Raw genomic sequence first — 72,089 nt, forward strand, 5'->3', positions numbered from 1 at the left:
ATCAACAACACACATTATAAGTGATATCATTTCCCAACTTATCGGGCTTATTGATTCATCGAACTAAATCTCACCCATTGATAAATTAAAGAAATAAATATCAAATATATGTGCTTGTTATTATATTAGGATTAAGAGCACACACTTCCATAACAACTGAGGTCTTTATTCCTTTATAAAGTCAGTATAAAAGAAACGACCTCTAATGGTCCTACTCAATACACTCTTAGTGTACTAGTGTAATTATATAGTTAAGATAAACTAACACCTAATTACACTACGACCTTCCAATGGTTTGTTCCTTTCCATCATGGTCGTGAGCTACTGTTTATAATTTATAAGGTACTGATAACTTGATCCTCTGTGTGTGACACCACACACCATATTATCTACAATATAAATTAATTGAACAACTACATTTATCATAAATGTAGTCATTTGACCTATGTGATTCTTATTTCTAGATAAATGTTTATACCAAAAGCTAGGCTTTTAGTAAACATCCTAACAATAGTCACTTGGAGGTTTTCGGCCACTAAGAAAAAATTTTCACAACGAGTTGGTCTCGGCCAAATCGGTGATCTAAGTGATGTTAGGTGTTGTAAGGTCTATGTAACACTCACAAAAATTAATTTTTGTGAGTAGGGGTGCTGCCCCTAACCCCGCAAGGGGAATTGTTACTTGACCTCTGCTGAAAAATCAACAAGCGAGATCGCCGCTAAGTTGCAGCTCATAAAGGATTGTTAGAATGGTAGTAAATTTATGAAAATTTATGAAAAATACATATTTTGAATATGTGTGTGATGTGTCCATGGTTATGGCCCAAAAGACCCAATATGATTAGAAATTATGTGTTGTAATTCATAATACGGCCTGCGAGCCGTCATTTGGTTGTGAGTGTTGTATTTTGTTACACGACCTGTGTGTCGTGCCCTCTTTCTTTTAATATTCCTGTTGTAAAAGAATTTTAGACTCGAATGTAACTCGAGTTTCACTTTTGTAATGTACAATTAAAGATGGAATTACAAGAAGGAAGCCGACGACACAAGGTGAACAAAGAAAGACCTTAGAGAAGGTGTTATCCCTAGGTTGACCATTCGATCTTCTCATTGGCTTGAGAGGATCGTAGAAGGCCCATAACCATGTCACATTATCTTTGTATATCGATATATTCTTTGTGTGTATGTGATGCATGCTAATGTAAGATAAGTAGTGCCTTAATGCGTATATGATACGAATTCATGATTAGATTAGATTTTAATCAAGCCAACTCGATATGCCTACCAAGTTTTGATACCCATCACTATCTCGATCATTTGTTGTTGTTGAATCTGCCAAAGCATATCAACGCATATTATCTTGGTAGGGTGCGGAGGGACAATCTTGGTCCCGTCTATCAAAGTTTGGGGGAGTACAAACTCAATTAGATTGAGTATAACTAGTTAACTCAATTGGATTGAGTATAACTATAGGCATTTTTCCAACAGTTGGAAGATAGGATACAAATCACATTTATACTAAATCTTGGGCGATTTAGCCAAAGCTAACTTAAGTTTTAATATAAATGAGGATCTTGATCTTATAAACAAGAGTTGCATAGAGATGTAATTGATAATTAGTTATCTACTGATCATACTAAGTCTTGGGCGATATAGCCAAAGCTAACTCAAGGCATAGTATGATGTGGATCTTGTCCCGCGTGAATTATAACTAATTGGTGGAATTTAGTAGTGTGGTTTGACCACATCCATGACTTGATTCTACAAGAGTCTTATAATTCAGTGGGAGCATCATTTAGTTAAAGGTCTAATTAAATGACAAATAGAATATGATATTTACTCTCTGCTTTATTTCTGTTGTAGATTGCCATGTCGACAAACACGAACACTTTCTCCCTGCATTCTGTCCTTGACAAGGACAAGCTCAATGGAGCTAATTTCCTGAACTGGTACAGGAATCTGAGAATTGTTCTCACACAAGAAAGAAAATTGTACGTCCTGGAGCAGTCCATTCCGGAGGCACCTCCTGCCACTGCCACGCGAGCCAACCGAGATGCTTATAAGAAGCATCAAGATGATGCATTAGATGTGTCATGCCTTATGCTTGCGACCATGAACTCTGAGCTTCAGAAGCAACACGAGTTGATGTCTACTTATGATATGGTTGAACATCTTCGTCAACTATATCAAGGACAAGCGAGGCACAAGAGATTTGAGATCTCCAAGTCACTGTTTCAATGCAAGATACAAGATGGGACTCCTGTAGGTCCATATGTACTCAAGATGATTGGGTACATAGAGAACCTACAGAGGTTGGGATTCCCACTTGGCCAAGAACTGGCCACTAACTTGATCTTGCAATCCTTGCCAGAGAGCTACAGTCAATTCGTCATGAATTACAACATGAATGAAATTGACAAGTCACTGCCTGAGCTGCTAAGCATGTTGAGAACTGTTGAGCTCAACCTTAAGAAGGTAAAACCCAACTCCATTTTGATGGTGCAAAAGCATAAAGGCAAGGGCAAGCCTAAAGGTAAGGGAAAGTCCCAAGCCAAGGGCAAAGGCAAAATAATGAAACCTAAAGGAGGGGTTGCCAAGGATGCTACCTGCTTCCACTGCGGTCAGACCGGGCACTGGAAGAGGAACTACAAAGGATACCTGGAATATCTTAAGAAGAAGAGAAGTGAAACTTCTACTTCAGGTATATATCTTATAGAAGGCAATCTATCTATTTTTGCATCATGAGTATTGGATACCGGATGTGCTTCTCACATTTGTACTAATGTGTAGGCGTTGAGAAATAGCAGGGCATTGACGAAGGGCGAGATGGACCTACGAGTAGGCAATGGAGCACGGGTTGCTGCTGTTGCTGTAGGAACTTACTATCTATCTCTGCCCTCTGGGCTTGTACTAGAATTAGATGAATGTTGTTATGTGTCTGCTCTCACAAAGAACATCATTTTAGTATCTTGTTTAGACAAGAAAGGCTTTTCGTTTATAATAAAGAACAAATATTGTTCCGTTTATTTAAATGATATGTTCTATTGTAGTACACCTCTGATGAACGGACTCTACATTCTAGACTTAGAGAACCTCATCTATAACATAAGTACCAAAAGGTTCAAGTCAAATGATATGAACCGAACCTATCTCTGGCATTGTCGCTTAGGTCATATAAATGAGAATCGCTTATCCCAGCTCCATAAAGATGGTTTGTTGGACTCATTTGATTTCGAATCATATGAGACATGCGAGTCATGCCTACTCGGCAAGATGACCAAGACTCCCTTTAGTGGACACAACGAAAGAGCGACTGACTTGTTAGGACTTATACATAGTGATGTATGTAGCCCTTTCAATGTCGCTGCCAGAGGTGGTTATAGGTACTTCATTACATTTACTAATGATTTCAGTAGATATGGTTATGTGTATTTGATGACACATAAGTCACAATCCTTTGAAAAGTTCAAAGAATACAAGAATGAAGTATAGAACCAGTTAGGCAAGAGTATTAAGATACTTCGATCAGATCGAGGTGGTGAATACCTTAGACATGAGTTTCGTGACTATCTAGCTGAGTGTGAGATTCTAATCCAACTCACTCCTGGAACACTACAGTGGAATGGTGTATCCGAAAGGAGGAATCGTACCCTATTAGATATGGTACGATCTATGATGAGTCACACAGATCTTCCTATATCCTTTTGGGGATATGCTCTAGACACAACAGCCTTCACACTTAACCGTGTTCCATCCAAAGCTGTGATAAAGATACCATATAGGATATGGACTGGGAGATAAGCCCAGGTGTCTTTTATGAGGATTTGGGGTTGTGAGGCTTACGTTCGACATCAAGTTTCAGACAAACTGGGACCCAAATCCGATAAGTGTTATTTTATTGGATATCCCAAGGAAACGAAGGGATATTACTTCTACATTCCCAGTCAGCACAAAGTGTTTGTGGTTAAGACTGGGGTATTTCTAGAAAAGGATTTTGTTTCTAGAAAAACTAGTGGGAGTACGATCAATCTTGAAGAAGTTCAAGATATGGACCATAGCACTGAAGCCTTGATGGAAGTTGAACTGGAACCACAAAATGTTGTAGATGATGGGATTGTTCCACAAGAAGTTGAGGAACAACAACCAGTTCAAGTAGACCTACCTCTTCGCAGGTTTGATAGGGTATGTTGTCAGCCTGAGAGATACTCATATCTCTTGTCTGACAATGACGACGTTATGCTCGTTGAGAATGATCCTACCTCCTATCAAGAAGCTGTGATGAGACCAGATTCTGAGAAATGGCTAGAGGCCATGAGATCCGAGATGGACTCCATGTACACCAACCAAGTATGGACTTTGGTTGATCCACCTGAAGGCGTCAAACACATTGGGTGTAAGTGGGTCTTTAAGAGAAAGACTAGCATGGATGGACTTATTTATAAGGGTCGTTTGGTAGCTAAAGGTTTCAAGCAAATTCATGGTATTGACTATGATGAAACATTTTCTCCAGTAGCGATGTTTAAGTCCATTCGGATCATGCTTGCTATTGTAGCATACCACGATTATGAGATCTGGCAGATGGATGTCAAAATCGCGTTTCTGAATGGAAACTTGCTCGAGAATGTGTACATGACACAACCTGAGGGTTTTGTAGATCCACTGCATATTAGCAGAGTATGCAAGCTGCATAAGTCCATTTATGGACTAAAGCAAGCTTCTCGGAGCTGGAATCTTCGATTCGATGATGTGATCAATCAGTTTGGTTTCATCAAGAATGAAGATGAACCCTGTGTCTACAAGAAGGTTGTTGAGGACACAGTTGTCTTCCTTGTATTGTATGTGGATGACATACTACTCATTGGAAATGACATCCCTTTGCTACAGTCTGTAAAGACTTGGCTGGGGAATTCTTTCTCAATGAAGGATTTAGGTGAAGCAGCATGTATTCTAGGCATAAAGATCTATAGAGATAGATCTAAGAGATTGCTTGGCCTAAGTCAAAGTACATATATTGACAAGGTATTGCTACGGTTTCCCATACAGAATTCCAAGAAAGGATTTCTGCCGATGTCACATGGTGTGAGTCTTTCGAAGATTCAAAGTCCCTCTTCTAGAGAGGAGAGAGACTGCATGGATAAGATCCCTTATGCTTCAGTCATAGGGTTTATCATGTACGTCATGCTATGTACTCGTCTTGATGTTTCGTATGCTTTGAGCATGACGAGCAGATACCAGTCAAATCCAGGTGAGCGTCACTGGATAGCGGTCAAGAATATTCTTAAGTACTTGAGAAGGACTAAAGAATATTTTTTTGATATATGGAGGCGATTGCGAGCTAGCTGTACAAGGTTACAGTGATGCCAGCTTTCAAACTGACCAGGATGATTATAGATCGCAGTCTGGGTTCATGTTTTTCTTGAATGGTGGTGCTGTGAGCTGGAAGAGTTCGAAGCAGGATACAGTAGCTGATTCTACGACAGAGGCCGAGTATATTGCTGCATCAGAAGCAGCAAAGGAGGCAGTTTGGATCCGCAAGTTCATCACTGAACTTGGGGTGGTTCCTAGCATCGCTGACCTTATTGAGCTATATTGTGACAACAATGGAGCAATTGCGCAGGCTAAGGAACCTCGCTCGCACCAGCGGACCAAACACATACTACGGCGCTTCCATCTCATTCGAGAGATTATCGAGAGAGGAGATGTGAAGATTTACAGAGTACCTACAGAGGCTAACATCGCAGATCCCTTGACCAAGGCTTTGGCACAGAGAAAGCATGATGGTCACACTAGGTTATTGGGGTTTAGAGCTTACACTAATTGGCACTAGTGCTAGTGGGAGATTGTTAGTTAGAGCCCTAGAGCCAATCATATGTTGATTGTTGTATGGACTCGATGTATCATATTCCTATATACTTATAAAGGCATTTCTTTATGGTTATTATACTTACTTGTATTGGTACCAAATAACTAAGTATAATAGAGTCCTTGAGTAGAAGGTTCTTATCTATATCAATCGATTGGTTGAATCAATAATGAAATAATATAGAGAAAATTACTCTTAATCATTCCTAGTCAAGTATTAACATTCAGGGACAATGTTAATGCGATAAGACTAGCATGTAAGTCAACTCGATGACTTGATCTCACAAGTCATGGATATAGAGATATCAAGTTGACACATGGGTATGCATTGGAGAATATATACTGAATGACCCGCCATGAGAAAGTATCATAGATCGTTATATGAGTGTCATATACTTTCTCATGTGACTATTAGTATAACTATCAGTCCTTGGACCTGAAGTCACCATGGTTCTCTACATAAGGAGTTACATACTTTGGCCTCGTCTAACGTCACCCGTAACTGGGTGGACTATAAAGGCGACTACTGGGTATGTAACAAATTATGCGGAGGGATGTAAGTGATATAGATGGGATCTATCCCTCCTATATAACGGGAGTGACATCATGATTCTTGATAGAGTGAGACCACTAAGTGCATGGTCATGCCCAAATGAGTCAATATATTGAGCTCATTTGATTAGAGTGAGTCTACTTGGAGTTCAAGATATAATTGATTAGAGGATGACACGGTCTATGCCTCAATTGATCAATCTAGATGTCAAGGATAGAAGGACATTGTCACATATTGTGAGAGTCACAATTAGTAGTCACAAAGGTGATGTTGGATCTCAACATTCTTGTAACTTGGGTAGTAATGATGTGTTGCTAGATATCGCTCATTACTTATGTTTCTAAATGGGTTTAGGAGCATTGCCAACGTTATACGAACCTATAGGGTCACACACAAAGGGCAATTAGATGGAGATTAGGTTCATATGATGAACCAAGAGGATTAGGTTCATGTGATGAACCGAATTGGATTAAGAGTAATCCAAATTAAACTAATTGAGTTGGACTCAATTCGACTCATGTGTCAAATGAGTCTAATTTAGACTTGGATTCATTGAGTCAATTTAATTCAATGAATAGAGATTCATTAAATTAAATTGGCTTGAATCAAATGTTAGATTTGATCAATCATGGGAGATAAGAGGTCAAGTTTGACTTGACTTGAGAGGGGAGATGAAGGGTCAAGTTTGACTTGACCAAATGTCACACCATTTGTGATTTGGCATGGGGCCGGCCAATGATGATGTTCCACATCATCAAGGCTACATCAAGTATGCGCCACCTCATGAGGAAGACCAAGAGTCATGACTCTTTGTATTCCATGAGTGGTCGGCCACTTAAAAGGAGAATAAGTGCAAGTGTGTGCTTACTTTAACTCTCTCTTCTTCTTCCTCTCTACTCCTCTCTCCCTCTCCTCCATTGTCGTGACCATCAAGAGTGCTAGCACACTCTAGGTGGTTTTTCTCCATCTCTTGTCCGTGTGGATACGTGTAGAGGAGTGTACGCTTGACACTCTATGAGATCCTGCTACCGTTTGGACGAGCGGGATAAGCGAAGGGCATCGCTACAAAGGTATAACTTCTATCATGTAGATCTAGTGTAGATCTAGGAGAAAACTATGTATATGTAAATTTTTATCTTCGCACGGATCCGTGACAAGAACTTCGAGATTTTTCGCAACGCAAAAAAGCGATTTTTGCGGCTTGAAAGTTCTAACAATTCCTAGGAATAACCATCACTTTTTAAAACTAAGAGAATACAACTCTGAAACTTTAGCAGGATTAGAATGGAATATTAATTTATAAAACTATTACTCCACTTTAAAACTCACTACCTCACTTATGTATAAGGATAGAAATAATCAACTCTCTGTCAAGTTTTTAGGATATCAACCAACTCCAATGGTACCTGAAATAGAAACAAAAGAAAATTCAATACCTCATTTAAACTTAATGAATCAAACAGTTACTCTCAAGCCACAATTATAAACTAAAACACACTTACTTGTTTCTTTAGGTAGAAAACATTTACAATTAATAAAAACTTATCTCGAACCCAAACCTATACTTGTTTCAAATAGAATGAATCCTGCAGAATCCTCAGCTACGTCCAAACCCTATGAAGTTAGGCTACCAGAAAGTACAATTAAAATGATGGATTATGGTCAAGGACATCCACCTAGAACTAGAATAGTACCATATACTAATAATAACCCCTTAGTTAGAAAAAGAAGACCACCTGAAATAACGTTTTTTGGCAAAGATGCAGTATTACTTAATATAACTAAATGTGATCCTCGGTTATATGATACTTACTTAGAACAGTGGATAGTCTCTGTTAAAAGAGATTATCAAGCAAAGCATCAAATGTATATAGAGACAAGAGAAGCTATGATCCGAATAGGAGAAAACTACTTAAGAGATGTAGCAAGAGCGCCTTGGGAAGATTTTAAAAATCATTTCCTAGAAGAGGTAACTCATATTGCCTCACAAGGCAATAATATACTTAATTTCTATTATGTCATACATAGACTTTTAACTGCCCGGGATGCTAATATCGGACTAGATATTAGGCAAAAAGAATCTATGAGAGACTTAGAACAACTCCAGTTATTTAATTGGAACTACATTAAACCCTTTTGTAACGACTTTTTAGCTCTTACAGCAGTCTCTGGCAATTATTGTAACCCGACTTTAGGGGAAAGACTGTTTAGTAAACTCCCAGGAGAATTAGGTAAGGAAATTCATAAATCCTCGACTGATTTACAAGTTCCAGCTGTATATGACAACATAGGTGTTCATATACAACACATTATCTACACTTAAGACAAAGCGCACGTATATTTAAATTCAAAAATAACTTAAGAACCAATAATATGGGTTATGTAGTCAAATATATACACCTCAACAATATGGTGGTCAACAAACACAAACAAGATACAAAAATCACCAAAAACAAAGGAATCAAATACCAGCTCCCAAACCAAAATTTACTCCTAAAAAGACTTATTATATTAGAAAATGTAAAGAAAGAAAACCGTTCTTAAACAAAGAAAAACATCTACGAAGGTTCAAACCAAAGAAAACATACACCAATACGATTACTTGTTTTGCCTAGCATAAACCTTGTCACTTATCATCCGCCTGTCCGGATAGAAAAAAAACTTATACAACCGCGAAGCAGAAGTTATAAGCAATACCAATTTTGACTTAATCAAAGTTCAATCCAATGTTTCCAGTACATCTTCCATATACTTTATACGCTCTATCCTAGATCTCAAAAATATGTCACCTGCTTTCCAAAAAGATTATTCATTAATCAATTCGTTTTTAGATCCTACTTATGTTTCTAGTTCTGAATCAGAAGAAGATCCCTTCTCAGATCGGCTATTTGAGGAAACTTTAAATGACTTTCAACATTTTACTCTTATGTATCATTTTATTCCTCAAAATTTAACTGATCTAAGGTCTGATCAAAGAACCTGTCCTCATGACTGGATACTTAAACAAGGCTCTGATAATATTTCTTGTTTTACTTATGGATACTACCCTTCGGTCTCCTAAAGAGCAACTTGTAAACTCTGTAAGAAACAATGTTGCAATTTATGCCTCAATGCTCTTTTTCAAATTAGTATCCCCCAAACTCCTACAGTAAGATGGAGTACTAGAAATACTTTATTAGAATCAAGAGTTTCTATTCTAGAAACTAGATTAAACTTATTAGAAACCGAACTTACTCTTCTTAAAGAAGAAACATATCCTCCCTCTACTGAACCAAGCCCTTCATCTTATACGCAATACCCTTATCAGGACAAGGGGAAAAATCCTCTTATTTTAGAGGAACCAACCAATTCTGAGTTTGTCTTTATTCAAACACCAAGCATCTGTAATACAGGTCTTCCTATTGATATTCGAGTACAATGTACCCTCAATATTCAAGGTCATGAACTTACTCTACATGCATATTTAGACAGTGGCGCTACTACCTCCACTATTGATGAAAGTTTACTAACTTTCTTTGTTCCTCCTACACTTATTAAAACTACCAAAACTCCTCTTTTGAATACTCAATTTGATGGTATGCAGTTAAGTTGCCATAAATTTATCAAAAATGTCCATTTACGATTTTTTATGAATTGTGGTGTTTTTAGTTCAGCTTTACTTCTTCCTCAATTATGGACTCGCCCGATGCCACATAAAATTATTCCCTTGATTTTGGGTCTTAATTTTCTTCTTGCCCCTGATCGAACCTTACTTCTTACTAAGGATTATGTTGTTTTTCTTTCCACGTATGTTATTTCTCCCATTCTTTCTGCTTATCCATCTGAAGTCAGCCCTCTGAAGCGTGGTGAACCCCAGCTGAATCTTGTAACCCTACTTCTGTTCTCAAATCCTCTTCTTAGCTTGTAAGCTTGTACTCCCTACATAACCCTATAAGGAAGTTTGTATTGTAAGTTTGTATTGTAAAGTTAGTGTACTCTTGTTTGGTTTGATAGTTTTTATGGCTGAATAAATAGCCTTAGGGCTTTGTTTAGTTCTTCTTAGATCAATAGTCCTCAATCCTTATCGGAATCTATCTAATAGAACTGTAACTAACTAAGAGATTAAGATGAAACTATAGACCTCTGGTTCTGTAAAATCTATGCTGGCTAAAGTAAGGTAAAACGATTTGACTGCTATAGTATTGTAATATGTTAAGGGGATATATTAAGGTATTAAAAATTTATATAAGGAAATGTTAAATTTTTTAATTAATTTTTTAAATTTAAAATATTAAAAAAATTAAAAAAATAAAAAAAAATTGACCGATCTCCTGCGCGCGCGCACAGTCGCGCACTGTGCGAGCGCGCAGGAGATCAAAACTCGTTAAGGGGATATATTAAGGTATTAAAAATTTATATAAGGAAATGTTAAATTTTTTAATTAATTTTTTAAATTTAAAATATTAAAAAAATTAAAAAAATAAAAAAAAATTGACCGATCTCCTGCGCGCGCGCACAGTCGCGCACTGTGCGAGCGCGCAGGAGATCAAAACTCTATATATATATATATAAATAAATAAAAAAGAACGTGCAAAAGCTATTCGCATGCGAAAGATTTGTTCGATAAGCATATTGTAATCCGATATAATATAATGAGTTCCCCAAGATTCTGAATGTCATCCTGGAACTTGAACAAGCTGTTTCGGGGTTAACTACGACAAAGAATGCGCCTTGAGCAAGCTGATGGACCTGCTTCTTGCGAGGAGGAGGACGGGGAAGCATGCTCCTTTTCTACAAGGCAGAAAAGGCGCATTCAAGAAACATTTAAATACATTATTTATCAAGAATTTTGTTTATTTTGCTAAACGATAAATTCGATGTTCCATACCCACACATACAAGCAGAGGAACAAAAAAAAAGTCTCATGCTCGAGTATCGAAGAGAACTTTATATCTTCAAGCAGGTTCATAGAGACTCAACGCATGCCCATCAAGGCCTCGCAAGGCAGCTACCTGAACAGGTAAAAAACATCAAATATCGAATGTGAATCGTCGGATACGACACTCGGTTCATGGATCACATACCTTCCCGTGGATTTCATGCTTTATAGGACCATCAAGCTCCGCGCCCAGTGCCATTAGTTTGGTGACCGTGTTGTTTAGGTCTGCTACTGTGAAGGATAGCATGGAAGAGTATCCCTTACTCATGGCTGCATTGCTGCTAACAAAAACTGGATTAAAGATATGAATATCTCATGAAAAAAGAAATCGCAAGTAAGATGAACTATACTTAAGATTGGCATACAATACTGATATTCGATGAAAATCTATTTGTAAATTTCCCCTTTTATCCAATACTTTGACATGGTTCTTAGGAGATGAGATGCAACAATTTCCAACCATAAGCTAATTTACGAGTAAATCACTCTCCTACACACTACAAGAAGCTAAAAAATATATATATAACACATAAGCTCAAAAAAGATCACACAAGAGAAGAATTTTTTTTTTTACAGATTGTGAACTTATTAGAGTTGTAAGAACAATAGCAGACTGTTCGCACCTCTTTTACAATGGGTCATGCTCCAAAAGTGAAACCGAGTTAGAGTAGAAAAACACTTGAACGTATATATATGTTTATCGTTATCTTAATTGCATGTCACATTGCTTAATGACTTGGACCTCTATGAGGCAAATGATCTCTAGAGAATCTGGATCACATAGAATATGTTCTAAGATATCTTTTAGTGTTTCTTGATGCATGTTCTAGTTGACGTTTTCTAGATTGTCACTGAAAATTAGAAAGACGCTACTACTTCAATGAGATGAATAATCCAAAATGGAATAATTACTGTAAAATTTAGCTTATTTCTCCTGCCATATATAATATCTTGAGATCCTATCACTTTTTGAGAACTTCACTTCAAACAATGTCAAAATCGCTTTATAGTTGGTTGGGGACAATCAACAAACACATTGTGGGCGGATTAAGTGGACATCAAAGATCATCCGCCTGGATTAATTGAGAGAGACATAAAAATGAAGAGGCATGAAAAGAGGAAGGGAAGGGCGAACCTAGGTGAGTGCATGAGCGCTAGCCTGAAGGGGCCCGAGTGGAGCTCGGCCCATCGGAGGGTGCAGACATCGACGCTGAAATCGAGGCCCTCCGAGTAGAACCTCGCCGCCCTGGGCACGTCCCGGTGGAGTTGCAGAATCCATCTAACCACCGCGCCGCCCGCGTTGGCCATCGGAGGCAGCAGAAGCAAGGCCCGTCAGGTGTTTCTATCAATGCCAAGCAAGTCAGAGACCTTGCGCGCCTGCAATAAACTTGAATAGAAGGGTGCGAGTCAGACTCTTTTATGCTGTCTGAGTAAATAGATTCCGTGAACCTTTATTAAATTTTTAGTTTCAGAAATAGGTTTATTTTAGAAATTTAAGAGATTTGATTTAGTGGTCGCTGTTGAATAGAGGCGAGCGGTTAAATCGAATTAACAATTTAAAAGAAAAGTTGGGTTGGATTCGGTTAATTTTATTTCAGAATTCAATTTTTTATTAAAAAATATTAATAATTTCAAGTAATTCGGTTTGTAGTTTAAAATTTTAAATTTAATTAACTGGAATAAATCAATATTACTGTTAGAGTTTAAAATCCAAAATGCCCAATTCGTGAATAATGAGTCGCTCAGCGAAAATCATCATAGTTCAATTTATTCCATTTTTTTTAGAAAAAAATATCAGTTCAGTTAACTCAAAAATATTAATATTTCAATTTGTTCGATTTCAATTGAAATGGTTCGGTTGATTAGGATTTAACCTATTGCTCAGACCACTTAACAATGTATAACAAGTTAATAAATTCATTTGAGTAAATTGACAAGTAAAATATTGAGGCTTGTCAATGGATCGTGCTTAAACCAAGCACAATAAATTATTGCGTCAAATAACAATTGAACTGAAATGATATTTTGGAAAAATAGATTAAGAAGATATTTGAATCGAATAAGTTTTCTATAGAAAAGTTTGAACTGGAAATTCTTAATGAAGAAAGAAACTACAGGTAGAATGTTTACGGAATGCAACATATTATATATAATGGAAAATTTGGATGATACAATGTACCCAGCAGCAACTTCTCTATTATATTGATCTATGGATAGTCGTCGGCATTCTTTCTCTTTAGGGTCATAAAACACCGTAGTGCTTTGGCTTGGAGGGATGTACAACTTACCCAAAATAAAAAAATCCAGTAAATTGGCCAAGAACGGGAAATTGGGCTGTCAGCTAGCTGAAATTTTCTACTCGATTAATTTGTAAATAGCGGATCTGATGGATGCTCATCTAGTAAAAGTTTATCCTATTCATGGATTGGCTGCTACACCATGTTCATCAGCCGTCCTGATACAGAGCCTTTCCTTCTTCTTCGTCGTCTCTGCCGCATTCGCCAACTCAGATATAATAGAAAACCTGGTAGTTCATCAATGGCTTTCAATCAGGAAACACAAGACATCAAAACCACTTCACACTATAGATAATAACATCATACGCTTGCTTACAAGTTAATGCAACTAAAAGAGGAATCATCCATTGACCGGCCATCAACATCGGAACATCAACCTGAAATAAGACGTCAGCTTTCACTTAGCAGCAAAATATAATTCACCACAAATATGTGTTCAATACATCGCATAATGAAGTTTCTCAGGAATTCTAATAGGGTTTTTAGTTGGATGTTTTAGTAATTGGGCGTGTTCCGTATGCCTCACCAGGTAAAATAGATATACTGCTAATGGTGTTCCGGCTAGTAGTAAGGAATAAATTTGAACAGGATGAATCTACAACGAGAACAAAATAAACTATGCTAACATAACAATTATTTGGAAATTTTATTCCAAGCATAAAATTCATGAATCATATCTTGATGTTTATATAACTCGAGAACAAATGATGGTCATACCTCATCACGGTTGAGCAGACCTAAGAAATCAATGCTAGTTCTGGATTTGTTCCTGTCAATTACTTCAGAATGATTTCTCGAGCTGTCTTGAATTGTAAACTCATCCGACTTCAGATTTAAACCCATTGTAGTATTTGCATCACTAGCCATATCAATGGGTTGGTACACAGGCAATTTCCTATTTCTACCAATGTGTTGATGAATACCATATTCTCTTGTCCCCCAAAACTCAAACCTAGCATCCCGATGGCAGATCAAATCTTTACCCACTACCGAAGAATAAGAAGAAAAGTTAACATCTGTTCTGCGTACTGGCAACTGGCTCTTGTCTACATGAAGTGGCTTGTTAGTTTTAGACGAGTCTGAGAAGAGCACTGGATCCTTAATGTTCCTGCTAGTGAAATCCAAAAATTTTCTTAATAGCCAATAGCAGTTCGTTACCATGTGACTTCCATCGAGGCAATTTGAATCTCCATAAACAGCAATTCTCCCTTTCCCAACTTCTATGAGGCCAAGAATTGGGAACACCTGCATTATAAAAATAATAATGGCACATAAATCATAGAACAAGATAAAGATCAAAAATTGAAAAACATTTTGCTAGCTTTCATTAGCTAGCTTAATTTAACAACAAATTACTTAGAGAAAAATTTATACAAGAGGTACTGATATGTGCAATACATCAAAGAAAGTTTCAACCCTATGCATAGGTTGTCATTAACAATTAAAAAAACAAGAGGGGCTAAGTTTCTAACCTTAGTCATCCCAGAGGAGAGTATGTTCTGTGTTGCACTAGCCTCCGAATTGTCTTGAAATTCAAAACTATGCAAATAACCACCTTTCGGGAACATCACAATATCAGTGCCTGAGGCATAATGGCTCTGTTCTCCATTAATGGAAAAGTCACCATTCAAGATTTTGTCCCCAAAAGCAATATCAAATGGAGCTAAAAGTTCATTGAGTGCCGGAATATTTGCACCACCAGTAACAGGTGTCCACCAACTCCTTGTATTGTCATCAAAAAATCTCATTTTAACCATTGAGTCTACATTATACCATTCAGCAAAGACAGCAATACCTAGCCCTTCATTTAAAACATCATCCCTTAGTTTCTCTATCTCATCCTTGTAATATTCATCTTCCAGGTCCACCATAAGAAGTGTTCCATAATGACTAGCATCAAAACATGTAAAAGGTGATCCAAGTGTTTCCACATAGTATCCTGCATCCCTTAGCATGTTATACATAATATGAAAATTTGTGTGCAAGTGATCACCATGCCAATCAAGTATATCATTCCGGACATCCAAAGAGTCTCTCGGTATGTATCCAGGTGGATACTTTATATTGTGATATTGGTCCCACAAAATTCTTCGTGATCTAGGGGGTGTTTCAACCACTTTCAGTTTCAGATGAAGTACACATGTACTACTTTGGTGCACTTCCTCTCCATTAGATGATGGACTGTACACTGTAAGCGTCACATTACCTTCGATAAGTCCAGAGTACTGATAACCTTCATCCTTAATCTGCATGTGCAGTGCAAGATATCCTGTCCAAGGCCAGATAATGTCTGAATATGTGAAATGGATGCTTAGCAGGTTTCCCACGTCATCAGAAGGGTTCCATATGGGTGGTGACTCAATGTAACCAATGACGCCCATACCATTGAGTATGGTTGCATTAAAGATGACAGGCATAGCACCAGCATAAAGAGGTTGCCGACAAAAAGGCCATGAGTAAGGACAATCAGTATAGTCAAGGACACTGGGGAAAATGCTGGCTCTTGGTTGGTAGTTTTCCAAGATTTGATATGATTCCCATCTGATAAAAGCAAATGACCAGCATTAGCCTGCAACAAATTTAAATAGAATGATAAATGCTACTGAAAAAAAAAAAACTCACAGGTTGATTCTGCCAGCACCTTGTTCATACATGTTGGGACCAGAGAGTTTGGTTGCACCCTCAACTAGAGCTTGCTTCATGGTTGCAGGATTTAAAATTGTCTTCCGCATGCTCTCTGGTATGATGCTCACAAGCAAGCAGACAATACCAGCAACAACTGGACTTGCTACACTAGTACCTGAGAGGCTCTTGCAACCTGTGCTGATCTTAGATCCCATTATATCACGACCATAGGCAACCACGTCAGGTTTCACACGACCATAACTGCCAGGCAATCAACAGCTTGGTAAAAGACTAAAATCAAGTGGCCAGTTGAAATAAGTAAATTAAAGTAACATAGTTTTGGGAAGAAAAAGGCATTCAATGTGCTTTCAGAGTAGTAAGTTTACTCAACGACAGTTAAGAAAAGACAACAATTTGAGAGAGATGAGAAGGCAGAAACATGACTGCTCTCAATTTGACGTTGGTTCAAAATTTATGTTTTATTTCCATTTTCAGTGGTTGATACAAATAAAGGTACTATATTTAAAATTTGCTGAAAAATAATGAAGACACATACAAGGATAAAGGATAACAAAAATCGATTTGTTTACCATACAAGTCAGTGAAAAATGCAGAAGAATGTCATGATACACATTTCTAAGATAAAAAAAATCCAAAGAAAAGAATCAAACCCTACCCATGAGGAATCTCCCACGTACTCATTCCACGTGAAGAGAAAGATGCAATATGATCATTATAATCAATGCCACCTACTCCAATCACGTCACTTTGATCTGCAGGATTATTAAGTGTTCCATACAGAGGTCCATCATTCCCAATAGCTGACACCATAATTATATTATTTGCCGTGAGCTCCCATACCTGGATAACAATTTCAATTAAACAAAAATCAGTTAGACTTGCAAAAAATGAAAACTGATAAAAAAAAAACCTAACATTTTATGATAGACACTATACTATAGAATGATATTTAGGAGGTGCTTGGTTGGGGGAGTGGGGAAGGGATTGAAAGTGGGTGCTTGGTGGTGGGTCCCACGGATTCAATCCCTCAAATATGGAAATGAGCTATTACTTAGTAAAATGGGGGGAATGGAACCCCCCCCCCTATCTCTCTCTCTCTCTCTCTCTCTCTCTCTCTCCATTCCCATTCCCCACTTCCATCATTCCCATTCCAATTTCCTTCCGCAAACCAAGCACCCCCAGTATTCAAAACCTATTAGAAATAGTTTACACTTCGCAAAGTGTCCACAAAGCATGATCTTTCGATGCTACAAGTATCGGACAATGGCATACATATATTGCAAGAAATTCATGCTATCCATGTTATAACAGCAACATCATCAAACTGTTTTAGTTCCAAACTTCCAATTACTTATTATCAACTTTTTAATCTATATTCCTCCGTTGAATTATAAGCAATGTTATATCTCTAGTAATATCTAGATTCTCAATCACTTGTAATTGAAATAGGACATTATTTTGATCTAGCCTAACCTCACACCGATCAATTTAATTTATTTAAATATAGAATCTACAGGTCACCTTTAGACATGTCCATACAATGATAAATTTTTCCTCTCCTTTATTATCTATTAGAGCTACACTTAACTCCTAGATGAACATTTTTTTTTCCTTTTATGTTAACCTCACACATCTTAGCATTTCAACATTATTAATTTTTGTGCATATTGTTTTTTTTCAACAACCTATAAAGTATACTAATCGTATACAGTCTTATTAGTCTTTTCTTTCTAAGGGAGACATGCAATCACACAGAAGTTCAAAAGCTTTCCATTTCAAATACCCATTTTTCCCCTAATGTCTCTAATATCTCATTGAATATGATATCCTAGATATTTGTTAAGCGAGTTAGAGTTAGTTTTAATGTAGTTGGTTAAGTCCCACGTTAAGTGTTTAGGTTTAGGGTGGGTTTATATTTGGTCATATGTATACATATTAAATGTCTTCGAATGATAAGCAATTGAATGTTTTCCTTCCCTAAAAATTTTTCAGTCATAGGTATGTGGTAAACAATTCATCTAACTGAAAAAAAAAATTGATTTATCCACATTATAGGCATAAGAACTCATAATATTTAGTCTTCTTTCCTTAACCTCAAGACTATAATTTCATCTCCATTTCTTTTAACTTCAAATTAGAAAAAAATGTTCAAGCAACTTTTTTTCTTAAAAAGGAGTGGCACCGCCTTTATTCAAGCTTTCTCCATCAGTGGTTGATCAAAATTGTTAAGTCCATCGACTTCGCACTTGATGCTTAATCAACTACTGCACCTTGATGCATTTCAAGAGGAACACCATGTAATGGGACCTTTTTTTCCCATTCCCTTGAGTTGTTGCAATAAAAAATTGTAAAGAACAATTTCGGTCTAACTACTTATCATCAGCTGCTACATCTCCAGACTCCAGAAAATTATTTCATTTGGCATCCATGTTCCAAAACTTAAGAAAGTAATTCCTGTGAATCATAAATCTAGGATCCTTCAAGAATCATATTTTGCAATTCCCAAAAAGTAGAAAGTATATAAATTGATTGCATTGGCTTGAAACATAATTATTTATAGCACCTTTAGTTTCTAAAATTTCAGAATTTAATTGTTTAATCATGGAAAGTTTCTTGATCTCATCTCCTGTAATGGAATTGATAGTCACCTATGGTATAGATTATAAATGCTGCCAAAATCCATCAAATTCAATGCACTATCATGACCTAACATGATTTCTCTATATTTCAAATTAAGTCAACATGGTATGGGGAAACATTCCCCGCCAAACCAGGACTAAGAAAAAATTATAACAAGTCACTAAAAAAACTCAGAAGTCTGGGAGACAGCAATGTCAAATGATATGTTTTCTCAAGTCCGCAATAATATTTATTTGTTATCATTCAAAATATGATGCATAAACTCTAGAATCTGAGTTATCAAAAAATTAGTAAATCAATTGCATGAATATTAAATCTCTGGGGACAATGACGAAGAAACTATGAAACTCACAATTATATGGAAAGGAAGAAATTATCAATTGCTTTACAAATGTAGAATGAAATACTAAAAGATAAATAGTCATCAAACAACAGATAGAATGTACCTTTTCCACGAATGGGAGATCCAGAAAGTCAGGGCCACCAATACTCAGATTTAGCACATCCATGTTAGTTGCTATAGCATAGTTAAATGCATCAAGAAACCAAGATGTATAAGAAACCTGCATTGAGGCTGAACAAACAATTATCATGATCTCGCTCAAAAAACAGACTAAATCAACAAAAAAAAATGCTAGAATACATTTTCTTATGAGTGAGTAAAGAAAATTGGTAAAATAACTGAGACTAATAGAAGCAATATATTCACCATTCTATCCATGCCAAAAGAAAGCCTAAGGTTTTTATCAGCGTCATCATTAATATAGTCAACAAAAAACATTAGCATACATATGCATCAAACGAAAATAGAATCACAAAATCATAAATAATCCAAATTATCATCGAGCATGAATATTATGTTAGATTTCAACCATGAATATCATTCAAATTCTTTGTATTTCAGAGGTGAATTGCTGGACACACAACACCCTGAAGGAAAATAAAAAACACTGATGCATAATGAAATGTTTAACATGCACTAACATAGGCCGATAAACCTTGTGTAACTGCATATTGTATAAAGCAAAAAAATTGAAACCTAAAGATCTGAATATACTTTGCACAGGAAAACGGGAACAAAGGCCCACTGCACAAAATCTAGACACGTAATTCATCCAGATAGTATGCATCACCTGTGCATCTGTAAATACACGAAATGCATAAATTTCTGTGTCTGGTGCAAAGCCCAAGCACTCTGCATCTTCACTAGCAATAACTCCAGCTACAAAGGTTCCATGTCCAAGATTGTCATTTAGGGTATCCTCATTTGTCCAATTTGTTCGCTCCTAGAAAATTACAAAGAACTTATCAAACACTAGAAATTTTAGAAGAAAAATGAAAAGGTCTCGAAAAGAGAATATCTCATTTAGCAAAAGACACTCCATATCAGTCACAATGCTACTCAGAAATAACTTCATTGCTTTCCTCAACTTTTATGACTTACAAGGCAAGTTGCTTGAAAACTTAGGTACAAACTTAAAAAGAAATGTGAAAGATAAATAAATTAATAGCTAGTCAAGCGATCTTGTGAAGCCATGGTTTACAACTTTTTTTGTCATAATTATGTATGGTTATCAATACAGATCCAACGGAGTTTTCCCTGACACATTAGTATCTTTACAGTATATAGATGCCTGCAATTGAGTTTTCCCTGACACATTAGTACCTTTACAATATATAGATTGCCTAGTAAGCCTAGAATTAATAAACACATAAACATATATGGTATATCAAACTGTTCATATAGTTAAGAACTGGTCAGACATCAATTTATAGATATTTCAAACCGTGGCAAATAATTTACTATTCAAGAAAAGCAATCATTTAAACCATGGAAAAAAGAGATCACTTATATCTTAAGTTCCAGAGACCTAGGTAAATATATCAACCCAAATGGAACAGCAAAAACTGAGACATCCAGAGAATACAATTCCACAGTAAGTTCATGTCCTTTCAAATTAACTAGGGGAAGTTCAGAAGATAAACGGAACTGAAGCAATGGATGATAGTAAAGAAGGAATAGTTATAGCCTATAGGGGTATAAATTTGGAAGTTATTAGATGTAGAAGTGGACACAAGGGGATACGAGGAAATTAGATCAAATGTTACACAAATATTTGTAGAATCTTAACAGAAATGCTAGAAACAAATCAAAATTTAATTAAAATTAGACACATGGAACACAACATTGAACCAGTTCAGAAAATAGATTTTCATATGAAAAGTATTAAGTGCTCCTAGTGGTATTATTAGGATGAAAGTCTTCTGTTCACATTGGTTTTTGTCCATTCATTACTTAATGAAACAAAATATTATGGAGTAAGTCATGTTTAATGAAACTACTTGACATTACTACAGGAAAAAAAAAGTATACCTTAATGTTCCGGAAATGTGGGTGATCTGCTCGAATACCAGTATCAAAAATCGCCATTTTTACCTTCTTCCCAGTGAAACCTTTACTCCAAAGTCTATCAGCTCCAAAGAGAGAAGTAACTTGAGATCTCTGCTACAATATGACTAGTACACATAAGTCTAGCATAACTTATAAGATTAGGAGCAATACAGTTTATTAAGCACTATCAGAAATATATCAAGCCATGTTTTGAAGTGCAAAGTTGAAAAATGTAAATTAGGAAAATCACAGGACTTTGAGAGGTTGAAATGTGTCAATCTGACTCAATCATACAATTAGAACTACATGAATCAGAAGTCCTGCCTATTATGTGACAGCAGAGTAACTAAGGTTCCATTTTGGAAAGCTTTAGTACTTCAATCTATCCTAAAAAGAGTATGTCATGTTAGTGTTTCTTCTATCAAACCAATAAAAAAGAGAAATTGAAAACCTTAACCAATTAATCAAATCATGAATTTAAATGGTGATATATGCCAGTCCATAGTGATTAACGACAAAATGAACAATTGATCATGTGTTTTTTTCACTTTTCAAGAAAAAAATGGTCAAAATAATTTAGTTTCTTCACACTAATTTAAGATAAAAATGAAATAATGGCAATTTTTACCAGTACCATTCAATACTAGTTCTCAGTGTAATAAGGATAAAGCTCATATATATGCATTTAGTTGAAAGTACACATGTGCACTGCCTAACAAGAAAAGAAAGATTACCATGTGATACGGCCTGACATTCAGGTGTACATGGAAGTGTCATCATGACCATTCATTGAAATTAAAAAAAAAAACAATTTGGTAATCAATTTAAGTTACTACATGGTAAAATTTAGTTTGTACCAGTGTATTCAATAGCGGCGAATAGCGCGCTACATAGCGCGCTATCGCGCGCTACGACCAGCGAACGCTGCAGAGCGTTCGCTGAATCGCGATTGTCCCGAATAGCCCACGCTATTCGGGACAAAAGCGTCGATAGCGCACATAGCGTGCGCTATCATGCCCTAGCGCCCCATAGCGGGCGCTAAAATTACAAATTGCTTACCAATAGCTAGGGCAAAGGTGAGTCGAATCGTGACTGTGGCAGAGGCGAAGGTAGAGCAGACTGCAGAGGCGACAGGCGGCGATCGGCGAGCGGCGAGCGGCGAGCGGTGACCTGTGAGTGGTGGCGAGGGACAGCGATTGGAGGTAAGCTTTTCTCCTTCCTTTCGTTTTCTTCGTTTAGGTTTTCCTTCTCGTTTTTTTTTCTCGAAGGAGCAAAAACGATTTCGCGATTTCCAGAAGTCGGGCATCTGGATCGATCCAGCGATCGATCCAGATGCTCGACCGATGGAAATCTTTTTCAAATTTAATCATTGACGTGCACGAACCGCTTGCGCTATCGATCCGCTATCGCTACGGACTGACAGACGGATCGATCGAGCGACCGATCCAGGATCGATCCAGCGACCGATCCGCTCCTTTCGTTCGCCCCTGGATCGATCGCTGGATCGATCCAATTCCTTGGATCGATGCAATGATCGATCCAGATGCCCTGGATTGATTTTTTTTTTTTTTTGCTGATTTGTTTCTAATTAATTAATTATTTATTCTGATTTTTTTCTTTTGTTTTTCTAGGATTTTGATTGTCTAGTTAGAATTTGCAATGTCTACGAATTTATCAAAAAAAGATAAAAAAGATATTGGTTGGAAGTATTGTTATCAAAATGAAGGGAAAAAGTCTGTTCGTGCAAATTTTGTCATCATATATCGAATGGAGGGGGTTGCACCTTGTGTTAGTGTTCCGGATGATATTAAGAAAGAAATTAGAGAATCACTTGACAAAATTAGAGCATCTAAAAGTAAACAAACTGAATTGTTACGAGAGATCGGTGAAGGTCCCCAGTATGAGTACACAATCATCAAAAGTTGGAAGTGTAGGGGAAATTCAATTGGATGTTCTGGATCCGGTAGTGGTGAATCAAAAGGTAAAGGTACTCTTCATGGGTTTGTTAGTTCCGAACCTCGACAAACAACCCTAAATTCGACATACAAAAAAGATTTACTGGTTGATGTGAAGTGTAGAGTTGTTCGTTTTATTTACTCTGCCGCACTTCCGTTTAATGTTGTGAATGATACTTATTGGTTGCCTATGGTTGAGGGCATTGCGGAATATGGAAGAGGGTTCGAGCCTCCTTCAATGCATGAGTTAAGAACTTGGATACTTAAAGCTGAGGTTGATGACATCAACCTAATATATGAGGAGCATAAAAAAGCATGGAAAAAATATGGATGCACTATTATGTCTGATGGTTGGACGAATGGAAAGAATAGAAGTTTGATCAATTTTTTTGGTAAATAGTGCTGCTGACACTTTCTTTTTGAAATCTATTGATGCATCAACTTCTATTAAAAATGGAGAATTGATCTTTAAATATCTTGATGATGTTGTTGATGAGGTGGGAGAGGAAAATGTAATTCAAATTGTCATGGATAATGCTTCGAATTGCATTAAGGCGGGGAAAAAAATTATGGAGACTAGACATAGAATTTGGTGGACACCTTGTGCGGCGCATTGCATTGATCTAATGTTTGAGGATATTACAAAGTTGAAGATTTTTTCTGACACAATTGAGCAAGCTAAGATGGTTGTGAAGTTCCTTTATGGTCATGGGACTATACTTTCTTTGATGAGAAAGTATACAAACGGTAAAGAAATTCTCCGTCCTGCTATTATCATTTCTCACTCTTCGAGTATGTATAAGGTTAAAAGCCACTTGAACAAATGTTTGCTTCAAGATTGGGTTAGTTCACCACTATCTCAAACAACTCTGGGGAAGGTCGTGAAGAGAATTGTTATTAATGATCCCAACTTTTGGCCACATGTTGCATTTTGTGTTAAGAGTGTTGTTCCTCTTGTAAGTGTGTTAAGGGAAGTTGATTCGGAGGAGAGATCGGCCATGGGATATATTTATGAACTTATGGATAAGGCAAAAGAGACAATAAAATTTAATTGTGGGGGAGTTGACAGAAAATACAAACCCATTTGGAAAAAAATTGATTCACGATGGACTCCACAACTTCATCATCCTCTACACGCGGTCGGGTACTATTTGAATCCACAATTGCGTTATGAAGAAAGATTTTCTTATTGTGATGAAGTTAGAGATGGATTGTATACTTGCATGGATAGGATGTTGTCTTCGATGATCGTCTTAAAGCGGACATCCAATTGGACTTATATAATAAAGTCAAGGAGAATTTGGAACTCCAATAGCAAAACGAACAAGAATGTTGCGAACTCCGGGTAAAATTTTCTTCTTGTAACCGTTCTTGTAAAATTATACTAGCATTCATATTTTAAAATTATATACATTCTTGTAATTTTTTTTAATGTTATTACTTATTAGTCTCGTGGTGGGAACGTTTTGGAAGTAAGACACCCGAGCTTACTACATTTGCAATTCGAGTGCTTGGTCTCACTTGTAGTGCTTGGGATGTGAAAGAAATTGGAGCACTTTTGAATCGGTGAGTATTCTAAGTTTCTAACTCTACTTGAATTTTAATTGTTTTATAATTTTCATATCATTGTTTATTTTTATATATATATGTTTTCTTTTTTGTAATATTAGATTCATACAAAAAAGAGAAATAGGCTTGAACATGCAAAGTTGAATGCGTTGGTGTTTGTGAAATATAACTTCAAGCTTAGGGAGAGAAGTATTAGAAGGAGAGACAAGATTGATCCCATTGTAGTTGATGAAATTAATTCAGATGATGAATGGATAACTGAGAAAGAAGGTCCAGTTCTCCCCGTAACTACTAAATGGCTTGAAGATGATGAATTATTTGAAAGTGACCCTATTGTGAGTGTGCCATCTGCTACCTTTGAAAGTCTTTTCGACTCAGATAAGCGAGTCGAAGATGTTGAGGATATAGTTGAAGTTCCTCCTACGAATTCAAAAAAGAGTTGCTGAAAATTCAAGTAAGCACTAAGCATATGCAAATTATTTATTTATATCTACTTCATCTATAATTGATTCTTAAATGTTGTATCTCTTATATAATAGGTGGAAGCAAAGACAAACAAGCAAGGTTGAGTCTTGTTGATGTGGAAGATAATCATCTTGATGCTGAAAATTATGGAGTAATTCCAACTTTTGATAGTGGAAATTTTCCAACCATAGACACTATTGATGATGATAGTGATATAGAGTTGGATGATACTGATTATTTTTAAGTTATGTTGTTTTAATTATAAGACTTTTTAAATTGTTGGTATGGGATATTTTGACATGTAATGAATTATTATGATTAATTTTAGGTTATGTTATTTTTATTTTACTTATATAAGTATATTTTATTTTTTAAAATTTAAACATTGACGTGCACGAAAAGCTTGCGCTATACGCTACGCTATTTACGCTACGCAATGACAAGACAAAAACGCTATGAACCAACGCTACGCGATTTAAAACACTGGTTTGTACACAATTATATAAGTTGAAGGGGAGCCTTGGCGCAACGGTAAAGTTGTTGTCATGTAACCAAAAGGTCACGTGTTCGAATCCTGGAAATAGCCTCTTGCAAAAAGCATGGTAAGGCTGCGTACAATGGATCCTTCCCCGGGACCCCGCATGGCGGGAGCTTCGTGCACCGGGCTGCCCTTTTTCCACAATTATACAAGTTGGCCTAAACTCCACAAAAGCTGTGAGACTAATTTGTTATAACACCTCCATGCAAAAAATATAAATAGAATAATAGAATTTGAAATAATTAGAGCATAAAGCAAGTCTAAGTATCTTAGATTTACAATGATAGATCTTTAGCATGTAGACAGATTTTTCAACCTCAAACATTTATATGCACACAATATAATGAATTTAATTGTACCATTAAGTACGCCTATGTGACAACACAAATTGCTCTTTCTGACTACATGCCTATCCAATTTTGATGACAATTTGCATGGAGTTCACTTGGGGGGAGGAGAGAGGGTAGACATGCTACACACTTGTAACTTTATTTACATCTATGCCAACCACATTAGTGGCTTTCAGTGAGTACTGTTAAAATAACTAACGTGATTCCCCCGACAGATGCATAATGTTGTTGTCCAGAAAAAACTTAGCCTATCTTGCAAGGCTAAACTTCATAGCTATCCAACAAACCCCATGTATTTGACTAGCATAAGACCCCCTCAAAAAAAATCTGGACAATCAACACAAACGCTTCACAAGGATTGAATTTCACAATGCAGAATTTCATATGATATCCTGAGATTACTGCGGGTCAGTAATCATGTGACATCTGGTCCAATGATTTTCAATGCCTACAAGACAATAATAGGATGATGAATAAGGTGGTTACCTGCATCATCATCAGCGTTCTTCTCCAGCTAATGGAAGCATTGCTAAACGGACTATAAACCTCCGTTTCTTCTTCGAAAGACATCGATGTAAAAATCTTCCCAGGTCTCTTCTTCGACTCATCAAGGCCCCTGCCTCCTTTGCGACTCTCTTGCACAAACAAGCTCCTCGAATAACTAGTATCAACATACACATCCTTAACTCGCCCCAGCATCCTAAGCTCCAGGACCATAGAAGCCCGATCCGATTCCTCGATCTCCATAACTCCAAAGTCTGTCGGAAACAAGGCCGCCGGGTTCCTTCGCTCAACCCACCTCCAGCCGCTACGGGATCCAAGTTTCTCCTCGAGGTAGGCCCGGTGGTCCTCCGCCATCCGGTACTCCAGAAATCTGACAACGTGGTTCCGGGTAGGTGCGGCGGTGGTTTCGCTCGAGCCATGGAGGCTAGTTGAGAGATCGGAGACCGGGTGCCAGAGGGACAGATGGATCAACGCGAGAAAGAGCGGCGGGAGGAAGGCCGAGGCGAGCCGGCGGCCGCTTCGATCGGCCATCCCGAGTGGCCGGATCGGATCAAACGGAAATTTCCCGCAGAAAACGAGAGGTTTTCGCCACAGGCCACCGCATTTCGCCGCCGTCTGTGTGTGAAAGCGAGAGCGATCCAATCATCAGACGGCGTAAAAGAGAAGAGGGAAAAACGGAAACCAGGGCAGGTGGATTACCCCATTCCATGCAGTGCGACGGGCAAAAGGAGGAAGAACGAACGATGCCGCGATGAGCATCTGACGGCTATGATTCCATCTTCGCCTGAGAATAGAGTAATTTACGTTTTACCCGCTAGACTTTTCTAATATTTGAAATTTCCACTTAGTATTTTTCTATTTTACTGTATAACATTTTGCGAGTTGTAATGTTGAAATGCTCCCACCCCTAGTTACTCAGGCAGTCGGTTATAAGTTAGGGCCCGATTTGTAAGGATCTCAAATTTAACATATATATATATATATATATATATATATATATATATATATATATATATATATATATATATATGTCATTAGATTGTTTTAAAACTCAAAAAAGTATATTTTATTAGATTATTTTAATAAAGACTTAATAAATAAATATATATATATAGATAGATTATTTTACTAAAGGCCCAAAAATATATATATATATATACTTACCATTAAAATTAAAAAAAGGAAGGTAACTGTCTTTTTTTTCCTTACCAAAACTTTATTTCTTGTATAATTTTTTTCTTTAATTTATTTATAGAAGTAAGAGAATTTGTTTACAAAAGTAAGAAACTCATCAATTTCCTCCTTTCTTGTTTGAATCTCTTCTAATTAAATTATTATTCATCAATATATAAATAACTTAACAATTTTATTCATTAAAAATGAGGTGTTAGAAAATTTTAATTTTGAAGATCTTATTGATAATTTTATTTCTCAAAATACTAGAAGATCTAGATTTTTCAATGACTATTTGATTATTTTTTTATTTATAGGTATTATACTTTTCGGAGAAGTTCGAGAAATATATTTTGTATAGTGTTACATTTTTTGGAGATTTTTGAAACCTATATTTTATATGGAGTTTTTCATATTTTAAATGAAATATATTGATTTTTAAACTTTTTTAATTAAATTCTATTCAAATTGTATGTGAGTAAAAAGAAATCAAACCCATTTTTCTCTTTTCGCCAAGGGCACCTAAAAGTGAAGGTCGGCCTTGATCTTTAGGCAAAAGAACATCAAAGAGTTTCTTTTTTTTTTTAAATTGTCAAGTACATTTCATTTTGATTTTTTTTTATCAAAATGACGCCCTACTCTACCTGAAATGACACAATTATTCTTCAATATTAGTTTCATTAGTATATCATTTATATCTCCCACCTAAATCCTGAATCACTAAGGTGCATTGTAGCGGCTACGAGTTTCATAACTACTAAAACATATATAGCAGTTGTGGTTTTATAATTGTTATAACATATATAACAGGTGATGTGGTGATGAAAAGGGGTCCACCTGAGGGAAGTCAGAGTCAAGAAGGACAACCACGACGTGACGGTCAAAGTCAACAGTCAAAGGACAAGGTTCTGGTGGGCGAGCGACCAACTTGTCCGCTCGGTCGAACGACTTCTCCAACCGGGTGGAAGATAGTTTTCTATGCTCCCGTCATTATAGGAAGGGCAGTAGATTCTCATGTTCGCAACGACCGTAGAAGGGATCGTCCGCCCAAATTGATTATCCGGTCGAACTAGGAAGAGCTACTCAGCCACGCTGTTGAAATAACGGATTACCCAAGTGGTCGGGCAGTGGCCCCAAGCTGAGTGGCTCCCCCGCTCGGTCAAGCAGTGGACCTCTTGCCCCTCTCAGTATACCTTCTTGGGAGTCTGTGCCACTGACATGAGGCATGACCAGGCGGCAAATCGTACAACAAAAGGTTCTACCGTCACGCAGGGATATGCATGTCCAGTTAAGGTAAGGTGTCAAAGACGCTTTACTGACACGTCCTTTCATAGGATAAGTATGGAAACGTGCAAGAACCTTGGGATGTGTACCCGGACATTTCTATGGCTCTATATGCCTTGGGGTGCATGCTCACACGTCACCACAGTTCTATATAAAGGGGGGGTCCAACTACCGGAAGAGGTACGCGCACGCATTCTCACTGTTGAGAGCTTTTGTCCACTATTTTACTGTTCCTCTTTGGTGTCGGTGACTGACTTGAGTGTCAGAGGGTCAACGCCTGAGACTCCTTCCTCGGCCAGGCATTGACGTTTCTATTCTTGCAGATCGAGAGTAGTCTTCGCACAGTCAACTGAGGAGTCACATCCCCAGCCAGCCATCTTCATCATCCAAACCGTGGCGCAGGAGGCTGGACGACTCGCCACCATCACTTTGGCGCAGGAAGATTTGGATTTGTTGGTCAACGCCCGAGCAACCAAGTTGTTGCAGCAGCAGCAAGAAGCAGCAACTGATGGCCAAACAACGAATGAGCCAGCTGCATCATTGAGAGGGTCGCGGGCCGACCAGCGGAGCCGAGCTAAAAAGCATGCCGGTTGGCAATCGCATAACCAACCAACCAGTATTTCCCATAAAGCACCAAACATGCCAATTCCCTTTCATCGAGTACTGTTCCGCACGCCCTCAGAAGAGCAAGGACGAGCGGAGAAGGCGAACGGATCCTCCTCAGAAAATGCGCCCACTCGGGATAGGCGAAAGGGAAAGGCGCCCCAACTGGACTATTTCCCAGAGCGGATCAATCAACAGTTCTTCTAGGAGATTTTGGAGGACTAACTGCCGGCCAACTACTGACCATTGGCAATCAGGGAGTACAACGACATAACTGACCCCGAAGATCACTTAGTCAAATTCGATAACCAAGCTACTCTTCAATGTACACGAACGGAGTGAAGCGTCAGGTCTTCCTCACAACTCTGGTCGGATCGGCACAATGATGGTTCCGGGGTTTGTCGATCTGCACTATACGCAACTTCAAAGATTTCCGAGCGACATTCTTGTAACACTTCCCTAGTAGCCGCCGCTACCAGAAGACAAACGTTAATCTGTTCGTCATAAAGCAAGGGCCCAAAGAAGCATTGCAAGCCTACATCAAGAGGTTCAATCAGATGGCCATGGACATCCCTTTGGCCACCCCAGAGATACTGGTCAGTGTCTTCTCACAGGGGCTAGCAAAGGGTGAGTTTTTCTGCTCACTCATTTGAAAGCCCCTAGAGACTTCGATCACCTACTCGGACGAGCCACTAAATACATGAACGTCGAGGAGGCCCAAGCGGTGCAAAGGAAGGAGTCGGTTGCTGAGCCGACCACCACTTTCGAGTGGCATCCCTCAAGCCATAAACACCCGCCAAAGGGACCCCAAGTGGGAATGTCTCAGTAGCACCAGGAGAATCGAGCACACACTGTGCAACAAGTTGAAGCAGAACAGCCTAGAAGCTCAAAGGGCACCCCTGTTTTACTCTTACCACTGGTCGGCAACGCATAACACATGAGATTGCTACGATCTGAAAGCAAGAGTAGGCCGGCTAGTCCTGTAAAAGTTTTGTCGTAAAACTCCCTCACCTGAGCATTAACAGCACCGCCAATCGGGCGAAAAAAAGGGAGGAAGCGAGTCCTAGGGTCGAACAGTGTCAGGATCGGGCCCTTCAAAGAAGAGAGACTAGTCCCTCCCGAACCTTGGCCGAACGGACCCATTGATAGAACCTTGAGTATGGCTAGAGGGGGGGTGAATAGCCTTTCTTGATTTTTCACCTACAATTTGTTAGCGGAAGCAAAAAAAGAAATGAAAATGAAAAATAATAAGAGAACACGACTAACTCTTCGATTTACTTGGTCTCCACCTCCTTGAGGTGACTAATCCAAGGTACACACACACCCAAGCAAGCTCCACTAAGATCTTCTCCTTTTCAATCCAAGAGTGATGGTGGAGAAACCTTTACAAGATGATCTCCTCCTTTTACAAGGTTTTGATGAGCTTAAGGAGGAGAGAATAAGAGTAGTAAGACTAGAAGATTACTTGGAAAGCTTAAACAGTAATTTGAATCAATTGAGTTTTTCTTTTCAAGCTCTCAACTTTATATACAGTATGCTGAAATTCGCGACATCAGTCGACTGCTAAAACATGCAGTCGACAGGTATCACACAACGGCTACTGTTTCAATCAAATCTGTGGAGATCCTGTGCGTCATCATCCCAACGGCATTATACCAGTCGACTGCTGAAACATGCAGTCGACTGGTGCATGTTTTAGCAATCGATGGTGACTATGGACCGAGCGAACAGAATGTCTCTGTTCGCTCACAGTCGACTGGTGTCCGGAGTTGCTCTTGAAGTCTTTCTCCTCAGCCTTTGTCCCTCAGATGCACTCAAGCCTGCAGCTAATCTTCGTGCCATCCTTCACATTGCCTAGAGATTCACTTCCCTTCACTCCGTTTGCTTTTTGTCCGTAGTCCATCGGATGCACCATCCTTCACCAATCTTTAAGAACATGAGCCATGAAACTTTCCAAGCTTGTGCAGTCTACCAAGTCCTGCACAACTTAAGTACATATTAGAACCAATGTAAAGTCTAACTTAAACCCTTTGACACACACATTAAAAACAAAGATCACCTATTTAATCCTAGGTCGATTGTATCAACAATCTCCCCTTTTTTTTATGTGTGGCAATATGTTTAAGTTAGACATAAAACCAACTTTGAAAGTTACAATCATAATATAGACATGAAACATAACTTTGATATTTGTTATCATGAAACATAAACTTATAAAAAATATAAACTCATATCTTTGAAGATTGTAAGCATGATTTAAATTATGAACCATAATGCATAACGAGATCCACACACACTCCCCCTTAACACATACTATATTAAAAACATTATAATCTAAAACTCCCCCTTAACATATGCTCTATCAAAAGTATTTTTAACTTAAACTTGTTGTATCCTCCCCTTTTGACATACATCAAAAAATAAGAAGAAACAACAATTTCATCGAACCATGACAATAGTAAACCGAAGCATATATGTACATGAATAGTTACAAAATAGAAACACATAATCATAAATTAACAATAATACCAGAAACATAACTAGCATGCATAGATAGAAATTTAAAAGGTCTCAAACAACATAGGAAAAAGAGTGAATAATATCCAACAACATCAGCATAAATAGTGTTCGAGGTGAGAAAAGATAGGCACTGCAAAGCCAAAAAGTCACCCGACACCATAGCAACACAACAAACTCCTATGCCGACGCATCATCATGGGAAGATGGAGGAGGGGGGCCCTGGTAGGCAAGATTCCAGCGCCGCATCATATCAAACATCTCTGTCTGCTGCTAGCGAACGTTCCGAAACTCCTCTCGAACAAACTCCTCCAAGTGGTAGTGAGGCACGTGCTGGCTCTGCAGCAGGAACAGGAACATCCTCTGCATCCTCATCAAAATCAGAATCATCCTGGCCAGGGCGGCGACGCCACACCATAACACCGTCACGTGGCTCAATCTGGGCTAAAGACATCTGGCGAGGTTCTAACTGATCAAAGTCCTTAGACAACTGATGCAAGGCACCCCTAGTGACATATATCCCTTTATGCACGAAAAATGATGTTAAGACATGGCAGAAGGGCATGTATAGCTTCCCCTGGACTGGTCTAGAGAAGTGGATGATAGACTCATAGACCTGAAGAGCAATATCAATATCAAGACGCTGCTCTAGGGCATACATCAGAACTAGATGAGGAAGACGGATTTTGGCTTGCCCTTTGGTCACGATGGGCAGGAGACATGCAATGACAACCTTATAGAGAACGTAATTGGGGGCTGACATGCGGGTGGCATCAAAAATACATTTAAGTGGAGGCCTAGGAACATGGAAATAATGCTGATGAATCAGATCAACAGAGACATGAGAGAGTGTATCAGATAGAGGTTCCTCAACCTGAGGAAAGCATGTAAAGGTACTAGTAGACCGCCTACACCCTAAGAATGACCTCAATATTTCAGGGGTGAAGCTAATGGATGTCCCGCCAACCATAGTGACATATGCATGACACTCAGTACTAGATGGACACAGATTATTATAGAATTCCTTACATAGGTCTAAATTGATAGTAGTTCTGCAATGAAATAACTTTTCTAAACCATAATGCACATTGATGTCAATGATTTCGGGGGCAATTCTAGTGAAATATGGACGATTGAGATAGTGACAACTCATCATTTTGAAGTCGGTGTTCTCAAACCGAGTTTGGCAAGCCGCAGAGGGAAACCGCCCTCCAGAAGGCGCCGGAGGGGGCTGCCGAGAGGTTCCCGCTTCACTCGGACGCTTTTGCCTAACTCTAAACCATGCATATGCAATAACCATGCCAAGTACCAGTCAATCATGAAGGAAAACAATAAGGAAACAACACATAGAAGACTTTAGGCAAGAATCAACCACAAAATAACAGCACAAACAAGAAAGAAGGTATTACCGATGCTCAATTGTGCCAGGGAATCGTCCAACGACAGGCAGGAACCGCAACCCAAACCTTGAGGGGGTGGCTAAACCTTGTTCCAGGCGGCAAATGAGAGAAGGAACGGGAGGGAGAGCGGATCCGAAAGTTTGGAAGAGTATTTGGAGCCACAAAACGATGGAAGATGTCGGGAAGAAGGGGTAGGAGGCGAGAAATAGCGGGCGGCGGCGAAAAACTAGGGTTTCTGTCGCCGCCCCAATCTGGCGGCTTATATAAAATCGAGGGCATCAGTCGACTGCTAAAACATGCAGTCGACTGATGCAGTCGACTGCATGTTTTAGCAGTCGACTGCGCCCCAGAGTAAAAACATACAGAACCATTTTGTATAGTCGAATAGTGCTACCAGTCGACTGACCCAGTCGACTGATGTAGTGACAGGGGACTGGCACGCAGATGGAAGAATCAGGAACCGAGTTTTGAAAAATCACTAGATATTCTCTAGACCTTTAAAAATGCCCAAAATTCGTAGAGTGATCTGTTATGTGAATATTTACTTGGGAAAAATAGGTATCCAATTGGATACAAGCCAACCTATAAAATAGATACAAACTTGATAACCATTAAGATTACAAAGATAGAACCTTGAGCCAAAGTACTAGTTTGAGTTTTTCCTTAGAATGATTTATCTAGCCAAATCTGAGTACATCTCAAGGAGTCATTTATATGATAATTTTGTAACGAATTTATAAATTAATATCCTCATGGTCATATTTGTTTCAAAAAAATTTCAATCATATTCTAGGAGCAAAGAGCACATTGATTGTGCACAAGCCTTCCCAATGATTGGTCCAATGAAGGATTGATATCTCTAGATGTCATTTTGGGTCACAATAATGCATCATAACTAACATGATGAGCCAAATGCATCTTCCTAATATCTCACATCATGTTTAAATACATTCAAGTCATCCTAGGTCGTTGTGAGATGCATTCAAGTATGTATTTAGCTTTTGAATTTATGTGATCATGAAAAGCTAAATCTATTATTCTACAAGGCACAAACCAAGCTCTCTTCTAATAGAGATAAACTCCGCTTCGGGTAATGGTTTGGTAAAAATATCGGCAAGATTAGATTTGGATTCAACATAAAGTAGTTCAATGTCTCCTCTTGCCACATGATCTCTAATGAAGTGGTGTTTTATCTCAATGTGTTTTGTTCTAGAGTGATGTACCGGATTTTTGGTTAAATTAATGGTACTCACATTATCACATAAGACCTTGACTTTGGAATAATGTAGCTCATAATCCTCTAAGGTATGCATCATCCAAAGTAATTGGGCTACACAACCACTCATTGCCACATACTCGGCCTCGGTTGTGGACAATGCCACACAAGGTTATTTTCGACTACTCCAACTTACAAGAGAAGGTCCAAAAATTTGACATCCACCACTAGTACTCTTTCTATCTAATTTGCAACCCGCATAATCGGAATCGGTATACCCAATTAAGTCAAAATTTCTAGTTCTAGGGTACGAAAGCCCCACATTAAGAGTGTTCTTGATGTATCTCAAAATTCTTTTTACCGCTACTAAATGTGACTCTTTAGCACATGATTGGTATCTTGCACACATTCCTACTGCGAATAATATATTCGGTCTACTAGCGGTTAGATATAGCAAACTACCAATCATGCTCCTATATTGCTTTGGATCCACTAACTTTCCTTCTTGATCACTATCTATCTTGGTGTTTGTCCCCATAGGGGTAGTTGCTCCTTTAGCATTTTCCAACCCAAATTTCTTGATAAGTTCTTTAGCAAACTTGGATTGGTACACATAGGTTCCCTCATTAGTTTGTTTTACTTGTAACCCCAAAAAGAAACTTAATTCTCCAACTAGACTCATTTCAAACTCGCTTTCCATGTGTTGAATAAAATCATGAAGAAGGTCATTATTTGTTGAGCCAAAGATTATGTCATCAACATAGACTTGGGCAATGAAAATATCTCCATCTTTAGACTTTAAAAATAATGTTGGATCAATTGTTCCCCTCCTAAAGCCCTTAGAGATTAAAAAAGATGAAAGTCTCTCATACTAAGCCCGGGGAGCTTGTTTTAAACCATATAATGTCTTTTTAAGTTTATAAACATGGTTCGGATAATCCATATTCTCAAATCCGGGTGGTTGCTCTACATAAACTTCTTCCTTAATGAACTCATTTAGAAAAGCCGATTTTACATCCATTTGGTGAAGTTTGAACCTCATATAGGCGGCATATCCTAATAGTATCCGAATGGACTCTAATCGTGCTACCGGAGCATATGTTTCATCATAATCAAGTCCTTCCACTTGATTAAACCCCTAGCTACCAACCTAGCCTTATTCCTAGTGACTCTCCCTTGATCATCCAACTTGTTTCTAAAGACCCATTTAGTTGTGAGAATTGTACTATCATTTGGTCTTGGAACCAACTCCCATACATCACTTCTTTCAAATTGATTCAACTCTTCTTGCATTGCTAGAATCCAATCCGTATCAAGCAAAGCGTCATCAATTGTTTTTGGTTCAAGTTGTGATATTAGAGCAATTTGATCACCCTAAAGTATGACCTAGTCCTTACCCCTTGTGCAACATCTCCAACTACTTGATTAATAGGATGATCTTGATGATACCTTAAGATCCTTGAGGTTATAGAATCATCATCTTTGGAAGGATCATTGTTTACATTGTTTCTTTCATCATCTGAACCATCTCTTCCTCCCCCTTGATCAATACCCCCTAAATGTAGATTTTGTAATCCTTGAGTAACGTCTTGATTTGGTTCACTTATATCCTTATCAATAGGGGATTTCCTAGGGTAAGTACTAGTGGATTCATCAAACTCAACATTAGATGATTCCTCAATTGTTTGAGTCCTTTTGTTGTATACTCTATATCCTCGACTAGTAGATGAGTATCCAACTAAAATTCCCTCATTGGACTTGGCCTCAAATTTTCCTAAGTCATCTTTAGTATTAAGAATATAGACCTTACAACCAAAGACTTTAAAATAGTGAATTGTAGGGATTTTACCATTCCATAATTCAAAAGGTGTTTTACCTAAAAACTTATGAACCAAGACACGATTTTGAATATAACATGCAGTATTAACCGCTTCGGCCCACAAGTAACTAGGTAAAGAGTATGCATTAAGCATGGTCCTAACCGCCTCTTGTAAGGCCCTATTTTTCCTCTCCACTACACCATTTTGTTGAGGTGTTCTTGGACAAGAAAATTCATGCTTATAGCCATTTTCCAAGCAAAATTTAGAAAAATTCAAGTTTTCAAATTCTCCACCATGATCACTTCGAATTCTATCAATCTTGAGATTCTTTTCATTTTCTACCCTCTTGGTAAACCCGATAATTGTTTCTAAAGTTTCCCCCTTTTGTTTTAAGAAATAAACCCAAGTATATCTAGAGTAATCATCTACTATCACCAAACAATATTTGTTACCTACCAAAGAGGGTGTTCTATGACAATCAAAAAGATCCAAATGCAATAACTCTAATGGCAATGAAGTGCTAGTTAAAGTTTTACCTTTGTGTGATGACCTTGATTGCTTACCCTCTTGACATGCATCACACAATTTGTCCTTGATGTACTTGATCTTTGGTAGTCCCTTTACTAGCTCCATCTTGGCTACCTTGGCTATGTTTCTCATGTTGATGTGTCCCAGTCTTCTATGCCATAATCATCCTTCCTCTTCTTTTGATATTAAACACTTAATAGGAGGATTAGAAGCATATGCAAGATCAATATAATAAAGATTTGCTTTTCTAAATCCGTTTAGCACAACATTCTCAAAATTTTTGTGCTTAACTAAACATTTATCGGGATGAAACTCAACATTATATCCGGCATCACATAATTGGCTAACACTAAGCAAATTAAACCCCATACTTTTAACTAATAGGACTTTATGAATAGTAGTTTTAGATGATACCTCAATTGTACCTTTACCTATAATCTTGAGCTTTTCACTATTCCCAAATGATACCGTTCCCTTCTTTATATAATTTATTGTGGAGAACTTGCTCACATCACCGGTCATATGTCTTGAGCAACCGCTATCCACAATCCACATACTTGCATCCTTCTTCTCTACCTAAGAGACATAAAACACACAACTCTTTGGTACCCATGCACTAGATTCGGAAATATCATTCAAATATTTCTTAGGCACCCAAGCTTGTTTTACCTTTCCTTTAAGATTTTTCGTAACTTTGTTCCTAAGTGCATCATTCCTAGTACCATTGATTAGAGACATATAAGCAACTTCCTTTTCCTTAGGTCTATATCCTATTCCGGCTTTGTTGTAAACGGCTCTTTGATCTCTAATGATCATATCTAGATACTTGGATCCATTTGTGAATTTTTCTAAACATGTTCTTAATTCAATCACATCATTCTTCAATTTCTCATTTTCTTCCTTGAGCATATTTGACTCACTAGACATGCATGCATCAACTTTATTGGTCCTAAGCTTTCCCTTCAAGGTTTTTACCTTAGATTGTGATTTGACAAAAGCATTTTTGAGATGAGCAATGGTTTTATAGAGAAATTCTACTTTGGGAGATTCTTTTACCTCATCATCATCACTTGATGATGATTCCTCACTTGATGACTCTCCATTTGATGCATCCTCTTCACTTGACACTTCTTCTTGACTTGACTCTTCTTTGTCATCTTCAAAAGTCATAAATGTCATATGTCGAGTAACATGGCATAGCTCATCTTCATCCGATGAGTCAATGCTTGGTGTATCCCATGTAGCTTGAGCCACCATAGCTTCCTTCTTCTTTTTCTCCTTTTTCTTCTTCTCCTTTTCTTCTTTCTTCTTTAGTTCCGGGCAATTTGGCTTAATGTGTCCTTTCTTGTTACATCCATAACAAGTCACATTAGTGTTAAAACTTGAACTTTGACTACTTTTACCTTTTGAGGGTTGAAACATTTTCTTCACATCCTTTCTTATGAATTTTCTTGATCTTCCCATCATCTTTTTGACATAGTGAGCCACTTCACTCACCGACATTTCATCATCACTATCCGATGACTCTTGTTCGGATTCGGATGATGAGGATTCTATCTTCTTTTCTTTCTTCTTTTTCTTTTCCTTCTTTTCTACAATAAGAGTCATACCTTTCTCTTTTGAAACCATATTAGCTTGTTCATGAAGTTCAAATTTACAAAATAATTCATCAAGCTTAACTAAGGAAAGATCTCTAGAAACCTTATACGCATCAACCATTGATGCCTATAAGGTAGTTCTAGGAAAGGATTGTAAAACATACCTTACTAAGTCTTGATTGTCAATTTTCTCACCTATTACATGAAGACCATTCACTATCTCCTTGAATCTACCATGCATTTGACTCACGGTCTCATTTGTCTTCATAGTGAAAGTTTGAAGTTGCCCCAACAAGAGATCTCTCTTGGCTCTCCTTGATTCGCTTGATCCTTCATTCAACTCAATGAGTTTTTCCCAAAGCTCTTTGGCAGAGTTGAATGGTCCTACTTTGCTTAGTTGCTCCTTTGAGAGTCCACATTGTAGGGTTGTTGTAGCATTTGCATTTGCTTGAGCCTTCTTTGCCATCTCTTTTGTCCAATCCTTGGTTGAAAGAGGAGCTCCCGACCCATCCTTTGGCATCTCGAATTCATCTACAACACTAAACCAATTTTCAATGTCATTCATTAAATAATACTCCATCCTACCTTTCCAATATGCAAAGTCGTTCCCATCGAAAAAGGGTGGCCTTGAGGTGCTATATCCCTCTTGAAATGTCATTTTGATGCTTCGGTTGACGGTGAGGTCTTCCGATGCGAACCTCGCTCTGATACCAATTGATAGAACCTTGAGTATGGCTAGAGGGGAGGTGAATAGCCTTTCTTGATTTTTCACCTACAATTTGTTAGCGGAAGCACAAAAAGAAATGAAAATGAAAAACAATAAGAGAACACGGCTAACTCTTCGATTTACTTGGTTTCCACCTCCTTGAGGTGACTAATCCAAGGCACACACACACCCAAGCAAGCTCCACTAAGATCTTCTCCTTTTCAATCCAAGAGTGATGGTGGAGAAACCTTTACAAGATGATCTTCTCCTTTTACAAGGTTTTGATGAGCTTAGGGAGGAGAGAATAAGAGTAGTAAGACTAGAAGATCACTTGGAAAGCTTAAACAGTAATTTGAATCACTTGAGTTTTTCTTTTCAAGCTCTCAACTTTATATACAGTATGCTGGAATTCGCGACATCAGTCGACTGCTAAAACATGCAGTCGACTGATATCACACAACGGCTACTGTTTCAATCAAATCTGTGGAGATCCTGTGCGTCATCATCCTAACGGCATTATACCAGTCGACTGCTGAAACATGCAGTCGACTGCACCAGTCGACTGCATGTTTTAGCAGTCGACTGGTGACTATGGACCGAGCGAACAGAATGTCTCTGTTCGCTCCCAGTCGACTGCATCAGTCGACTGGTGTCTGGAGTTGCTCTTGAAGTCTTTCTCCTCAGCCTTTGTCCCTCATATGCACTCAAGCCTGCAGCTAATCTTCGTGTCATCCTTCACATTGCCTAGAGATTCACTTCCCTTCACTCCGTTTGCTTTTTGTCCGTAGTCCATCGGATGCACCATCCTTCACCAATCTTTAAGAACATGAGCCATGAAACTTTCCAAGCTTGTGCAGTCTACCAAGTCCTGCACAACTTAAGTACATATTAGAACCAATGTAACGTCTAACTTAAACCCTTTGACACACACATCAAAAACAAAGATCACCTATTTAATCCTAGGTCGATTGTATCAACACCTATCTCTCGACGCGGGAGGAGGAAAATAGAAGCAATGTCACTCGGGGAGAAATCGGGATGATCGTCGACGACCCGACGGACGGGGACTCCAACCAGGCAAGGAAGTTGCATGCTCAGTGACTTGAAATTCATGTTGTTAGATACAGCAAGGAGAGGGTGGACAGACCGATGATCAACTTTGGTCCCTGGGACTTGGAGGGAGTAGAAGTCCCTCATGACAACGCCCTGATCATCCAAGCGGTAATAGTTAATTACACTGTTCGTCAAACTTTTGTAGATACGGGCATCTCAGTGAACATTATCTTTAAGAAGGTGTTCAACAAGATGCAAATCAATTGCAACGAGTTGCAACCCATTACCATCCTCTATATGGGTTCACCGACAACGAAGTCTTGCCGATCGGCGAGACGTGGCTGGCTATATCACTTGGAGAAGAGCCACTGAAGCGGACGAGACCACGAACTTCATCGTGGTGGATGCGCCGTCGGTGTACAGTGTCATACTAGGCCGACCAACCCTAAATGAATTCCAAGAGGTCGTCTCCACCTTTTGTCAAAAAATCAAATTCCCATTGAGCGATGCTGTCGGAGAAGTCAAAGAGGACCAGTTGGCCGCTCAGCGATGTTATGTCAAGATGGTCAAATTAGAGACCAAAGCCGCACGGAAGGCACAACGATTGGAGGTGAATGCAATCCTCAAAGAACCCTCAGCGTTGGTCTACGACAAGAAGGAGGAGGTCCATATCCACTCTAGCCGACCGAAGGCAACAACCTTCGTGGTCGCCAATCTACCTTGGGAGAAGAAGGCCGACTTGGTTGAGTGCCTTAGGTGAAACCACGACGTCTTCGCCTGGTCAACCCATGAGCTTTCAGGAATATCCCCGAGTGTGGCTTAACACGAGCTGCATGTCCAACCAGATGCCCACCCGGTTAAGCAAAGGAAGCGCGACTTTAGCTCAGAGTAGAACTAGATAATCTGGGCGGAGGTCGAGAAATTATTTGAAGCCGGCCACATTTGTGAAGTATAGTTCTCGAGCTGGCTTGCCAATGTGGTATTGGTTTCCAAGCCGGGCTTGCCAATGTGGATCACCGAGCTAAGTGAATTCGATATATAATACCAGCCCCAAACGATGATAAAAGCTCAAGCCTTAGCCAATTTCATCACGAAAGTCTAGAATACCGAGTCGGAGGTGACATGGAGAATATACGTGGACTGTTCGTCCACTCGGCAAGGAAGTGGGATCGGAATCTTATTGATATCTTTGCGGGAGGACAGAATGTAGCTCTCCGTGCAGCTAGATTATTGGGCCACTAACAACGAGGCTGAATATGAGGCCCTAATAGTCGGCTTACAAGTAGCTCGGCACGTGGGAGCCATGAGGGTCCTTATCCATTCAGATTCCCAATTGGTAGCCCAACAACTGGTGGAAACCTTCGAGATAAATAGCACTCGGTTCAAGTTATATACTGAGGCATTTGAGAAGTTAAATGCAGGCTTCCAGGAGGTCATCATTCAGAAAGTTCCACAATCAGACAACCAATATGCTGACGAGTTAGCTAAGTTAGCAAGCTCCTTAAGCCCGATCGTCGTTGACAAGCAGGTTGAACAAGTTTTATTGGTAGCGCAATCGACAAGATGGCCATAGGAGGTTTGCCAAGTGACTAGAGGATGCCTTTCGTCGAATTTCTCCAATCGGGTACTAAGCCCGGCGATCAGACGGAAGCACATGTACTGAAGAAGAGAACGGGGAGGTTCACACTGATCGACGATCAATTATACAAGAAAGCTTTCTCCCGACCACTGCTCAAGTGTATCAGATTGGAAGATATCGACTATATTCTACAAGAAGTTCACCAAGGATCGTGCGGAAGTCATCCGAACGGTCGATCATTGGCCCGCAAGATCCTTCTTGCTCGATATTTCTAGCCTATGCTTCAAGCAAATGCCACTCGGACAGTGGCTAATTTCTTATCTTTCCAGAAGTATCAAAATATCCCACACCAATCTACAAAGGAGCTGAAAGCGTTGATGATGTCTTGGTTGTTCGACTAGTGGCCATGAACATAGTTAGACCGATCCCCCTGGCGACCGGACAAAGGAGATTCTTGTTGGTGGTTTTCTACTACTTCTCGATATGGGTAGAGGTAGAGCCGGTCGCCAAGATAACCAAACATACGGTCATCAAATTCATATGGCAGAATATTTTATGTCAATTTGGCATCCCGTGCAGGCTCGTCTTCGACAATGGAAGGCAGTTCTCCGGGTGAAGGCTTAGAGAATGGTGTGAGGGCTACGACATCGAGCAATCATTCGCGTCAGTGGCCTATCCATAAAGCAATGGCCAGGCAGAAGTCACCAACGGTGAAATCCTCAGAGGGCTTCGCACTCGGCTCGACCACACTTGGGGAAGTTGGGTCGACAAACTCCAAAGTGTGTTCTGGGTGTACCGCACTACTCCTAGAGAGGCGACCTGCATAACCCCGTTCTAACTAGTTTGTAGGGGAGAGGCAGTCATGCCAGTCGAAGTGGGAGTAGAGTCCGACCGGGTGATACTCTACGGGGAGGATAACGCCGATCGATGGTTGATGGAGCTGAACTTGATAAATGAAGCTTGGGATAAAGTAGTCGTACGACTAATGACGTATCGGCAGTGTATGAAGTAAAATTACAATTACCGAGTAATTCTGAGGTCATTCCAGGTCGACGATCTGATTTGGAAAAGAGTAAAGTTGATCGGGGATGTTACCAAGCTTGAGGCACCATGGGGGGACCTTATAAGGTGATTCAGAAGCTCAGCTCGGGAGCATATTATCTGGAAGACGAATAAGGACGAGCTTTTGAACGGCCCAGGAGTGCAAATCATTTTCAACTGTACTAAACGGGCTAGAGGTTCGTGAATGTGTTAAGTCACCTCATAGCATTTGTATTAGCTATGCAGGAAATGATGAATGAAAAAACTAAGTGTCCGAGACTATTTGGTCGATCGGTCATGTGTTAAGTCGAGAGATGGCTATAAACCCTAGACTGAAGTTAAAGAAAAGCCGAGCAGCCGCTATAAACTCAAGAGAATCAGAGACAACCAAGCGACGACTATAAACTCTTGCCTAAATCGAGCGGTGACTATGAACTCTTGCCTTAGTCGAGCAGCGACTATAAACTCTTGCTTAAGTCGAGCGGTGACTATAAACTCTTGCTTAAGTCTAGCAGTGACTATAAACTCTTATCTTACTCGAGCAACAACTACAAAACCTTGCGATTTAAGTCGAGCAGTGACTATAAGCCCTAGACCAAAAGTTAAAGAAAAGTCGAGTAACGGCTATAAACTCAGGAGAATCAGAGTCAGTCGAGTGACGACTATAAACCCTAGACCGAAAGTTAAAAAAAAGCTGAGTAGTGGCTATAAACTCAGAAGAATCAGAGACAGTCGAGCGGCAACTATAAACTCTTGTCTAAGTTAAGCGATGACTATAAACTCTTGCCTAAGTTAAGCGATGACTATAAACTCTTGCCTAAGTCGAGTGGTGACTATAAACTCTTGCCTAAGTTGTGCGACGACTATAAACTCTTGCCTAAGTTGAGCGGCGACTATAGACTCTTGTCTTAGTCGAGTGGCGACTATAAACTCTTGTCTAAGTAGAGTGACGACTATAAACTCTTGCCTAAGTCGAGCGACGACTATAAAACCTTGCGATTTAAGCCAATTGGGGGATGTAAACCCATATACGGCTAATGACACCCAGACAACATTAAGCCAGTAATACTAATGATCTCCAGTCTAGCGGTGGTTACAAATGCCGGAACGTCAAAATCTACTATGGCAGGAGATAAGTATTAAAGAAAACACACCCGAGTGGGGCGTGTGGTGTTGGCCATTTTGCATGTCACGTGGCACATCAAATTAATATAGATTGGAACTCACATAAACTAAATGAAACAAGTGTTGTAGTAACGAGTCCCAAGTCGTATTTTTCCAAGGATAACTAGTAGATGTGTGAATTCTAGAATTGGTCAATTTGAATACATCTATTCCCATAAGTGCACTAGAATAATCAAAAATAAGATCTAGGAAAGTTCATTCTCATCTAAACATGATTAAACTCCACCATATCAAGCTTACAACAACTAATTTGGATTTAAATGCACCATTGAGTAAAATGAATCAATTGCTATATTTCCAATCTACAACCACAGTAATTTCAGATATAATAACTAAAATAAGAGCTCAACAATTAAGGCTGAGTCTAAATTTCATCTTGCATTAACCAAAATAACATGCTACATCCAGATCACACTCATAAATCAAACAATTCATTCACATCTTATTCTTGCACAATTGAAACTAATTCATCAACTATCAAAACTCCCATTTACAACTTCAATCAAGAATAATAAAGGAGTTCAACAATGAGAAGGTTAAGTGATCCATTCAACATTCAACCTAATTCACATTCATTTATTCTGAAATGTTAAGAAAGAACACACATTCAAAAATCTAAACTAAACACTAACTGGTATAAATTGAAATGAAGAATTCAAAAACAGAACTAGATTGCTAGACTAAGTTAGTATCTGAAGCAAGAATTGAATTGTAAAGGTGCAACAAAATCAGGGATTTCAAGTAGGAAAATAGGAACAGATTTACAGGAATTAAACTCTAACAAAATGAAATAGCAAGAACAGAATCAGATCATCAAATCTGAGCTGGTTCATTAACAAATCAAAGACAAAAGCAAAGAAAACTAAACCTAGCATTCCACAATTCAACTCCCGTAGCCAAACTTCATCAATATGCCAGAAACAGATATGTTTCGGAAACCTCCCTAAAACACCCAACGAGCAATAAACCAAGCTTCCAACTATCATCAGAGAATGCTCACAGCTCCTGGAGACCTCCCTCGAAGCTCACATCCACTGATAATCTCACCATCCGAAGAAACAGAGGAGAATTATGTGATTTTGCAATCTAGATCAACCGGCCAAATCGACCCAGGTTTGCCGTGGTATGGAAATCGGAAAAGGGCCAGTAGCTCCTGAGGACCTCCCTCGAAGCTCTGGTGGAAGCGAACAATGCCGATCTGGAACCTCCCTCGATCGGGTTTGCGGCGATGAAACAGAACCCAATCGCGAACTGGAGACCTGCCTCGATCGCTCTCTGAACGCCGGAAGATGAACGTCGGCCGCTTAAGGTCGTCATTGTTGAAGAAGGTAAGCTCTCGGATCTGGAAATCGGAATGGGAACTCGACCGCGGAGGAAGAAGAAGATGCACTGTAGAAGGAAATCGCGAAGCCAAGCCCAGGAAGCACTGTAGCTTCTCGCGATTTTTAAATCTCCTCAAATATGATCGGACAGTCCAGATCAGTTTAAGTCTTGATCAACGGATAGATTGTCTTTTATCTGAATCAAAATCTCTGGATCTTCAACAACAGACGAGATCTGCTCCTCATTGGGTTGGATGAGCCAGATCTTCAATGGATGGCTCAGATCTACTTAATCTTCAATGGACGGTCCAAAACACTCCAAGGCTTGATCGTTTCGTTTGGCCCTAGATTTGAGCCCAAGTGTGGCCTGATTTGATTGGGTCCATGACCCTTTTGATGCCTACAAAATAATAAACAAATATTAGCATCAAATACCATGAAAATAGACTAATTTACAATTAAGTCCAAGATCACATGCAATTATGAAATACAATGTAAAATATGATATTAGGCTATGAAAAGACCATTAAAGATATGCATTATGAATCAAAATAATGTAGCAAAATCATGGTTATCAGCGTGCCCCCGACCTGGTGAAATCCATATGGTTAAGGCCCAAGGCATCTGAGGAAGGCGTCGCTCAGGCGTTGTTCCGAGATAGCAAAGCAGTCGAAGGGGCATAGCCCCGGAGAGGGAATAAAAGGAAAAGGCAATAAAATAGAAAAGTTCATATCAAAAGCACGTGACTTGATACTTCATAAAATATAAGACACTAGCAGACCGGCAGTGACCATACGAGAATTATCGAGCGGGCAGGGGACCCCTTAGAGGCTCCATTCGTCCAGTCAGTTGGACTTGTAGTCACCTTTGACTAGACTTGAGGAAGAGATTTGTGATGTGATGATGAAGGGGGCCCACCTGAGGGAAGTCAAAGTCAAGAAGGGCAGCTACGATGTGTTGGTCAAAGTCAACAGTCAAAGGACAACCTTTTGGTGGCCAAGCGGTCGGTTTGTCCGCTCGGTCGAATGACTTCTCTAACCAGGTGGAAGATAGTTTTCTACACTCCCGTCAATATAGGTAGGGCAGTAGGTTCTCAAGTTTGCATCGACCGCAAAAAGGATCATCCACGCGGATTGACTATCCGACCGGACTGGGAAGAGCTACTCAACCACGCGGCTGTAATAACAGATTGCCCAAGTGGCCGAGCGGTGGTTCCAAGCCGAGCGGCTCCCCCGCTCCACCAAGCAGTGGGATCTCTTGTCCCACTTAGCATACCTTCTTGGGAGTCTGTGCCACTGACATACAAGGGTCATGGTCAAGTGGCGAATCGTACAACAAAAGGTTCTACCATCACGTCAGGGATATGCACGACCCATTAAAGTAAAGTGTCAGAAACGCTTTATTGACACGTTCTTTCATAGAACGAGTATAGAAATGTGCAAGTGCCTTGGGATGCGTGCTCGCACGTTTCTACGACTCCATATGCCTTGGGACACGTGCTCACACATCACCGCAGCTCTATATAAAAGGGTGGTCCAACTATCGAAATAGGTATGCTTACGCATTCTCACTATTGAGAGTCTTCGTCCACTATTTTATTGTTCCTCTTTGCTACCGATGACTGACTTGAGCATCGAAGGGCCAACACCGGGGACCCATTCACCGGCCCGACACTAACGTTTCTGTTCTTACAGATCGAGCGTAGTCTTCGCACAGTTAACCGAGGAGTCATATCCCTAGTCAACCATCTTCATCGAGTGTATACAGGATCAGCAGGTATGGTTTCGTAACTACTATAACTACAATAGTTGTAATTTATAGTTATAGTAGTTATGAAATTGTAGTCATTATAACTGTTATAACAACTACGAAATCATAATTGCTACAATATGAAAAATAACCTAAATAAAGAGAACTCAAATTCTTTAGAACCATAAAAAAGATTTTAAATAATATTTTTTGGGCTTAAGATTGAACTGTTATGGTTTACACCCAATCATAAATGTTGATCTTCGAACGAGCTTCAATTTCATATATTGTACGTCATGTGATTCAATCTGAGTTAAGAGTTATGGTCTTTTAAAACTTATCTAACATTTATAATTCATAGCTGTTATAACTCACCTCTAATTTAATATTTATGTAAGAAATATAGGCGAGGAATGTTGGGAATTTCAGGCCGCGAAAATCGTTTTTTCGCGTTGCGAAAACCCCGAAACCCCCATGCCACCGGATCCGTGCGGAGTAAAATAAAACAAAATTTACGAGTACGAGTTTCTTGCATCTAGATCTACATTAGGATAAGATCTAGATGTAAGAAACTCGTACTCGTAAATTTTGTTTTATTTTACTTCGCACGGATCCGGTGGCATGGGGGTTTCGGGGTTTCTGCGACGTGAAAAAGTGGTTTTCACGGCCCGAAATTCCCAACAGTGGTATAAGAGCCACGTGCGATGTCTTGTACGAGTTTATTTTGTATTTTTATGAAAAATAGCAGTTCTGTAATATTCTGTAAATTTCCTATTTTTATAGTTTTTATGGATATTTTTCTCGTAGAAGTGAAGCACAAGTGTTTCGACACTTATAGGCTTCGACTACCGAGAAGATTTTTCCGAAACGGCAAGGTTTCACCCCAAATCTTTTTGGGACAACGGGCTAAGGCGTTGTAGGATCGCTAAGGAACACTCGCAATGGTTAGATTGCGGGTAGGGGTGCTGCCCTTGGCCCCGCAAGGGGATTCGTTCCGCGATTGCGCCCGAAAACCCGCTAAACGGAACCGCCGAGAATTTTACTCATAAAAATTGTAAAAATTGTAGTAAAAATTACAAAAAATTATAGAAAATACATAATTTAGAATTATGTATTATTTTGTGATAGTCATGGCCCAAAAAGACCCAATCTGATTGGAAATGTGTTGTAATTCATAATACGGCCTGCGTGTCGTCATGTGATGTGCGTGTTGTATATTTGATTCGCGACCTGCGCGTCGTGCCTTTCTCTATTTTATATTCTTGTTGTAAAGTAGTTTAGAATCGAATGTAACTCGAGTTTCGAAATTGTAATGTACAAAATTGGAGCGGTGGAAGGTCCACTCGAGACGGAGTTACGAGGAGGGCGCAAGCAACACAAGGTGGTCAAAGGGAGGAGCTTGAGAAGCTGTTGACCTTAGGTTGACCATCTGATCTTCTCATTGGCTTGAGAAGATCGTAGTAGGGCCATGACTAATCACAAATAATTTAATTAATTGCTTGAGTGTATGTGATGCATAATTAGTAATTAATTAGTGCCTAGCGATTAGATTAGATCTAAATCGTGTACAAGATGCACCCTCTCGATTAGATTAGATCTCAATCGCGTCAACTCAAATGCCTACCGTGTCGTGATACCTATCACTACCTTGATCACATGTGTTGTTGAATCTGCCAAAGCAGAGCAACACATATTATCTTGGTAGGGTATGGAGGGACAATCTTGGTCCCGCCTATCAATGCATGGGTGAGTACAACTCAATTAGATTGAGTAACTAGTTAACTCAATTGGATCGAGTTTAACTATAGGCATTTTCCAATGATTGGTAGATAGGTCAAAATTATATTTATATTAATTCTTGGGCGTATTAGCCAAAGCTAACTCAAGTTTTAATATAACTGCGGATAATGATCCTATAAACAAGAGTTGCATAGAGATGTAATTGGTAAATTGTTACCTACCGATCATACTAAATCTTGGGCGTATTAGACAAAGCTAACTCAAGGGTTAGTATGATGTGGATCTTGTTCCACTTGAATTATAGAATTTAGTGGCAGCATCATTTAGTTAAAGGCCTAATTAAATGATAAAAAGAATATGATATTTACTTTCTGCTTTTATTTCTGTTGTAGATAACCATGACGTCAAATACGAACACTTTCTCTCTGCGTTCTATCCTTGACAAGGACAAGCTCAACGGAGAAAATTTCCTGGACTGGTACAGGAATTTGAGAATAGTTCTCACCCAGGAACGTAAAGTGTACGTTCTGGAGCAGCCCATTCCGGAGGCTCCTCCTGCCAATGCCACGCGAGCAGACAAAGATGCTTACAAGAAGCATCAAGATGACGCATTAGATGTGTCCTGTCTAATGCTCGCGACCATGAACTCTGAGCTTCAGAAGCAACACGAGTTGATGGGCGCTTATGATATGGTTGAACATCTTCGTCAACTGTATCAAGGACAAGCGAGGCACGAGAGATTTGAGATCTTAAGGGCACTATTTCAGTGCAAGATGTCAGATGGGGCTTCCGTAGGCCCATATGTACTCAAAATGATTTGGTACATAGAAAACCTACAAAGGTTGGGATTCCCGCTATAGCTATAGTCAATTCGTTCTAAACTACAACATGAACGAAATTGACAAGCCACTGCCCGAGCTGCTTAGCATGTTAAGAACTGCTGAGCTGAACCTTAAGAAGGTTAAGCCCCACTCTGTTCTGATGGTTCAGAAATACAAGGGCAAGGGCAAACCCAAAGGCAAGGAAAGTCCCAAGCCAAGGGCAAAGGCAAGGCACTGAAGCCTAAAGGAGAGGTCGCCAAGGATGCTACCTGCTTCCACTGCGGTCAGACCGGACACTGGAAGAGGAACTGCAAGGTATACCTGGAAGATCTTAAGAAGAAGCAAAGTGAGACTTCCACTTCAGGTATATATGTTATAGAAGTCAATCTATCTATTTCTTCATCATGGGTATTAGATACTGGATGTGCTTCTCATATTTGTACTAATGTGCAGGCGCTGAGAAATAGCAGGGCATTGGCAAAGGGCGAGGTGGACCTACGCGCAGGCAATGGAGCACGGGTTGCTGCTGTTGCTGTAGGGACTTATTTTCTATCTTTGCCCTCTGGGCTTGTACTAGAGTTGGATGATTGTTGTTATGTGCCTGCTTTAACTAAGAACATATTTCAGTTTCTTGTTTGGATAAGAAAGGTTTCTCTTTTATAATTAAGGACAAATGTTGTTCTGTTTATTTAAAAGATATGTTCTATTGTAGTACACCTCTGATGAACGGACTCTACATTCTAGACCTTGAAAGCCCTATCTATAACATAAATACCAAGAGGTTCAAGTCAAATGACTTGAATCAAACCTATCTCTGACACTGTCGCTTAGGTCATATAAATGATAAGCGCTTATCCCAGCTTCATAAGGATGATTTGTTGGACTCATTTGATTTTGAATCTTATGAGACATGCGAGTCATGCCTACTAGGCAAGATGACCAAGAGTCCCTTTAGTGGGCACAGCGAAAGAGCGACTGATTTGTTAGGACTTATACATAGTGATGTATGTGGCCCTTTCAATGTCGCTGCTAGAGGCGGTTATAGGTACTTCATCACATTTACTGATGACTTCAGTAGATATGGTTATGTGTACTTGATGACACATAAGTCTGAATCCTTTGAAAAGTTCAAAGAATTCAAGAATGAAGTAGAGAACCAACTTGGCAAAAGTATTAAGATACTTCGATCAGATCGAGGTGGAGAATACCTTAGCCATGAGTTTCGTGACTATCTAGCTGAGTGTGGGATTCTATCCCAACTCACTCCTCCTGGAACACCACAGTGGAATGGTGTATCCGAAAGGAGAAATCATATCCTATTAGATATGGTACGGTCTATGATGAGTCACACAGATCTTCCTACATTTCTTTGGGGCTATGCTCTAGACAGGACAACTTTTATACTCAACCGAGTTCCATCCAAGGCCGTGATAAAGACACCATATAGGATATGGACTGGGAGAGATGCTCAGGTGTCTTTTATGAGGATTTGGGGTTGTAAGGCTTACGTTCGACGTCAAGTCTCAGACAAATTAGGACCCAAATCTGACAAGTGCTACTTTATTGGTTATCCTAAGGAAACTAAGGGATATTACTTCTACATTCCCAGTCAGCACAAGGTAGTTATGGCAAAGACTGGGGTTTTTCTAGAAAGGGACTTTGTTTCTAGAAAGACTAGTGGGAGTATGTTCGATCTTGAAGAAGTTCAAGATGCGAACCATATCACTGAAGCCTCGATGGAAGTTGAACTGGAACCACAAAGTGTTGTGGATGATGTTGTTTCACAAAGAGTTGAGGAACAACAACCAGTTCAAGTAGACATACCTCTTCGCAGGTCTGATAGGGTACGTCGTCAGCCTGAGAGATACTCATTTCTCTTGTCTGACCATGATGACGTTGTGCTCATAGAGGATGAGCCTACCACCTATCAGGAAGATGCCAGATTCCGAGAAATGGCTAGAGGCCATGAGATCCGAAATGGAATCCATGTACACCAACCAAGTATGGACTTTGGTTGATCCACCTGAAGGGGTAAAACCCATAGGGTGTAAGTGGGTCTTTAAGAGAAAGACTGACATGGATGGACTTATCTATAAGGGTCGCTTGGTAGCTAAAGGTTTTAAGCAGATTCATGGTATTGACTATGATGAAACATTTTCTCCAGTAGCGATGTTTAAGTCCATTCGGATCATGTTTGCTATTGCAGCATACCATGACTATGAGATATGGCAGATGGATGTCAAAACCGCGTTTCTGAATGGAAACCTGCTCGAGGATGTGTACATGACACAACCTGAGGGTTTTGTAGATCCACAGTCCATTTATGGACTAAAGCAAGCTTCTCGGAGCTGGAATCTTCGATTCGATGATGCAATCAAATAGTTTGGTTTCATCAAGAATGAAGATGAGCCTTGTGTCTACAAGAAGGTTGTAGGGGACATAGTTGTCTTCCTCATATTGTATATAGATGACATACTGCTCATTGGGAAAGACATCCCTTTGCTACAGTCTATCAAGACTTGGCTAGGGACATGTTTCTCAATGAAGGACTTAGGTGAGGCATCCCGCATTCTAGGGATACAGATCTATAGAGATAGATCTAAGAGATTGCTTGGCCTAAGTCAGAGTACATACATTGACAAGGTACTCCTTCGGTTTGCCATGCAGAACTCCAAGAAGGGATTTCTGCCGATGTCACATGGCGTGAGTCTTTCGAAGACTCAAGGTCCCTCTTCTAGAGAGGAGAGAGACCGCATGGATCAGATCCCTTATGCTTCAGCTATAGGATCTATCATGTACGCCATGCTATGTACTCGTCCTGATGTCTCGTATGCTTTGAGCATAACGAGCAGATACCAGTCAGATCCAGGTGAAAGTCACTAGATAGTGGTCAAGAATATTCTTAAGTACTTAAGAAGGACTAAAGAATATTTCTTGATATATGGAGACGATGACGAGTTAGCTGTAAAGGGTTACAGTGATGCCAGCTTCCAGACCGACCAGGATGATTATCGATCGCAGTCAGGGTTCGTGTTTTGCATAAATGGTGGTGTTGTGAGCTGGAAGAGTTCGAACCAGGACACAGTAGTTGATTCTACGACAGAGGCCGAGTATATTGCTGCATCAGAAGCAGCAAAGGAGGCAGTTTGGATCCGCAAGTTCATCACTGAACTTGGGGTGGTTCCTAGCATCGCTGACCCCATTGAGCTCTATTGTGACAACAATGGAGCTATAGCACAGGCTAAGGAACCTCGCTCACACCAGCGGACCAAACACATACTACGGCGCATCCATCTCATTCGAGAGATTATCGAGAGAGGAGATGTAAAGATTTGCAGAGTACCTACAGAGGCTAACATCGCAGATCCCTTGACCAAGGCTTTGGCACAGAGAAAGCATGATGGTTTCACTAGGTCATTGGGGCTTAGAGCCTACACTGATTGGCACTAGTGCTAGTGGGAGATTGTTAGTTAGAGCCCTAGAGCCAATCATTTGATGATTGTATTATGGACTTGTTGTATCATATTCTTATATAAATAAAGGCATTTTTTTTTGTTATTATACTTACTTGTATTGGTGCCAAATAAACTAAGTATAATAGCGTTCTTGAGTAGAAGGTTCTTACCTATATCAATCGATTGGTTGAATCGATAGTGAGATGATATAGGGAACACTACTCTTAATCATTCCTAGTCGAGTATTAACATTCAGGGACAATGTTAATGCGATAAGACTAGCATGTAGGTCAACTCGATGACTTGATCTCACAAGTCATGGATATAGAGATATCAAGTTGACACATGGGTATGCATTGGAGAATGTATACTGAATGACCCGCCATGAGAAAGTATCATACATCGTTATATGAGTGTCATATACTTTCTCATGTGGCTATTAGTATGACTACTAGTCCTTGGACCTGAAGTCACCATGGATCCCTACATAAGGAGTTACGTACTTTGGCTTCGTCAAACGTCACCCGTAACTGGGTGGACTCTAAAGGCGATTACTGGGTATGTAACAAATTATGCAGAGGGATGTGAGTGATGTAGATGGGATCTATCCCTCCTATATGATGGGAGTGACATCGATATTCTTAATAGAGTGAGACCACTAAGTGCATGGTCATGCCCAAATGAGTCAATATGAGATGTTGAGTTCATTTGATTGAGTGAGTCTACTTGGAGTTCAAGATTTAGATTGATTAGAGGATGACACGGTCTATGCCTCACATTGATCAATGTAGATGTCTAGGATAGAAGGACATTGTCATATATTGTGAGGAGTCACAATTAGTAGTCACAAGGTGATGTTGGATCTCAACATTCTTGTAACTTGGGTAGTAATGATGTGTTGCTAGATACCGCTCATTACTTATGCTTCTAAATGGGTTTAGGAGCATTACCAATATTACAAGAACCTATAGGGTCACACACAAAGGGAAATTAGATGGAGATTAGATTCATTTGATGAACCTAAAGGATTAGGTTCATATGATGAACCAAATTGGATTAAGAGTAATCTAAATTAGACTAATTGAGTTGGACTCAAGTTGGTTCATGTGTTAAGTGAGTCTAATTTGGACTTAGACTCATTTAATTAATTTAATTCAATGAATAGAGATTCATTAAATTAAAATTGACTTGAACCAATGGTTAGATTAAATCAACCAAGGGAGAGAAGTGGTCAAGTTTGACTTGACTTAAGTAGGAAGATTAAGAGTCAAGTTTTGACTTGACTTTGACTTGACCAATGTTACATCATCAAGGCTTCTTCATTTGGTCAAGTTTGACTTGACCAAATGCCACCTCATGGAGGAGATCAAGAGACTTGACTCTTGATATTCCATGGGGGTTACAAGCCATTATGTGGCCGGCCACCTTTAGTGTGGATGAGATTTGGTTTTTTCATTCAAGGCATTCAACTCATCTTCTTTCTCAAGCTCTCAACCTTTCTCCCTCTCCTCTCTTGGCCGAACCTTACAAAGGTGCTAGCACACCTTTGTGTTAGGTTTCTCCACCTATTTGTTCATGTGGATACTTCTAGAGGGTTGTACACTTGACAACCTCGAGATCCGACATCACAAGGACTAGCGGGATTGCGAAGGGCTTCGCATCAAGGGTAAAATCCCCAACAAGGAATAGTAATAAAAATAGTAAATAAAGAATAGTTGTGTAATTATATATTAAAAAAATAAAGTGAGATATCAATTTCAAAAACTAAGGAGCCTCATTTTTTTTAAAAAAAATTACCCTTATCTTTTTGACTCTATGAGATTTGAAAGCCTAAAATTCTTATATGTTTTTTCATCGAATTCAAAGCCAATGGTTGAGAAAACGTTAAGTGATGAGTGTTGGGATACTTCAGAGCTAAGAGAGATTAATAGCTCGTTTGTTTCGATGATGATGATTTACAATAGAATATTTGAAGTAAACTCCTCTAATGCTAACAAGATGGATTTATTTGGTATCCACCTCAAATGAAGTGACTAATTCATGGATCAGACCCTCTCTCACATATCCACTATCAAAACACTCTGGAGGTGGAGAAGCCTCGTACAAACTCACACACAAAAATACAAGAAGAATAATAAGAAGAAGCTAATACAATATAAAATCTTACAAGATTTATAATAAATGAAACCCTAACTTCTTACTTTTTGCTTGTAAACACCTCTTGATCAACTTGGAAATGCAGCAATACTTTTCTTTAAGTCTCTAAGAACTAGTGTTGAGCGGTAAAAAATTTGTCGTGAGAGCTCTAATGAAATAGTGCACGAAAAACCCTTTTCTAGGGTAACCGTTGGTGCCTTAATCAATTAATAATATCTTTAATCGATTACCACATCAACAACCTGCATAACGGCTACTTTTCTGAAGCTTAATCGACTATCCAATTGATTAAGCCTTCCTAATCGATTAGGAAGCTTTCTGTTCGTGCGAGAATTAGTCGTAAGCGATTAAGCCTTCCTGCTTAATTGCTTACTGTAGCTTCTGTTTCTCATAGAAACAACCTTAATCAATTAACCTAATCGATTACCCTAATCAATTCAGCTTCATTCTATTTTTCACAGAAACAGCCTTAATCGATTAAGGATTGTTGAATCGATTATCCTAATCGATTCAGCTTCATTCTGTTTCTCACAACTTTAAGCTTAAGTGATTACCCTTTTATCTTAATCATTTAACACATGTTGTAATCTATTAACCTAATCGATTACCAAATCCTAACTTCTAAACCTAAGTCTAGGGTTCCCTTCACCCAACATCCGATCAACCATGACATGTTGAGGCTTCTCATTGCCTAGCATCTGGTCAACCTTGACCTGTTGGGACTTCTCCACCAAGTGTCTGGTCAATCCTTTTGTTGGTGTAATTTTCTTAGGTCAATGTTGACCAGTTTGACTAAGCTTGAGTTATTTCAATCTTGAGTCATGATATTTTATTTTCAATGTTTGACAATATATGAAGATTACAAGTGCAATTATCCGTATGGGAAGATTGTTGGTGCAATTCCCCATTGGTCAAGCTTTGACAAGTTTTGTGTGAAGAAAAGTCAAGTAGGTCAAGGTTGACCGGATACTTGACTGGAAAGTCTCAACTGGAGGTTAGGCAAGGACAAGTCCAACAGAAAAGTTGGCAGAAGAAGAACATCCAAGTGGGTCAAGAATTGACCAGACACTTGGTGTGAGAGTCCTAGTAAGTGAAGCTAGGCAGAAGAAAAATTCTGGTGAGTGAAGCCAGGCAGGTGAAAGTCCTGGTGAGTGAAGCCGCAATAGAAATCTTGGTGAGTGAAACTAGGTGAAAGCCCTAGTGAGTGAAGGTAGACAGATGAGAAGTCCTAGTGAGTGAAGTCAGACATGTGGAAATTCAGGTGGGTCAAGGTTGACTGGGCACTTGGTGTTTGGAAGTCCAAGTAGATCAAAGGATTGATCATTGCACAAGGAGAAAAAGTCTAAGTGAGTCAAGGAATTGATCAGATACTTGGTGAGGAAGCCTCAGCAGATCAAGGTTGACCAGATGCTAGGCAAAAATAAGTTTCAACAGGTCAAAAGTTGACCGAATGTTGGGTAAAGAAACCCTAGACTTCGGTTGAGAAGTTAAGGTTTGGTAATCGAGTAAGGTAGTCGATTAGCATAGCTTAAGCGACTAAGTTAATCGCTTAAGCTTGGAATTGCAAACAAGGTTCTTTAATCGATTGGTGCAATCGATTAAGACACCGTGAGCTATTAGGGTAATCATTTACGGTGACTTTTGCTTCGAACAGAATGGTTCTGTTCGAAGCTTAAGCGATCAAGTTAATTGCTTAAGCTATTTCTCGCGATCGAACGGAATATTACTAAATCGATCTGGCTAATCAATTTAGCAAGACCTAATCAACTGGGGTAGTCGATTAAGATTGAAAATATAGCCGTTTATGTAGGTTGCTGACGTGGAAATTGATTAAGGGGATTCTTAATCGATTAAGGCACCAATGATAACCCTAAAAAAGATTTCGAGCACTGTTTCAGCATGCTCTTCACTTCATCTTCTTCGCCAGTTCTTGGAAGCTTAGGGTTGAGATGTTGCTGCACTTCCAAGCTTCAAGAGAAGTCAAAGCAAGAAAAACTCAAGGAATTCAAGGTTTAAAATGTTAGTAAATTTGTATTTACATTTAATTCTTTGTTTCGAGTTGTATTTTCTTGTTCTTGAGTTGTAAGAGGTTTCTCCACCTCCGACTTATTTCTGAGAAGGAGTTGTTTTTATACTGGAGAGTGTGTCGTGTGTGGATCCTTGGATTAGTCACCTTTTCTTGAGGTGGATACCAAGTAAATCCATATTGTTAGCATTGGGGAGCTTTGTGTCAAGTTTATCTACTGCAACATCATCATCGAAGCGAAGCGAGAAGCTATTCACCCCTCCTCTAGCTCCGAAGTGTCCTAATACCTTTGACCCACTTGAACTTTTTTCCTCATGCCAAGTGTTCTGTCAATCTTGACCCACTTGGATTTATCATCTCATGAAAGTATCTAATCAGCCTTGACCCACTTGAACTTCCAATCATCAGGTGTTCGGTCAACCTTTCACCCACCTGGATTTTCAACTACCTGACTTCACTCACCAGGACTTCCTCACTGTCTAGCTTCACTCATTGGGGATTTTCACCTAGCTTCACTCATTAGGGATTTTCACCTAGCTTCACTCACTAGGACTTTTCATCACCTAGCTTCACTCACTATGATTTCCATCTGCCTAGCTTCATTCACTAGGATTTTTCACCTGGTTTCACCCATCAAGACTTTCATCTACCTAGCTTTACTTACTAGGATTTTTCACCTAACTTCACTCACCAGAATTTTCCAACTGCCTAGCTTCACTCACTAGGATTTTTCACCTGATTTCACTCACCATAATTTTCCATCTACCTAGCTTTACTCACTAGGACTTTTCAACTGTCTAGCTTCATTCACCAGAACTTTCACACCAAGTGTCCGATCAACATTGACTCACTTAGATTTTTTTTTCTTCTGCCAATCTTCCCGTTGGTTTGCCCTTGCCTAACCTCTAGTTAGACTTCCCAGTCAAGTATCTGGTCAATCATGACCTACTTGACTCTTCTTTACATTAAACTGATCAAACCTTGATCAGAGGGGAAGTGCACCAATAATCTCCCCAAATGAACAATTGCACCTACAATCTCTATATATTGTCAAACATCAAGACTCAAACTTGAGCCAATTCAAATTTAGTTAAATTGGTCGACCTTGGTCTATGAAAATTGCACCAACAATGAAAAGATGAAAAAATAGTTAAAAGTTTTAATAAAATATTTGACAGAAAATTAAAATAGTCTTTTCTTGTGCAGCAAAGTGATTATACCCATCCTAAATACCCTATTCAAATTATACAAAGGGAGGATTGATGGCTAGAGGATAGAAGGGGATGTCATATATATAAAGAGAGGTAAATCATGAAGTCAACATATAGTTGACCATCAATTGACTAGTTGCTGAAAGAATTTTTTTTTTCCAAAAGTATGCGTCTATCAAAAATTAATCTCTTATCCCATTATAATAAAACTGTCACCCTCTAATCAATTAGACACCCCATAAGGAGGTCTTTTCTTTTATCCATATTAGTCATCATATACACACGTTGTATGTGTAATATAATGCATAAATACACGTAACTTAGTGTCTCATATCCATAAATTGAACTTGGTAAGGGGGTCTTACCCATAAATTGAACTTGATAAAGGTGTGTCAAACCCATGCAGTAGTACAACGTAAGGGGACGCTCGAAAATCTCAAACTCTCTCTCATAAAAAATTAATTTATTTTTTTTATCAGATATTAAACTGATAAAAATAAATATTACATTTGATCTTAGCTAAAAGGTCGAAAAAGATATATTTTCTAACATCATTGATCCAAGATATTTATAAAAATTTCTTCCCTCGTGATATTATCAATAAACCTACAAATATAAGACTAAAGAGAATCATGACTAAAAAAAGAACATTAACAAAGTTTTATTTTAAACTTCATTAAAATTAATTAATAATGATCCAGATTAATAATAATAATAATAATAATAATAATAATCTTCTGATAACTGAGTGTCATCTTTTAAAAATTATTAAAATATTATTTTACACTATCTTTAAAGTGGTTCTGTACAATCTATAAATTTTATTTTATATTTTATTTTGTATTTCCTTTTCTTTGCTTTTCTTACTTTTTCTCATCTAATTAGCTACAAAATAAAAAAAAATCGATTTTTTAGTTTTATTTTTTCTTTTTAATTTTTATTTCCTATTCATGTTTTTAAAAAAATAATGAACATAAAAAAAAATAAGAAAAATCACCTTAAAATGCTTTAATTAAATCAACAACAAGATTAGAATTGTTTTGATCAAAATAGCTCCAAGTTACTTTGATTTAAAGCAACTTAAATTGGTGTTGTTTTATATAAAACAATTTCAAAAATATAGCGTTAAAGATATTTTGGTTAGAAATATTATTTTACTTTTCTGCTTATATATTTGTTTGATTATAAAAAAAAAAAACTCACTCCTTATTTTATCTTTTTATCCTCATAGTTGCATCATATCTTTAGTATAATGATAAGAAATCGATTCCTAAGAACTGTTTATCCTATTATACATATACTTTATGGTTTTTTAGAAGGGTATCTTATTTTTTGAAAAAAAATATATTAAAAAGACAACCCATATTTTAACAATATCATTTGTTTTAGCCACTATAATATTTTGAATAATTTTACTCAATTATTCTAGTAGCTTTGATTAAAAATATTCTAATCCTATTTGACTGGTTTTGATTAAAATAAAATAATTTTTATTAAAATTTAAACTCTGTTGATTAATATTAAAATGGATTTAATTATAATTACATAAATAATTTTAAATATATTAGAGTAATTTTAGCTTAAAACACTTAGAATATGAATATTTTTAAAATATAAGAAATCTTTTAATATTTTTTTTTCAAACGGGTCATCTTTGTTTCTTAGAATAAGAATAAATACGTTTTTTTTTATCCTTTTATAAAGATTATAAATAAATACTAAAATAATGTTAAGGAAAGTGATACGGTCAGAAAATGGGAAAGTGAAAAACTGAGAAGGTGATTAATGTATTGGCTGGATGTAGATTGTATTCTACTATGGAAAATAAGTAATGTCAATGCTGAGTCAGGGAAGAGATCCTTGTGTTAACCTTTCGACGCTCAAGTCAATCACCGAAACTGTAGAGGAAAGCGGAGTAACAGTAATGCAAGCGCAAACAATGAATAACGCATACCTCCACCGATGCTTGAACCTCCTTTTATATAGAGCCCTAGTGGTGAAGTGCACGCTCCTTGAGGCATGAGCACGCTTTCCAATGTGTCCTATGAAAGGACCTGCCCAGAAAGTATCTCTAACATCATACCTTAACAGGACATGCATATTCCTAACAAGACAGTAGAAGCTTCCATCATACGATCCGCTTGTTGACCATGCCTCTTGTCAGCGGCACTATCTCCCAAAAGGATATCGAGAGATATAACAATGGTCCCACTGCTTGGCCGAGCGAGGTAGTCGCTCAATCGGGACTCCTCCGCTCTGTCGACCTCAGCTGCTATTCCTTTCGGTGACTGGGCGTAGTAGTTTGTCCCTCTTGATCGGGCAAACTCTTCAGTCTCCTCAGCATCCTATCATTCCACACTAAATGTCTGGTCGTCTTACCGTATTATCTCAAGCTGGACGGGTGGTCAGGTCGGACAAGTCTCTTATCAATTGGACACTAATTGCCCTGGTCCGCCTTACTAAGATCCTCCGCTCGGCCATCGTAGGCGAGCCTTTTGACACTCTGACGTTGACCACCTTGACTTTGACCTCCACCTCGGCAGTTGACCCGTGCCAGGCAGGCCCCTCCTTTATTGTTGCATCACAAGCCTCCCCCTCAAGTCTAATTGAAGGAAACTACAAGTCCGACTGACTGGACCAATGGAGTCTTTGGTGATTTCCACATCCGATCAGACCATATACACTCCCAAGTTTTGTTGGAGTGTATAATAAAAGTCTAGCTTTTGTAAACATTTATTTGTTAAAATAAAAGAATCACATTGGTTAATATCTGCATTTATTAAATGTAATTGTTCAATTAATTTATATAGTAGACAACATGGAGTGTGGTGTCACACTCAGAAGATCATGTTGTCGGTTCTCTATAAATTATAAACAGTTGCTCGCGACTAAAATAGAAAGGAACAAACTATCAGTATAGTCGTAGTGTAATTAAGTATTAGTTTATCTTGACTAATAAATTACACTAATACACTTTAAGTGTATTGAGTAGGATCATTTAGGTATGTTCTTTTGTACTGACTTAGTAAAAGAACTAAACCTTAGTTATTATGGAAGTGTGTGCTCTTAATCCTAATATAATAACAAGCACAAATATTTTATATTTATTTCTTTGATTTATCAAAGGGTGAGGTTTAGCTTGATAAATCAATATGCCCGATAAGTTGGGAAATGATATTACTTATAGTGTGTGTTGTTGATTATAGAAGGAATCTGTGTCCTAGTTATCTAGGTTAAGAATGTCCCCAAGAGGAGCTCATAAGGATTGTCATATTAAACCCTGCAGGTGGACCTAGTCCGACATGAAAATAAAGTTGAGTGGTACTACTCTTGGAGCTAGATATTAATTAAGTGAGTTGTCAGTAACTTACTTAATTAGTGGACATTCGTAATCTTAAACACAGGGAGACTAACACACTCATGATAAGAAGGAGCCCATAATGTAATTTGGGATTGGTGCGGTAGTACGGTAATAACTCTCTAGTGGAATGAGTTATTATCGATGGACTTGAGTTGTGTGTTCAGGGCGAACACGGGATACTCAAGCTCATCGGAAGGCCAAAACCAATTTCTCCTCTAGGTCCCCATCGTAGCCTCATTATAGCCTCAAGTCCATCCAAATGTAAGGCTCTTCTTGGTGTCCAAGAAGGGGGTCGGACCATTGCTTGGTGACCAAGCAATGACCGACCACATCCTCTTGAAAGTGGCCGGCCCTATAGCTTGGTGACCAAGCTTGTAGGGGCCGACCATAATAATTCAAAAAGGGAGGGTTGTTTTGAATTTTTTAAAATATTCTCTTTGTAGAAAACTATAAGTTTTAAAAGAGAGATTTTAATTTTTAAAACTTTCCTTATTTGAATTAGGCCACATGTTTAAATAGAGAGTTTAAAAGATTTTAAAACTTTCCTTTTTTAACCATCCTTATGGTTTAAGAAAAAAAGGAAAAGAAGTTTTAAAATTTAAATTTTCTATCACCATGTTAAAAAAGGAAATTTTATAAGAGAGTTTTTAAATTTTAAAACATGGTTTTAATTTTTAAAAACTTTCCTTTTTTAACTCATACTTTAGGAAAGAGAGCTTGTAAATTTTATAAGAGGATTTCTTCTTGTAAAATTTTTAAAAAATTATTCCTTTCCTTAATTAAGTGGCCCTTGGTGCCCAAGCAAGGGCCAGCCAATAGGATTAAACCAAATTCAATCATAAACCAAATAGGATTAATCATAACCATTGATTGGTGATTGATTCAATCAAGAGGAAAGAAAAGGAAAAATAAAAAGGGAAAAGGAAAAACTCTTGGATGATTTTATTTTTTGTAAAAGGTTTTTCCTTATTTGCCTTGGGCAAGTAATATAAAAGAAGGGTGAGGGGGCTTCATGAGACACAACTCTTATTCTTTTGCTTGGGTGATCTCTTGGTGGCCGGCCCTCTCCCTTCTTCCTCTCCCTTTGCTCTCTTCTCCTTGGTGATGGTGGTGGCCGGATTTTAGAAGAAGAAGGAGGAAGCTTTTGGGTGGTGTTCATCTTGGAGGATCGTCGCCCACACGACGTCCAAGGCGAGGCAAGGAATACGGCAGAAGATCTTGAGGTCATTAGCTTACAAAGAGAAGGTATAACTAGTATTTTTCTTCCGCATCATACTAGTTATTTTTCTTTGTATGAATTCTAAATACAAGAGGCAATTAGATCTAGTTTATCGAATTTATTTTTCGATTTTGTGTTTTCTTCTTTTTCAAATTTGTGATTCGATTGTTCTTTTTTGTTAACCTAAAGTTATTTAAGGAAATAAATATTAGCTTTCCTTAAAAGGCTTTGCCTAGGCGGTGGTGGTTGCTCCCATATCCAAGAAGGTCATGTGCCTCGCCATGCAGTCCTGGAAGCTAATTTTGGAAATTAATATTTATGGAATTAATAATTTAGGTAGATTTGAATCAATAGTGTTAAGTCCCGCTTGCGATTCAAATCTAAACCATTAAGAACATATAAGTTAAATTTGGAATCAATGATGTTAAGTTCCGTCTGTGATTCCTGATTTAATTTCTAAAGAACACAATAGGTTATTTAAGGAAAGGTTCGACACTTGTACAAAAAATTTTGTACAGTGGAACCGGTACGTTTTCCTAGGATTAACCAACAAGTTTCTGATCGGAACAAATGTCTATGTTGTTCAATTTTATTTCGCTGGTTGGGTTTGTAGCTGTCTCTCAGATCATACTGCCTAAGGCATATGGTGCATCAGCCGCTCGGCTATGTGTTGATTGGGATAATGGGCGACAACGCTTAGCGAAATTTCTTCTTTCCCTACTCTCCCTCGAATGAGCGCCCTTTCATAGTAGCTGACATCATCTAAATTTCTTGAAGAACATGTAAATCCATGATCATTATGACTGAGCACGCAACCCTATATTTTAATTAAGACTCATTAATGTCTTCCGATAACTAAACGTCACGTGTCCCACTTTCTGCCACCATGTGTTTGACGTGATAGGGGAATATCCGCTAGTGATGTGACAGACGCTTTTTCAAATTATACTGCTGGATCTTCTCCTGGTTTTTCAAACCCTGGATCGGACAGCTCAGGATGATTGGTCGTGAGGTTTATAAACCTTACTTCGCGTCATCATCATCTTCATTCCTTGCGCTTTTGTCTTCAAGCCTTCCCTGTGATGCTTCATCTCTTCTTCTTTTCCGGCAAACATTTTCTATAAGCTTCTTCGCTCTTTCCTTATCTGAATCTATTCCTTGCTCCTTCTCGAATCCTTTATTTTCAATGGTAAGTTCTTCGCAACCCCCCGTCTCTGTCCTTGGGCTCTGGTATACTTCCACCGAGTCTAGGTTCGACAAGGACAATATTAAAAAGCTAAAATCCGCATATCATTTCCCATCTGATTACCAAGTTGTCATTCCATCTACTTACGACCGACCACACGAACCACCAATGGGTTTTTGTGTTTTTTAAGGATCAGTTTACTGTCGGCCTTCAGTTCCCCGTTTATCCTTTCTTTTCCGCTATTTGTAAATATTTCCATATTTTCCTTAATCATCTGGTACCAAACTCCTTTAGACTACTGTGCAGGGTTATAGTTGTTGGTACAATTTGTACTAACGGTCTTACTAAGGTTTTGATGAATGTCAAAGTAAGTAATTAAATTAGGTATTATTGCAATCTAACCACTTTACCAAGTGTGCAGGAGCTAACCAGATAGGTCAACGGGCCAACTGGATATCTGATGTGAAGTCTAGATAGGTCAACGGGCCGACCAAATATCTAACAAGAAGACTAAATAGGTCGACAGGTCAACCGGATATCTGGAAAGAAGTCCAAATAGGTCGATGAGCCGACCGAATATCTGGTAAAAAGTCCAAATAGGTCGATGGGTCAACCAGATATCTGGCAGGAAGCCAGTTGGGTCTGCGGACCAAACAACTAACAAACTGGTAAGTAAAGGTGAGTCACTGGAGGAGAGTGATTAAGTGAGGACATGTCTCGATTGAGGGGACAGTAGGTGTCAATCCAGGTTAGGTCCATTTCGAATCTCTAATCTGAGACCTTGACTAGTTCCTGGTCCTGGGAGAACAGGAATTAATTAATACTCATTTTTATAACTGTGCTAACTTTATTTTGCAGGGTAGATGTTTTAGTTTTAGGACTAACATCTTTTTGCTCGACAAAAGAGCAAAAAAGCCTTCGGATGAACAGTGCCTAAAGACGCCTTCAATGCTGATAGAAGATGCATTCGCACTGTTCATGGAAGGCACTTTCAAAGGCTTTGGAAGGTGCCTTCCGCAGGATGAACTTTGGACTTTGTCGTGGATAAGAGCCAGGACGGTCGGGATCAGATTTCTTAGGTTGGAGGCGCCTTCAATGGCTATAGAAGGCACCCTCCAAGCCCTTTATAAGGATGCTTGCCCAAAGCTTCAAACACAACAATGATACGAGCTTCTACGCATCCAAAAGGCTTTCCGACTACTCCGGGCTCCTGCTGCAACTCTGCTACACCCGATGACTGCTCCGAGGACATCCGATCGCGGTCAGCAGAACAACACTGACACACAAAAGCTCTCACTTCGATCCTTACCTGTCGGTAACAAAATTTTTATTGTACTTAAATTCTGCAAACAGAAAGTGTAGTCTTTTACACTTCTCTGATCTTCTTTGTATTTGATTCCCTCTTCCGAATGTACTGGAAGAGGCTTTTAGTGGATTACCCGTCGATAGGTCCACGGGACCTGGGTCTTGGAGTAGGAGTCGTCGAAAGCTCCGAACCAAGTAAACCGACCGTGTTTTCTTGTGTTTGATATTTTCAAATTCGTAAGTACTTTCCGCTATGCGTAGTCGTGTTTTTTAAAACGATAAAACAAGTTTTTGAAAACCACATGATTCCCCCCCCTCTCATGTGTGTATCGATCTAATAAGCGGTATCAGAGCCAGGTTCTACTCTGAATTGATTCAACCACCAATTAAGCCAGGGGGAATCAGTCTATTTACTGATTTCAATTTCTTTTCGTTCTGTTTTAACTTGAAATTAGTGCAACACCACTCGAGTTCTTCGATATTTCATCTTATTTCTCAAACTCTGCTAATCCAAGACCAAGTATTGGTACCTTCTTTAGTTATTCTTTTTAGTTCTAAATGGCCCAAAATGAAGGATACGGTATCGTCCGTCCACCACTTTTCAACGGAGACAATTTTTCATATTGGAAGAAACGCATGGAGGTGTACTTGAAGACTGACTTCGACCAATAGTTCAATATCACCAAAGGATACAAAGCGTTAGTCAACCACAACATCAGAATTCCAATAGATCCAGATCGACTTCAAGGCCCTCAACACAATCCAGTGCGGATTAACAAAAGAGGAGCTAAACCGTGTCGGCCCATATGAAAACGTCAAGGAGCTATGGGACAAGCTCATTGAACTACATGAGGGAACCAACGACGCAAAAGTAACTAAAAGGGATTTATTTTTAAACAAACTATTTAATATTAAAATGCAGGAAGGAGAATCCAACAGTCAGTTGCATGTGAGGATAAAAGATATCCTCAATAGGCTTCACACAATCGACCATCAGATGGAAAACCGAGACTTGATCAAGTATGTCCTAAATGTCTTTCCTCGAAATGCACTGTGGGCATCCATCGTGGATACCTATAAAATTTTGAGGAATTTATCTAAATTGAAATTAGATAAACTTTTCTGTGAACTAGAGCTACACGAACAGACATGCCAAAACCGAGAAAGGTATTGCTCTTGTTGTAGAAACGTCAAAAGGGAAATCCAGAACTAAGCCAGAACCTGAAGTCGAGTCTAATCTAAACTCATATCATGAAAAATACCTGGTGAACTTGGTAAGAAAAATGTTCACCAGGAGAAAGAAGAACTTTACCAACAAGGATCTGCAGAAGATCAACTCCACCTCTAACTCCAACAACAATAATGTGGCATGCTTTGGTTGCAACAAGAAGGGGCACTACAAGACCGACTGCCCTAATCTTAAGAAGAAGAAAGCCCTTAAAGTGACTTGGGACAAATAACCCATAGAGGAATCAGATGGTGAAGAACCTGTAAGGAACTAGAGCGCTAAACACGCAAAGTGCAACGAAAAACATCTAGTTCCTTACAGAGGATCCATGCGAAGGGAAGAATAAACAAACATCCTATACTAAGTTTCATGATAGTTATATTTTTGGTGTGTGCACACGATCTCCTGACAGTTAGGATCTCTGCACGATCAAGCGTTCTTGCCTCTAACGATATCCACACTAACAAGCTTCTTATTTGTCTCACAAACTCACAAAGTGGAGAAAGAAACAACCTTTGGTTGTGCTAGCAACCACAAGGTTGATATTCGGCCAAGATGAGGAAGAAGGAAGAAGAAGATAAGTTTTTCCTTTTTATCTAATAAGATTTATTATCTATAAATCATATTTATATCCATCTCATGAATACCAAAGGGTTTTTCCCTTTCATCTTCCAATCCAATGACTCAAAATTGATCATTCAATCTAATAGTTTAAAATTAACTATTCATCTTCCTTGGTGAACTCAAGTTCACCCAATGAGTCTAACTCATTGAACCATATCAATCCATATTGGCTCCATGAACATTAATTCAAATTGGCTCCATGAATTTTAATTCAAATTATACTCAATCCAATAATTGGATCCAATTGAGTCTAACTCAATGAGTCTAATTTGGATTAGATTTAATCCAATAATCCATCATATGAATCCATCTCCAAATTAACTTTTTCTTTGTGGGTGATCGAATAGGTTCTCATAACGTTGACAATGTATCCAAATCAACATTTAGATACATAAGCAATGAGTGACATCTAGCAAGGCATCATTGCTACCCAAGCGACGAGAATGTTGAGATCCGACTTAACCTTTACGTGTCATTCTCTTATCAATCTTTATGTTTCTTGATCTCTAAGTAGACCACTCAATCAAATAAGCTCAATATTTCATATTGACTCATTTGCGCATGGTCATACTTTCTTGTGTCCTACTAATCAAGGGGTCCACAGATATCGCTTCCATCATATGGAAGGGATAGATCACATCTACATCACTCACATCCCTCTGCATAATTCATTGCATACCCAGTGATCGACTTTATTGTCCACCTTGTTACGCGTGACGTTTGTCGATATCAAAGTGCACAACTCCTTATATAGGGAATCATAGTGACTTCAGGCCTAAGGACTATTCATACCAATAGTCACATGAGAATGTTTATGACACTCATATAATGATCCATGAAACATTCTCATGGTGGGTCATTCAATATATATTCTTTAATACATACCCATGTGTCAACCTGATATCTCATATCCATGATTTGTGAGATTAAGTCATCCATTGACCTACATGATAGTCTCAATGCATTAATATTGTCCTTGTATATTAATGCTTGACTAGGAATAGTTAAGAGTAGTGTTCTATGTGTAGGACCATTGCGGTCGGCTAGAAGGGGGGTTGAATAGCCCTGTAAAAATAAAAACAAAACCCTTCTCGACTTTTCAAACTAACACTTGCACATCAAATATAAAAGCAATAAATAAAATCAGAAAAGTAAAAGGCACACGAGATTTACTTGGTTACAACTGGGGAGGTTGTTAATCCAAGGAAAATGATCGCACTACTATCTCCTTCAGGCGAAGAAGCATCTTTTATAGCAATGTAGGCATAGAAAGAAAGAAGCTAATCTAAACAGTGGAAGTGCACAAGCGTTGTTACAATTTCTGAACTGATTGAAAAGCTTCTGGACCAAGGCTATATTTATAGCCTTGGTCGGGGCGCCTGGAAGGGGTTCCGGGCGCCCTGGGGGGATAAAACTTTATCCCCCAACGTTCATATCGCGTTTGACGTGATCTGGTCAACAAATCAGGTCCGGGCGCCGGGAATGGTTCCAGGCGCCCCGAAGCCTAAAGTCAACAGATGTTGACTTTTTCATAAGGGGACCACTGCTCCGGTTCAGTTCGCCTCGGTCCGGGTCTTCAACTCTGGATCCGCTTGCTTAGGTGATCTCTGCCATCCGGAAAAGGGCTCACCCAAACCCAACTTCCAGTCTTCTCGAGCGGGCTTCCCTCCGACTTGTCGTCCCTCGGAATCGTCGCGTGTTTCCTTCTCGTCCGCCGGCATACTCATCGGCAGTTTTCATCCCTCAGACGCTCCGCGTGTCGTCCTTCTCGCTAACTGCGTCTCTTGCTCCCCGAGCAATCTTCCGCTCCGGCTTTCATCCCTCGGAACCACCGCACGCTTCCTTCTCGTACGCCGGTGTACTCTTCCGCAGCACCTCATCCCTCGGACACACCGCGTGCCATCCTTCTCGTTAGCTGCGTCTTCCACTCAAGTACCTGTGCTCCTGAGCTCTTGCACACTTAGACACAAGGTTAGAAACACAGAGGACCTAACTTAACTTGTTGATCACACCAAAATAACCTTGGGGTTCCAACACTATATATATCTACAATCTCACTATCAATTCAGCCAATTGATATGTTGTAGATAAAAACCTACTACCAACGGCATTATTATATTTATTCAATCGGCACTAAACTGGAATAAATATAATAATAAACTTTATCTTTTTATTAATAATGAAATATGATACAAAAATGAGTCATTTACAATCATCTCATAATTGGTACTAGGGTTATTACTAACAATCTCCCACTAGCACTAGTGTCAATCACTGAGACATCGAATACTCATTGACCTAATGTGACCATCATGCTTTCTCTGTGCCAAAGCCTTGGTCAAAGGATCTGCAATGTTAGCATCGGTTGGTACTTTGCATATCCTCACATCTCCTCTATCGATGATCTCTCGAATGAGATGAAAACATCGTAGTATGTGTTTGGATCTCTGATGAGAGCGAGGTTCCTTAGCCTGTGCAATAGCCCCATTGTTATCACAATAGAGGTCTATTGGGTTTGCTATACTAGGAACAACACCAAGCTCTACAATAAACTTCCTAATCCAAACAACCTCCTTTGTTGCAGCTGAAGCAGTAATATACTCGGCCTCTATTGTAAAACCAGTGACTATATCCTACTTTGAACTCTTCTAGCTCACAGCACCACCATTTAGATAAAATACATACCCTAACTACGATCTGAAATCATCCTGGTTGGTTTGGAAGCTAGCATCGGTGTAACCATTTACAACAAGCTCTTCGTTGCCTCCAAAAATCAAGAAATAATCTTGAGTTCTTCTCAAGTACTTAAGAATATTCTTGACTATTGTCCAGTGACCTTCACCTAGTTCTAACTGGTATCTGCTCGTCATGCTCAATGCATATGAGACATCTGGACGAGTATAAAGCATGATGTACATGATAGACCCTATAGCAGATGCATAAATAATATGATCCATCCGGTCTCTTTCTACCTTAGAAGAGGAGCATTGAGTCTTCGAAAGACTCACACCATATGACATCGGCAAGAATCCCTTCTTAGAATTCTGCATGGCAAAACATTTAAGCACCTTGTCAATGTATGTACTCTGACTTAGACCAAGCAATCGCTTAGATCTATCTCTATAGATCTTGATGCCTAAAATGTAAGCTGCTTCACCTAAGTCCTTCATTGAAAAATAATTTCCAAGCAAAGTCTTCACTGACTAAAGAGTAGGGTTATCATTTCCAATGAGAAGTATGTCATCTACATACAATATGAGAAAGATGACTGTGCTCCCACTAACCTTTTTGTAAACACAAGGTTCATCTTCATTTTTTATGAAACCAAACATTTTGATTGCATCATCGAATCGAAGATTCCAGCTTCTAGAAACTTGCTTTAATCCATATATAGATCGTTGCAACTTACATACCTTTCCAGCATGCTCTAGATCTACAAAACCCTCAAGTTGTGTCATGTACACATCCTCGAGTAGATTTCCATTAAGAAATACGGTTTTGACATCCATCTGTCAAATTTCATAATCATAGTAAGTAGCAATAGTAAGCATGATCCGAATGGACTTGAGCATCGCAACTGTGAAAAGATTTCATCATAGTCTATACCATGAATCTGCTTGAATCCTTTAGCCACCAATCTACCTTTATAGGTATGCACATGTCCATCCATGTCAGTCTTCACTTTGAAAACCCACTTACACCCAATGGGTTTGATCCCTTCAGGTGGATCAACCAAAGTCCATACTTGGTAAGTGTATATGAATTCCATTTCGGATCTCATAGCCTTTAGCCATTTCTCATAATCTGGGCCCTGTACAACTTCCTAATAAGATGTAGGCTCGTTGAGACCAGCTAGCACTACATCATCATTGTCAGATAAGAGAAAAGAATATCTCTCAGGTTGATGACGAGTCCTATCAGATCTGCATAGAGCTTGTGCTACTTGAATAGGTTATTGCTCCATAACTTCTTGTGATGTAACAACATCATGATCCACAACATCTTGTGATTTCTATTCAGTTTCCATTAAGGTGTTAGTGCTAGTTTGTGCATCTTGAATTTCTTCAAGATCGACTTTACTCCCACTAGTTTTTCTAGAAACAAATTCTCTTTCTAGAAAGACACCAGTTCTTGCAACAAACACCTTACCTTGTGTGAGATTATAAAAGTATTATCTCTTTATTTCCTTGGGATATCCTACAAAATAGCACTTGTCTTATTTGGGTCCTAGTTTATCTGAAACTTATCAAATAACGTAAGCCTCACAACTCCAAATCTTCAAGAAAGACATCTT

The 72,089-nt window shown here is 38.8% G+C and overlaps 2 protein-coding genes, 1 long non-coding RNA gene and 1 pseudogene across 6 annotated transcripts; 1 reads left to right on the top strand and 3 right to left on the bottom strand.

The window, feature by feature from the left end:
* Nucleotides 1-11,006: 11,006 nt before the first annotated feature.
* Nucleotides 11,007-12,756, bottom strand: LOC121977647. Of its 2 annotated transcripts, XR_006110988.1 has the most exons (4): nt 12,468-12,755; nt 11,478-11,610; nt 11,282-11,405; nt 11,007-11,184 (listed from the first exon to the last, which is right to left on the bottom strand). XR_006110988.1 is itself a non-coding variant. In XM_042530105.1 (3 exons), the coding sequence occupies exons 1-3, from the start codon at nt 12,638-12,640 to the stop codon at nt 11,349-11,351; spliced, it is 363 nt and encodes a 120-aa protein (XP_042386039.1). In that variant the 5' UTR covers nt 12,641-12,756; the 3' UTR covers nt 11,232-11,348. The 2 variants fall into 2 exon arrangements, 1 of the variants encoding a protein (XP_042386039.1); XM_042530105.1 differs by lacking the exon at nt 11,007-11,184 and having other exon boundaries at nt 11,232-11,405; nt 12,468-12,756.
* A 623-nt stretch (nt 12,757-13,379) lies between these two features.
* On the bottom strand, nt 13,380-27,381 carry LOC121975264 (subtilisin-like protease SBT6.1). 3 transcript variants are annotated; one of them, XM_042526818.1, is made up of 10 exons: nt 26,671-27,381; nt 21,290-21,421; nt 20,049-20,201; nt 19,362-19,478; nt 16,931-17,115; nt 16,252-16,515; nt 15,102-16,170; nt 14,347-14,874; nt 13,946-14,006; nt 13,380-13,856 (listed from the first exon to the last, which is right to left on the bottom strand). In XM_042526818.1, exons 1-10 carry the CDS (start codon nt 27,217-27,219, stop codon nt 13,765-13,767), a joined length of 3,150 nt encoding a protein of 1,049 aa, XP_042382752.1. In that variant the 5' UTR covers nt 27,220-27,381; the 3' UTR covers nt 13,380-13,764. The 3 variants fall into 3 exon arrangements, with proteins under 3 accessions (XP_042382752.1, XP_042382753.1, XP_042382755.1); XM_042526819.1 differs by having other exon boundaries at nt 21,290-21,418; nt 26,671-27,380; XM_042526821.1 differs by lacking the exons at nt 21,290-21,421; nt 26,671-27,381 and having other exon boundaries at nt 19,362-19,489; nt 20,049-20,187.
* LOC121975265 lies at nt 24,791-25,639 on the top strand. Its single transcript, XR_006110295.1, has 2 exons — nt 24,791-25,285; nt 25,371-25,639. It is a non-coding gene; the product is annotated as an uncharacterized LOC121975265 (long non-coding RNA).
* Nucleotides 27,382-59,254: 31,873 nt separating the features above from the next.
* LOC121978994 lies at nt 59,255-59,412 on the bottom strand (annotated as a pseudogene).
* Between the last annotated feature and the right edge of the window lie 12,677 nt (nt 59,413-72,089).

The sequence above is a fragment of the Zingiber officinale genome, chromosome 4B (genome assembly GCF_018446385.1).
Source record: "Zingiber officinale cultivar Zhangliang chromosome 4B, Zo_v1.1, whole genome shotgun sequence".
Lineage (NCBI taxonomy): Eukaryota > Viridiplantae > Streptophyta > Magnoliopsida > Zingiberales > Zingiberaceae > Zingiber > Zingiber officinale.

Bases quoted from the DNA above. Each gene is read 5' to 3' on its own strand.
- LOC121977647 (XM_042530105.1), bottom strand. From the start codon at position 12,640: ATGGCCAACGCGGGCGGCGCGGTGGTTAGATGGATTCTGCAACTCCAC. The intron at 11,611-12,467 runs GTTCGCCCTTCC...TTTTGTTAGCAG, and splicing joins GCGCTCATGCACTCACCTAG to CAATGCAGCCATGAGTAAGG. The intron at 11,406-11,477 runs GTATGTGATCCA...TTACCTGTTCAG, and splicing joins AGCATGAAATCCACGGGAAG to GTAGCTGCCTTGCGAGGCCT.
- LOC121975264 (XM_042526818.1), bottom strand. From the start codon at position 27,219: ATGGCCGATCGAAGCGGCCGCCGGCTCGCCTCGGCCTTCCTCCCGCCG. The intron at 19,479-20,048 runs GTGATGCATACT...GCCTCAATGCAG, and splicing joins GTGTATTTACAGATGCACAG to GTTTCTTATACATCTTGGTT. The intron at 17,116-19,361 runs GTACATTCTATC...ATTGTTATCCAG, and splicing joins ATCTCCCATTCGTGGAAAAG to GTATGGGAGCTCACGGCAAA.